A 72,089-nucleotide genomic window follows, 5' to 3' on the forward strand; every position below is an offset into this window, starting at 1 on the left:
TCATCGAATGATGAAGAGATGGCTCATCAAGAGTGCACCAGAGTCCCACCATAACCTCTCTCCAATTGTCTTTTGGTCGACTTCCTTTCCACTCATAAGTTTGCTTAACTCAAGAGCCTCAAAGCAATAGTATGCCCATTCCTTAAGAATGGCCTCTTCTTCGAGAAGATCCCAATCAACACTCTTTCTATAACATATAAGCTCCAATGGCACAATTCTGAAATTGTATACATCTGCTTTGGTTGTCACTTGCTAGTTTCAAAGCCACTCTAGTGCAAAATTCTGAAATTGTATACATCTGCTTTGGTTGTCACTTGCTAGTCATGCCAGCCTGGAGGTTTTCGCAAGTGTCTTGCGGGTAAGGCCAACATGCAAAGTACTCACGAAACATTCTATTTGGCAAAAAGTTGTATTTTGCTTTACTAAGTCTTTACCAACACTATATATGCCCTCATTACCCATAATTGAAAAGAGTGCTTTCTAGAGAGAAAACCCTAGAAAATACACTTGAGAGTTAGAGATTGTTATACCCACAATCATCTACACATTTCCTTGTGGTTTTCCTCAACTCCTACCTTTCCATCTCTATATCCTTGAGAGGTTGATAGCCTAAACACTTACCACACTCATTTTGAGTGTAAAGTGAGATTTTGGTATTGTTAGAAAGCATTGGAAGGAGCCATTCATTGGCGGATGCAATTGGACTAAATTGCAGAATCCAGAAAGCTAGAGAAGACAAGGTTCCGAGAAGTTAGTTGATAGCAGGAGCTTAGAGGGCTCAAGTACATGGGGTAGACTAGGCTTGGAGGGTATTTTGTTATTCATGTACTCTAACTTTATTCTCTAGTGAATCAATTTCGACTTGGAGGGTTGCAGAGAGGTTTTTCGCCGAGTTCTTCGGTTTCCTCTTCGATAACATATCTTAGTGTTATCTTGTATTTGCATCTCTCATCCCAACTCTTTAAGGCTTTTTTTTTTTATTGTTGATAATGGATGAATATGGCTTATGGTAGTGCTATCGGTTGTTTGCACTCATTTACTCTTATTCTACACTTAGTCTAAGTTAGATTAAAAGCAATCTAGCCGTAATTTTTATTTGGGGGTCTAAACAAGTTCTTGTGTATTTACACAAATCTGAGCTTTCAATTGGTATCAGAGTAGGTACACTTTTCAGATTTCATTATCCTAGTGATTGCCAAGCTCAATCTTGGGGAGAAGACGGAAGATGCCAAGGTGGTGAAGAAGATCTTGAGATCCTTACTCAAAAGCTTCCGGGCTAAGGTTACAGCCATAGAGGGGATGAAAGATTTGGATGAGATAAAGATTCAAGAAATTATAATATCTCTCCAAACCTATGAGCTTAGACTCCCTTCTCACAAGTCCTGCAAATCACTTGCTCTTAATACTATAAATGAGAGAATGGGTGATTCTTCCAAAGAAGATGATGTAGAAAAGGAGGTGGCGTTTCTTGCAAAGAATTTCTAAAAATTTCTTAAGATGAAAAATAGTGGGAAGTCTTTTGGCAAAGGAAAATTCTCATCCTCAAAAAGTGACAACAAGGAGTTCAAGAAGAAGGATAGGAAAAACTCGTCATTAATTAAAGGAATCGTGTGCTATGAATGTAATGGGCATGGACATCTTAAGAAAGAATGTCCAAACAATTTGAGAGGAAAAGGGAAAGTGTTTACTACCATCCTTAATGATTCCAAAAGCTCAAATTCCAACGCGGAAGGAGAATGTAATAGTGAGGGAAACAATTTAGCTTTCATGGCAATTACAATGGTTAACTCTAGAGATGGGTTGAGCAACTTGGTTGATGAGCTTGGTGTACATTTTGAAGGTGAAGAAATTGAAGATTCGGAAGATTAGGATGTGTGCCTTAACGAAGGTGAGAAGAACCTTCAAGAAGTGTATGATGCGTTGCTTGAAGATTGTGGAAAATATGCAAAGGTTGCAAACAACGTTGTTAAGAAGATGAAGAAAATTGAAGAAGAGCATAAGTGCACACTTGTGCAACTTAAGGAGGCAAAGTGTGAAGTTGAAGAGCTGAAGGAAGATTTGGTGAATGCCTACTTGAAAATCAAGTTCCTTGAACTTGAAATCATTCAATCAAATGTTAAAGCAGAGCGCATTTCCACCAAGAAACGTGACAGCATGCTCTCCTCTCAAAAACCTTCAAATGACAAACCCGGTCTAGGCTATACCGGTGAAGGAAGCTCAAGCAGCGAACCTAAGAAGGAAGTAAGGTTTGTATCGGCCAAAAATATAGAAAAATCTAAAGTGGAGAAGCCCGAGATTGATATCCCTGCTGTTGCAAAGAGAACCATTGGTGCAATACCAAAGGATAAAGGGAAGTCATTATCCAAAAGTCAAAGGGGACTCCAAGTGAAGAATTTCTGTCATCATTGTGGCACGTGAGGGCACACAAGGCCAAATTGCTTCAAGCTTCAAGTACTAAAGAGGGCTAATTCTATGTGTGGCCAAAACAACTCAAGAAGAATGCCAAACGGAATTCAAGCTAAAGGAGAAAATGAGGGACAACTCATTGGAGATGTTATGGAAATGTTGAAGAGCATTTCATCATACCTTGCTAGCTTCACCCCAAGGTTTGAGAGTTATGTCGATCGTACCCCTCCATCTAGGGATCTCACCCAAAACACTTGTACACTGTGAGTGAAGAAGGGTATTCATGCATGATCACTCTGATGGAAAAATACATGTTTGTATCGAACACAAAATATACGTAGCGAAAAATTAATGAATCTACTTCATTCGCAATTGATAACATGTACTATGTAAATTTCAAAATACAAGAACAAGAGAGTTTACCTTGGTGTAGTGAATTTCAAAACAAAGATTAGAAGTACATGGGAACACTTTTAATCTTCACTCCAATTCCAGTAACACCCAAGATGTGTGGTCTCTCAATTAGTTATATTTGTTTGTTTAAGAGAAAATTAGAGAGTGTCCAACATTCACATACAAACCATTTCATGTTTTTATATGATCTTAATGAAAACCCACTTATATGAATTCTATTATTAAAACCCCTTAATTAAAATTCAGTATGTTTCTCTCCTTATATATATAACTGATTATCTTATTGGGCTAGTCTTTTGGACTATTCCAATTGGGCTCTAGTAAGTCGCTTGGAGTGGGACCCAAAGGAAACAAATAAGACTCTGGCTCCAATAGGCCTTGGGTTTTTCTGTCAACTCTTGACAAGTCTGAAGTTACCACCAATTATATTAATATCACTATATGAATATAATTTCACTCTAGGCCTTATTAATAAATTATATCCCAAGACATTATTATACATGCAACCCCTTCATTAAAATATTTGTAGTAATACAAAATCATGAATATAGATTGCCACTTTGAAGATTACTACATATTAATCCTTGAGTACCCAATTTAATCTTTTATATTATTCATCATATATTTATGAAATCTAATTTAATAAATATATACTTTAGTGACTCCTTACTAAAGTGATTGTGCCCAACACTCTAGATAACCAAACCTATTAAACTTATCTCAAGGGAATATTTTATATCTCCGTTAAGAGATTATGAATTCCATGTTGAGAATATATGTTCCATCAACACTAAATGCGGCTGCCCAACATACTGAGGTTTTGATCGTGACTTATAGATCTCACTCCTGATATATCAAAGCAACCTACACCTCATGATCCGGTCCATTATTCTCTTAGGATTTAGAGTTGATGTAAATAGAAGTCATGAGATTTATTATTCATTTGACAGTCGTTAGGAGAATAATAAATCTTATAGCGGTCCAGTTCAATATGTCTTAACTCTTAAAACATATTAATATATCAACTAGAAGTCTCCACTTCCATGATCAAGACAAATCATCATAGTTGATATGTTATAGTCTTTGTAGATGAAATGTCCAATTTCATCACCGACTACAAACTAAAATTCTGAGTTTACAAAGAACTTGTGAATTATATCTTCTGTGACTTTCACATAAATCACATACTATGCATCTCATAGACTAAGATAATGTCCCATTAGTTTATTTATAGATAATCTTATATAATTAAACAATTTAATTATTTATGACATGCCAATAAATTGGATTTTAGGTCATAAACCCCAACAATCTCCCCACTCGCCCTTAAAGACAATTTACCATATATCCGACACTTATCTCCCTTTAGAGTAATTCATTGTCACTCTAAGACAAGGTTTGGAAATAAGTTTCTACCAGATATATTGCATAAATTATCTTTTCTACTACTACTTTTCATGTACTCATATCTCTCTAATGAGATGATACTTATGCTTAATGTGTATCTTCACCACCAAGGATGAACACATATCTTGAAGTCCAACTTCATGAATCACAATCAAACTATAAGTCAGTATTTGTACATCCAGTGACTATTGAAACCTCAATTTTGTGGACAAGCATATAATCCATGTTTCTCCTAAGATATTTGAGTATATTCTTTACTCCCACTAAATTAAGTGATCTTTGATTCAATTGATATTTGTTTACCATGCCCATCGCAAAATAAATATTTAGCCTAGTATTTAGCATAGCATAAAGACTTCCTATTGATTTGATATAAGGAACCATCTTAATATGCTCTTCCTTTCATATGTCTTAGGACTATAGTCCTTTATAAAGGGACTTCAAACTTAAAAGGAAAGAATCCTTTCTTGAAGTATTACGTGCTATACTTGGCTAGAATCTAATCTATTTAAGTAGCTTGAAATAGACCCAACATCTTAATTTCTGAATTTTAACAAAGTTAACTTCTTAGGATGACTAGTTTTTCCCAAGTACTTTATATCAATCTGGATTAGACAACAAAAACTTTACATCATTCTAAATTATTAGAATGTCATCAACATACATTAAGAGATTTATTATTCTATATAGCTTTTACACACATAAAGCCTTTTAATACTTGATCAAAATCAAACAATTTGATTTCTTGATCAAAGATGATATTTTATGATTTAGATGCTTACTTTAATCCATAAATGGAATTTAAGCAACTTGCATTCTAAACACTATTGGTTATTTGCTATGCATAAGTCTAGCTACATCATATATACGTCTTCCTCAAGATCGCTACTAAAAGAAGGTTTCTTGATATCCATTGTCATATCTCATCCAAATGAAATATAATGGATAAGAGAATCTCGATAGAGTCAAACTTGACTATTGGTGAAAAATCTTTTCATAATCGAACCATTTCTTTTTGAATGAATCTTTTCGCCACTAGTCTTGACTTTGAAGGTTTGCACCTTCAAATCTATTAATCTCATTTTTCTTGTAGACCTATTTAAGAACAATATGCTTAATGCCACTAGGCCCCTCTTCAAGTTCTAGACTTTAAATAGAATCTAATTCTACTCACATAACCTTGATCCACTAATTCATATTCATATCATCTATTGTCTTTACGTAGGACTTAGGATCAAATTCATATCCTTGTGGAATGACTTCAAAAGTTTATCCCAAAAATATGAATTTATTTGGTAATTGATAATCCTCCCACTACGATATTGTACTGGTATGTTAGCTATATATATAGAATAATGTCTTGTGGTGTATTTAATACAACTATCTCATTTCTAAATGTATTTTGTAGTTGTCTTTCAACAAATTTTGACATTTTTCTTCTAGAAAAATTCTACGTTTAGCTTTAAGATTATTCACATAGTCATCATCAAGAACTTTGTATTTGTACTTTACAAACATCTTGTCTACTTTATGACTACCAAAACAATCTTTCTACAATTCCTTTTGGATACCCATCATAAACACACTTTTTTCTACCTTTTGATTTCAATTTGTTAGACTTCCTTTCTAGCACAAGTGCTGGACATCTCCAGAAGTGGAAATTTCATATACTAGGTTTTCACTCAATCCACAATTTGACAAAAGTCCTAGGAACAAACTTTTGAAATTAGCTTTAGAAAATGTATAGTAATTATTAGAGTATATCTCCAAAAGAAATAAGCAAATGAAAATACTTATCATGTACTTTGCTATTTCTAAAAGAGTTTTATTCCTCCTTTATGTATGTTATGACTTAAAGAAGTCATTGATACTATATTCCTTTACAATAAAGGAGTCCTAGATCATATTATCCTCTAAATAGAATTCATAGATTGGGAATTTAACAAAATAATGTTTCTAAAAGCCCATCTTTCACCAATCTTGAATACCATTTAGATTAATAAGAAAGATTTAGACATAAGTGCCAAAACATACAATACCAAAGGATGAAAACTTTCTCTTTAAAAGGTAAAACATGTAAATTTCCATTTAGAAAATAATCATGGACAATGCTTAGCTTTACCAAAATGGAAACATTTTCCTTTTGGTTATGCTTTTAGGTATAATTTCCTTTTGGCAACTATTAGGGCAACTAACTTGTCCAGCTGTTTGGTATTATAATTCATTTTCCTACCATCCTTACCTTTCGGTTTAGGCTAAGAATTTGAATTAAATCATATTGATCTTAGCCTTAGCTTTTAGGATGTTTTCCGTTGCGTAGAATTCACTCATTAATTCAGATAATATAAAAGAAATTTATTTTCAAAACAATTTGAATTGATCAAATGATTCTAACAAGGACTTGTGGATCATATCCATGTGAGATTAACATTTAATCTCTACATCCAAAAATTCCAATTCATTTAAAAATAAAAATATTTTCATAAAATGGTATAGAGTTGGAATTCCTTAAGCTTTTCTTAGCAGTCAATATGAATCATACCAAAACTCTCATTTACACTCAATATGAAGTTTAAGTCTTGTACTAAATCGTGCATCTTAAGTTGTAGCACAATTGAGATAGAAGCCAATGTAATATTTTACCATTTCAATGGAGACTATGATCAAATCATAAGCTATCTTCCATCAATGCAACATGCATAGAAAATTATGACAATGCTGAATCGAAACATATTTATGTACTTCAGCTCCTTTAAGCATCATGTCTAAAATTATTTCTTAGTTAATGTGATTCAATAAAAATAGTAGGTAGAGAACAAAAATTTATGACAACTTTATTTTGAGACTATGAACATAATTACAGGGACATCATACTTTGCATCTATAACTACATAGTATGGAACCCGAAAACCATACTATAGTACCAAGCATATTCCACCTCTGATATTAAACCTTGTTTCTGATTGCGAAAACATATTGGTAAGCCCATGGAAAGTAACCACTAATAAGTACATATCCAAGGAGGCAAACCAAAGTACTGATGTTTAGACTAAAGGGGTTATCAACAACTAAGAGGAAGATTCTATATGATACTTGTTCAGCTGTTCCAGTTTCTTGCATAGCTGTTTTTATTAGGAACAATACTGGAATCCCAAATTTTGAGTGTTTCATAAGAATTGTTGTTTGTTTTCATTAAGCTTATATTTAGTTGGTTAATATATATTCTTATTGTAAGAGAGGATGAGGAGGGAGAGAATAAAGTGACGTGAAACTTGATAGCTCACGCTTTACAAAACTCTGCAGAAAAATGTATAAAAATCAGGCTCTTCATTGGCGTTTAATTAAGGTCCTATAAAATTTATTATTATGGGAATATGTATTCCTGTAAAAACAAATCGATTGGAAAAGTCTTTGAGAAAGTTGGGTTTATATTGCCTTCCTTTATCAAGCTTTATTGCTTCTCTGATCATTGTCGGCCAATGTACTGTTGCTTTCGAAAATTGATTAACCGGCTATCAAACCAAGTGCTAAAAGAGGGAAAAAAAAAAAGTACAAATGTGGAAATTTAGGGATGGCAATGGGCTAGGCTCTTTCTAGCAACTCTGTGTCCAATTGGTCATGGTGATTGCCCTTCTGGGTTCTTGACAGTGTGTCTTGTCCTTGGAAGTGACTGCCAAGCACTACATAAGTCCTAGACGTAGAATGACCAAAAGGGGCACTAAATTGCTAAACCTACTGCGTATTTTTTTCATTTGTGCTTCAAAATATGGAACATTTTGCAACAGTGAAATTTGCAAGAGGACTCACATTTCACTGTTGCACAAAATTGTTTGCAGGACCTCCTATGTCCTAAGACAGTTTTTGGCTTCTCTACATGATAGGATAGAGCTCAGTACAAGCAGAAGTACATTATTGAGTTTTGTTGATCAAGGCCTTTAAGACAGTACATGAGAGAGCTCAGTACAAGCAGAAGTACATTATTGAGTTTTTTCGATCAATGCCTTTCTAGAAGAAAGAGTTGATCTTTATTATTATTGCCATAGCTCACTGGAGATGTGGACTCTTTGACTCTTAAGCATATTAATATGTCGGTATCAATGGGGGCAAAAAAAAAGGTGTAAATGTACTTTTAGTTTCTATATTTTGACTTTGTTTTATTTTAGTTCCTACATTTTAATTTTACCACTTTTAATCCTTAATTCAATTAACGCGTTTCATTTTGGTCCTTTCTGTTAGCCCACCAACGGAAATTGCTTAGGTGGCAAACAGATGCTGACGTGGCCAATTAAAAATTAATAAAAAATTTTAATTAGCATTTAAAAAATTATTAATCAATTTTTACAAAATTAAAAAAAGAAAAAACAAAATTAAAAACAATAAAATACATTCATTTAGATCTAATTCATTTTGAACAAGAACACACAAGAACACAATCACAAATTTAAACATCAATACAAGAACATAAAGCACAAACCCAAAACCAAACACAAAAAACACAAACTCAAATTTAAATATTAACACAAGGTCATAAACACAAAGAACACAATAACAAACACAAACCAATTAAAAAGAGTAGTTACAATTTTTTTTTTTCCATTATTTTCGAAAGAACAAAGTACCATGTTCTTCATGTTCTTCAGGAAAGAACATGAAGGATGCCCAGAAAATTAAAATAATCATTATTTTCTTTTCTTTTATTACATTTTCTCAACAAATAAACATGCAAAAATTCATTCAAAATCCCTTTCCTCCAATGAAGCCTCCAACAAATTAAACCCATAAACCCAGAAAAATAATAAAATTCACATGAAAAAAAAAACCCAGATAAAATTGATAAATTAAACATGAACACATTATATATTTGAGCAAGAACACAAATCCAGCAAATTTAAAACCCAAAAAATTAAATTCAAACCCAGTAAAATGATATTTGATCCTCCAAATCTCACATCCCAGCAAACCTAAGCAACCACCAACAGATCCAAACAAAACTGCCCACCACCACTCCACTGACCACCCACACCACCAACAGATCCGAACAAAACCACCCACCTCCACTCCACCGACCACACAAATCCACGATCTGAGAGGGAAAAAAAGAAAAAACATAGCCAACAGTTTTTTCAACTATAATAATTGAACCAATATTCACCGTCCGATCAAAAAAAGAAAAAGAAAGAGAAGGATCCGACTTGGAGATCCAAATGACAGATCAAAATCTGGAGTTACAGGAATCGGGTTGGGAGGAACAGAGAATAAAGGCTCGGAAGATCAAAGGCGATCTCGACGTTAAGCTCAATTCCTACGACAAGCTTGGTGCTAGGTTCACCCAAGGAAAATTTTGATCTTTAGAGTTTTGATCCCAAATCCATGATCTGAGAGAGAGACTTTAGAGCTTTAGAAAGTTGAAAGAGAGAGGGAGATTTTGGTCTGAGAAAGAGATCTTTAGAGATTTTCATTTAAGACTGGGTTCAATCGCCGCTTCCTTTGGATCCTTTGCTGTCGCTGCCTTTCTGGTTTGTTTTTTCTGTCTTCGTGGCTTGGGTTTTGTTCTTCTGGTTCTTCGTGGTCTTCGTTGATTTCTTCTTTTTCGTGATTTCTGGGTTTGAAGGGTTCTGGTTGTGTGAGTGAGTAAAAGAAAAGGCATGGATGAAAGAGCATCCTTATCAAACAAAATGGAGGATGAGGAAGCAGAAAAAGCAGCAAGTCAGATGAGGATATTTGTGGGAGGATTGGGAGAGAGATTGACTGCTGAAGACTGCAAACCCATTTCTACGATCTCTCTCTCTTCACCCAACCTCCAATCCAATCTGGCAAAACCCAGATTTTCTTTTTTAATTTCGTTAAAATTAATTAATAAATTTTTTGTATTTAAAAGCTGACATGACATTTTTTTAAATGCTAATTAAAATTTTTTATTATTTTTTAATTGGCCACGTTAGCATCCGTTTGCCTCCTAAGCAATTTTTATTGGTGGGCTAACGGAAAGGACCAAAATGAAACGCGTTAATTGAATTAGGGACTAAAAGTGGTAAAATTAAAATGTAGGGACTAAAATGAAAAAACGCCAAAATGTAGGGACTAAAAGTGCATTTTACCAAAGAAAAAAATAAATGCAGAGGTTATTCCTCTACACAAGTTTGTATGGTACATAACAAGTTAAAATAAATATCATTATATCATCAAGAAAGTAAACATAAGTTTCAAGGGAAAGAGGTAGTCCACATTAGAACATAAACTAATTTTTTACTTTCTTTCGAAATGAATCCCGTAGCCTGCCTAGATCAAAGCAGGATTCTTCCAAGCAGGATTTTCCCTGAAACTACCAGATAAAATAGCAGCAAGGCCTATCTCTCTACTAGGTTCTACTACAACCTTCAATGTAGTAGAGAGCTTGGTACAAGCAGAAGTGCATTGATGAATTTTGTAAACCAATGCCTTTAAGGAAAAGAGAGTAAATCTTTCTTATTATTAGCATAGGTCAAAGGAGATGTGATCTCTTGACCCTTGAGCATATTAAAACTATGTTGGCATTAATGGGGGGGAAAAAAAAGAAAAAGAAAGTAAATGCAGAGGTTATTTCGTGACACTGGTGTGTATAGTACATATTACATAACAAGTTAACATAAATTTCATTACATCATCAAGAGGGTAAACATAAGTTTCTAGGGAAAGAGTTAGTCCACATTAGAATATGACTTTCATTTTCTATATGAATCCCATAGTTTGCCCAGATCAACATTACCTCCTGAAAGTATAATTCCTATGTTGCTGCAATTCTTCAAAGCAGGATTGTTCTTGAAACCATCAGATAAAACAGCGGCAAGGCCTATCGCTCCACTAGGTTCTACTACAACCTTTAATATCTCGTAACAAAGTTTCATGGCTTCTATTATCTCATTGTCCTCCACAGTTATGATGTCATCAACAAGATCTCGCACTATGGGCCTGCACCACAAAATGTAAAGTCTGAGTTTATCTGAGGTCAATTAGCTACACAAACAGAAACATATAATTCATGAAAACAATATTTACATTAGGGTAGGCAAGGGTTGTGTTATTGGCAATCTGAAACTATATCTTTAATGCATTTTTTTTTTCATTAAAAAAAAAGCATCATCTTGATAACATGAGGTTTCTCTTTACCAGGTAAAATCGCCAAGAAAAGCTCGAAGCCCATCAGCTACAGTGCTGGTCTCAGGCAATGTTATTATCCTGCCAGCTGCTTTGGATCGAGCTGCATCATCAGCTCCCATAGGTTCAGCAGCCAAAACTCGAATGGCAGGGTTGATGGACTTGGCAGCCAATGCCACCCCTGATATCAAACCACCTCCTACATTTTTTTTTTTTGTTTGACTAAGAAGTCAGAACAAATCAGCACAAAAAGAAATCCACAACAAAGATGAAGCAGGAGCATAAAGGATTAAATTGACAATTTGGCTCTAAATGTAATTGAACAAACCACTTATTGGAACTATTAGAGTGTCTATTTGAGGGGCTTGCTCCAGAAACTCCAATGATATGGTACCCTGCCCACTGCAAGAACACAGTTAAACATGTCATATTGCATTAACATTCAAGTCAGAAGTCCCATTTTCTCCGTGAATTTGAATTCCTTATTTCTTTAGATATTGGAGGTTTTGGCAAGGAGAAAGTAAACGACCTAGATAAAGGAAAAAATGAAAAAAATACAGCTGTTCAAGTTAGTAACTACAATAGTTTATTTGCATAACGTTTAAGGCAATATATACTTTTCTTCTCAGAATATTTAAAGGATTCTAATTTTTTAATAACGTTTTTTCCTCCATTAAAAAAGGGTAGTGAAGTAAGAAAATCAGTGGCCAGGAAATCAAGTATGATTTTCAGCTTGGTCATCTTGATTGCCACACATACTTTCACTGAAAACTAACCAGTTTGTGTAGCCTTTGCTCCATGGTTGAACTCGTGCAGAACGAAGCTAATATTACTTGTCAAATGAGCGTTTTACCCTTCTAGTACCTTGCCTAGAACAAAAACTTTACATCGGTGTCGGTAAAACTTAAAAGGTAAATCTTATACCTTATGATGCGCCCATCATTATATGGATGTACAAGAACTGCACCAGTTTCTTGCAACACCTTACTTGCAACACTCTCCCTTGACTGCATTGTGGCTTCACTCCAGATAACCTGACCACCGTAACGCATGACATTCTCAACTTTGCATTTTGGAGCACCATTTGGAATAACAATATATGCAGGGATTCCCCGTAGTTTCGCAGCCAAAGACAATGCTGCAGCATGGTTACCACTAATTTTGGAGGACATGATCAGGGGATATTCGGACAAACAGGTAAAAGAAATTATCCATGAGTAACTATCACTAATAAGTCAGGAGGAAACCTGCTGTGTGTTACTACCCCTTTAGCAGCTTCATCATTATCAAGAGAAAAAACAGCATTGCAGGCACCTCTGAATTTGAAAGCTCCACTGGAATAGCCACAAAAAAAACTAAGTCCTTAGTAATTAAGGTGTTAAACACAATGGGAAGGATAAGAAGACCAAATATATACTAAAGACACAAAATAAGTTTAAATTTTTACCATTCACACAATTGTTTAGTATCTCACCCCTTTTGGAAACATTCACATTTAAAAAATAACTGTCTCCCTGAAGCAGCATTCAGAGATTCAGAGGAAAGAACTGGAGTTTTGTGAATGAATGACTTGATGCGTACTTCAGCCTCTCTTATGGAGGAAATATCAGCCACATATTTTTCCCTCCTAATTTCGTTCTCTGCTTCCATCTTTATACCACCAACAAAATTAGTGATTCTAAATCTATGTGGAGACAGGTTATATAACTTCAGTAACTCCTGTAACAATTAAAGAACATCTTAATCATGTACAGCAATCCTTATCCCTATTGAAGCAATGACATGACACTCTGGAATTTCTTAAATTCTTTGATAAGTAACGGTTGGGAGAAATATAAGTAACAGTTGGGATTTCTCAACGTTGTCCCTTGTATTGAAATAAATAAAAGGAACAAATAGTTTCACGGTCAGAAACCCCAACAGAACTAAAAAAAATGCTTAATTTCTCATCTGCTAGTCTAGTTTCTTAATTCTTTATTAAGGGGGTTGGTTTATCTTCAGCTGGAAAAATTGGTTATTCACCCCTTTCTTGATATACTTTACATCAGAGCAACATTATTTTCCAAAATGAAATTTATAAGAAAAATGCTAGGACAACAGCAAATTATACAACTTTTGCCACGACTTGTCACATGATGAGTTGTGAGTGGTGGAGATAAAGTGGTGGGTTTACACCTCCACTACTCACAACTCACCACATGGAGAGTTGTGGCAAACATTGTGTAGTTTGTTGTAGTCCTACCATTGTTGAATTTACAACATGGAGTTGGAGATGGAGAAAATGATTTCTTATATTGCCAAATTAAAGTATTCCAGAATTCAAGTTTTTAGGTTTTGGTGAGGGCTTGCATTAGATTGTAGTATATAAGTGAATAAGTATGTGATTGGTGTCAAGACAAATGGCAAATTGGCTAACATATCATAACCAAGTAGATTATATCATAAATTTGGGACTTCCTATAAGAATTTTCAATTATTTGCAGTCAATCAATGTCTTTAAATGACAATATCTACATTTTCCTGAGTCAAACACAATGCACAAAAGCCCTTCACATAAAGGAACCAAAGCATGAGAGGATGTATTCAGCAAACCATGCCAAGTCACCCCTCCCTAGATGCATATTTGAACTAACACACACAGCTAGATCATGAAATTTTATCTAAAAATCCCATAACCTGAATCCAACATAAATTTCATGAACATATCACAGAATACAAATTAAGAAATCACTAATACTGATTCCACAATCAACCAAATTCAACCATGCCAAACAAATACAAATTGGAGTGTATAGCCCTTGGAAGCGAAATAAGCTCGTATGAATTTAACCCATTATCAGATTATTGAAAGCTTATCATGTTGAATGAAAGAAATACACTATGAAATGTGTCTAGTATTGGTCCAAATCAGTGAACCTGGCCCAAATGGCAAATGGGTGTGAAAGATTAAGCCCCAAAACCAGCTGTTCAAGGTTGTTTTCAACAGCTTACTTCTCTTTCTTAGTTGTTCAATGGGCAACTTTTATACACGTCAAAAATTCCATAGTCGTAAATGAAAAATAAAAAGTACATGAAGAACTCATGTCAATCAAAGACAGGAAATAATGAATATTAAGAGCTTAGAGCCTCAGAGGTTTTTCAAGAACTTACAGTTTCTCCCAATAGACAAGACAACCTTTTTCTTCAAGTTTTGGTTGGCTTGCAATCATCCCACTCCCAGTTCTAGTTTCATTCTTTTTATTTTTTTGCACCATGCCTTTATTTTTATTGTTTTGGCAAATAAAACAAAACGACAGTGTTGAAGGTAAAAAAGTTAAGAAACGACACGTTTATCTAAACGAAATTGAGCGATATTCCCATATTTCCTAACAACACAAAAACGACAAAGAATTGCCATATGGTTGTTGTATTAAGTATTATCTAACTGATTTAAAAAAAGCTCTAGAGATGACTATTGTTTTAGCGGTGAATATTAATCATCAATTATCAGATGTCATCATTGTACTAATCAGTTTTATTATCAGATATGATAAATATTAAGGAAGAACTACTTGAAATTAAAAAAGAAAAAGAAAAAGAAAAGAAAAGATGAAGCTGTGGTCATCCATGCTTCACATATTCTGAGGACAATGAAACATCATGGCAGAGGAGGGTAGAGAAAGGACTAATCAAAGTGTCAAGATTGATGTTTGGATGTCCTTTACGAGGTATAGAATGGTGGAAATTAAGTTGAGTGAATCATCCTTATATCAAGCTAGTTGCTTCTAATATGCAAAGTAGTCCTAACAACAATAACAGCAACAACAACAGCAACAAAAAAACAGTGCCAATGTCTTAAGTGATAACATATAGATTTGTTCTTCAGTAGCATAGTCTGGCATCTTCCTTGAACAAAACATGGGGTCAATGGAAGTGTGCGGAATTAAAACATTTGATTTTATCTTCTCTCAATGGAAATGTGCCGAAATAAACCGAAGTTTGAGCCCCACAAATGAGGGCCATCAAGCAAATGGGAGCGTAGCACTGAAGAAACTTAACAATATTGTTGCAGAAATATTTGGGTTTTGAAATGGATAAAAGTACAAACACATTTTGCCATTGCCTATTTGGGCAATCTGAATACTGACATATTCCTAAATAATGTGGGAGGACAAATCTGCACTCAAATTGCATAAAAATATTTACTGCGAAAAAAATACGAACACATTTTAGACCTTACTAAGAAAACAAGTCAAACTTGGAGGGATTGGGATATCTACAGTCCCTTCCAGCATTAGCAGAACCTTCCTCATTGAAGGGCTAAGTGATGGCTCATCAAGAACACACCAGAGTCCTACTTTAACCATTCTCTCCAATTGTCTTTTGTCAACCTCCTCATCACCCACCAGTTTTCCTAGCTCACGAGCCTCAAAGCAATAGTTTGCCCATTCCTCAAGAATGGCCTCTTCTTCAGGACGATCCCAGTCAAGACTCTTTCTACAACATATAAGCTCCAACAACACAATTCCGAAGCTATATACATCTGCTTTGACTGTCACTGGTTTGTTTCGATGCCACTCTGGTGCAACATAGCCCTTTGTCCCCCGAATGCTAGTAAAGGTACTGGTTTGATTTGGCTTTAACAACTTTGCCAATCCAAAGTCTGAGATTTTTGCACGCCCATGTTCATCCATGAGTATGTTTTGAGACTTTATGTCACAATGAATGATCTGTGAATCACACTCTTCATGAAGATAAAGAATTCCTTTCGCTATGTTGCGAGCAATTTCTGTTCTTTTATCCCAACAGAGTTGTTTTTCAGGTGTGAAAAGTATATCTGCAAGTGACCCATTGCTCATGAATTCATATACCAAAAGCCTATGCTCTCCATCATGGCAATAGCCAAGTAAATGGACAAGGTTTTTGTGGTGTGTTCTTCCGATAGCTTTCATCTCTGATTGAAACTCTTTTTCCCCTTCAACCAACATTTTGTCTAATCTTTTGACAGCTATAAGCTTCTGACCATTCAATGTTGTTCCCTTGTAAACGGTCCCGAATGATCCTTTACCCAGCTCTTCCTTGAAACTATTTGTCATTTTCTCAAGATCTGAATAAGTAAATGATTGTGGAGAAACATCCATTCTGAAGCCAACATTTTTACCATTAGAGAGCCTTTTATATGCCCATACACGATTTTTATAAATTGCAATTCCAGAAATCAATGACATTATGAGTCCGAAAGCAGCAAGTGAGATGCCTATAATCAATATACCCTTTGGGGACTTTTTGTCTTGTCCTATGGGCACAATTTTATTTATGCTGGTTGTAGATACACCTACCTTGATGAATGCCATGTTTGTATCACTTGTCACTTTTCCAAATCTCAACGGAAGCTTTTGCTTTCGACACGTCCCATCTTTGTACGTAGCGGCTTCACAATTACAATCCTCTAAACATGCTGCTTGGCAATTCTCATTGCTTAATAATGACAAAATGGAAAAAGAACTATCCTCCCATACAGTATTAGATACTGCTACCATGGTATATTTAACACTTCCATCTCTGCTTTCACAACTTTCTGCAGTGAAATTCCTTTCACAGCCTGAACTCCAATTCCCCTGGTGGACTCTTGCAAATCCAGGAAGACATAAGCAGTTAGATTCTCGATCAATAGTAGTACAAAACCCATTGAGGCCACACAGGCCCTTAGGGTCACACTTTTTATCAGAAGATGACCAATTGACAAGCCAATTCCCATTCTTTTCCAAATTGTGTGAGTATAGCCTGAAGATACCATCAGCATCAATTCTCATAAGACGAACTGTATTGTTTCTTGGATATCCGCCTTGAGTTAGATTTGATAGGTATGTACCAGTGGAATTGAGCAGGTAAAGATGGCCATCATCATCAAGACATAGTGACACGTTATTACCTTGTCCATTTGTATTCGAACTCCAATAAGCATATTCAGCCTTTAATTCCAATAGTAATGGGTACTGCACGAGGTTTCCATCTGTCTGCATTACTAGTTGAAAAATTCCTGTCGATTGGTCAAATTCTGAAACACTCGAACGCAAACTTGTTCCAGCTGAGAGACACTGACCCTGTAAGATGGTATTGGTTGGGTAATCAAAACTCTGCCATATAATCTTCTTATCAGAATTATGGAGAACAAAGTTTCCTGAATCAAGCATTGATGCTGATGTCGCAGGTTCAGGAGGATTGGCAATGAACATCTTTTTGCCTTGTGCTGATTGCATGATGAGTCTACCATCAGTAGTGAAATTCAATGTAGCATTAGCGAGAACTGGAGGATCATCTCGGTTGGCTATCCAGACCACTGTCTTTTCAGGAATCCCAGCAAGAAAAACTCCAACAGCATAGCCATTGGCTTGTTTGTAGAAGCCAAAGGCATATAGACCAGAGCGTGACAACCATGAAGAATTGGTGGTAGGTGTTAAAAAAGAGCCTATTTTAACAATGGATTCTCCTTGTTGAGCTTCTACAGTGAAAATTGCTGGGAGAAGAAGAAAAAGCGAGATAGTTGCCATTAGCAATTTCTCTATCTAGTTTCCTTTCACTCTGGTTTCAAATGGAAAATGAACAATAGGGTTTAAGAATTAATAATTCAATCCACCTCCAAATATAGTCAATAAAGCTATCTCAAAGAGTTTGGTGTCGTAGAGAAAATAACAAATTGGACTGTTTGGAATGGAAGAGTGAAAGAGAATCCTACACTAGAGTAATTATCTTTCTGTGAATTGAATAGTCACCCCTAGTATATATTCAAAAAAATCTGCATAGTAGAGAGAGAATAATTCATAAAAGTCTCCTATTTTTTTGGGATGAGTACTTAAGTCCCTTTCTTTGTAGACTGAAAAGTCTGTGCATGCATGTGCATATTCAAAGTCTATCCACTAAGTCTTCCAATGAATTATGAGTTTTCCATAGTTCTATAAGGTTTAACCCCAGCAACACGGTTGATTTAATTTCAGAGTCAAGTCTCTAGCAACACTGCTGTCATGATAATGATATTTAAGACTACCCCCACCAACAAATTGGACTGTTTGGACTGTTTCAGATTGGACTGTTTCAAATTGGACTGTTTCAGAGTCAGTCTCGTAGAGTAAATAACAAATTGGACTGTTTGGAATAGAAGAGTGAAAGAGAATCCAACACTAGAGTAATTATCTTTCTGTGAATTGAATAGTCACCCCTAGTATATATTCAAAAAAATCTGCATGGTAGAGAGAGAATAATTCATAAAAGTCTCCTATTTTATTGGGATGAGTACTTAAGTCCCTTTCTTTGTAGACTGAAAAGTCTGTGCATGCATGTGCATATTCAAAGTCTATCCACTAAGTCTTCCAATGAATTATGAGTTTTCCATAGTTCTATAAGGTTTAACCCCAGCAACACGGTTGATTTAATTTCAGAGTCAGTCTCTAGCAACACTGCTGTAATGATAATGATATTTATGACTACCCCCACCAACAAATTGGACTGTTTGGACTGTTTCAGATTGGACTGTTTCAGAGTCAGTCTCGTAGAGTAAATAACAAATTGGACCGTTTGGAATGGAAGAGTGAAAGAGAATCCTACACTACAGTAATTATCTTTCTGTGAATTGAATAGTCACCCCTAGTATATATTCAAAAAAATCTGCATAGTAGAGAGAGAATAATTCATAAAAGTCTCCTATTTTTTTGGGATGAGCACTTAAGTCCCTTTCTTTGTAGACTGAAAACTCTGTGCATGCATGTGCATATTCAAAGTCTTCTAATGAATTATGAGTTTTCCATAGTTCTATAAGGTTTAACCCCAGCAACACGGTTGATTTAATTTCAGAGTCAGTCTCTAGCAACACTGCTGTCATGAAAATGATATTTAAGACTACCCCCACCAACATTTCAGATTCAACATTGTCATCGCTTCTGCATTGTAATTTACTAGACCTAAACTCCAAAATATCACACATGCTCGCAATTACAAGACACTAAGTACACTAAACTCACACCACTCCACAAATTTTTAGATTGTTTTTTTCTTGCTCCCAACATATCCTTTATTTCACATTTTAAGAAAAATGTCTTCATTTTTTTTTTCCTGTTCTAATCACAATTTTTAGGTTTTTATTTACTGGATTCTTTAATTATCATGAACATAGGAGCCATTGTTCATTCCAGCCTTGTCGATTCTTGATCCTCTTTTCTTTTACTTCAAAAGTGAAATGCAAATAAATTTGGAAGTTATACTTCCACACCCAAAACAAGAAAAAAGAAAAAGAAAATCAATATTTTCTTGTTGCAACATTTCATGAAGGATTCCGTGTACAACTTAAGGGGATGTAGCAATTGGAGACTTTATTATTGAAGACCAAATCAATACATTGATTAATTAATAATAATAGGAGAAAATCATGGACTTATTGGTAGAGGAATTTGTGGGAATGAAGCAATCAATTCAAAATTTAAATTTTTGATTGATTTGTGTATGTATTACTAGTTATAAAAATATGTTCTAAGCAAAAAAAGAACATGTTTCTCAAAAAAGAAAAAAAAAAAGTGAATAAAGAACATGTATCCTTTTTAAGCTCTTACTCCATGAATGTAAGCCAAGTGGATGAACCACATAAACTTATATGATCTATCTTAATTGGAAATGAAGATAGTGTCAATAGGATAATAATAAAACTGTTGATAAATTAGTATTATTATTATATTCATTTTTATAAATAAATCTTTGATACCTAAGACTAACGTGGCATACCAAAATGACATCATGATTTCATTAGATCAATTAGAATTTAAAGCACGTCACACACAGTTTTAGGTGGAATTTAGCAGCCATCACATTAACGGATATGTATGGAATGTTTTTTTTTTTTTAACAAACAATTTGAAACCTTAAAGGTGTGGATTCAAATTTTAAAACTATAAGTGGAAAAATCAAAACCATCTTAAACTTTAAGAGTACTAATTGCAATTTAGTCTAAGTAGTTCTGATATAGACAAAACACCATTGCTTCCTATATCCGAGTACCCCATAAAAAAGCCATAGAATGCAATACTTTTAAAGAAACAAAATATAGTGTTACTTTATATTTTTAAGGGAGAAAAAACAAGCAATTGATTTTATATTTTAGCGACATTTTTTTTCCCTTCACATTGGAAGTGTGTGAACTGTGAAGTCATTCCCTTCCCTAGTTTGAGCCCCACAAATAAGGGTCATCAAGCCAAGGGCCATTGGCATGTACATATATTTAACATAAAAGAAATTTAACAATATTGTGCAAATTATTCTTCCAAGTAGTCCCATATTTGGGTTTTGAAAGGAATACAAGTACAAAAACATTTTGCCAGTAGCCTTAAAACTAGTTGAATGTTAAGGAGCTGATTGGTTTTTGTGTTTTCATCACCCATAACTCTGTTTCCATCACACATAACTCAAAATATGTGGGTCCCACAGCTGAGAAGATTGCTTGGCATTGTTTCCAGTTTTTGTTTCCATCACTTAATTCTCTGATTTTTGAGTGATGAGTTATGGAAACTAAAAACACATTTTAGTTCTTTTCAATTTCCAAAACTCAATTTCCATGACATTTTTGTACTTAAACCCACATACATGGGACCCACTGTCAGTGCAAAGTCACACCAGACACTGCTTTTGACAAACCCACCAATTGCTCCTTCTCAGTCTTCACACCAAAAATCAACCCACACAAAAATATCCAACATCCAACCTTAGAGCTCCTCTCACACACACCTTTAGCCCAGCCACACCTACCGAGTAGCCCCACCTCAGCCAACCCGCGCCAACCCAAGCTCAGATTGACGAACGTGATGCACAAAAAACCCAGATTTTTTATAATCTTTCAAGTCCCATAAAACCCAGATTTAGCACCAAATAGAAACAAACAAAACCCACTAAAATTAAACTTAGAAATCTAAACATATGAAGTTCAAGATCAACTCAAAATTTAACATCAAAATCCATAATCAATATTAAAACATGATTTTTACTAGGTTTAGGGATACAAATCTGAAATAAAAAAAAAAGAAAAAAAAAAAAAAAAGAAGTAGCATCGGGTTTAGGGATATAGATCGTTTTTTCCCCACCATGCCGGCAAAAAAACCCACAAAAAAACCACATGACTTTTATTGGGTTTAGGGATATAGATCAAGATCGTCTTTTTCCCATCATGCTGGCAGCTTCGAGCTCACCATCGGAGCAAATGGAGACCAGGCTAAAGAAGAAGAAGCCGTAGAAGATGAAGATAAAGAAGAAGAAGCAGCAGCTAAGCTAGACGATGATGATTATGGCTTCAAACAGAGATCCTTCACTGGGTTTGTTGAGGGTTTTGGGAGAATATGTGGGCTAAAAGCGAAAAATAATTAAAGTGAAATGGCTCCTTAAGTACTAATATGTTATGCGGGTAGGCTAATCATGGCCTGACATTGTGCTCAGGTATGGGTCCCACAAAAAAAAAAGAAAAATTAAGTGATGAAAAACTGAGTGAAGTTTGCCAAATGGGTGGGTATACGAAATTGGGGTATTTTAAGTGATGAGTGATAAGTGATGAGTCACGAAAATTGAGTGAGGAGTGATGAGTGATGAAAAAAAAAAAAAAAACCAAACAGCCCCTAGCACTTCCTTGTCTTAATGAAGGGACATATCCAACTCAAATCCCCCTCAATAACTTTTCCCACGAAAAAATAAAAATACAAACACATTTTATACAGTGCTAAGAAAAGAAGTCAGACTTGGAGAGATTGGGATATCTACAGTTCCTTCTAGCATTAGTAGAACATTCTTCATCCAAGGACGAAGAGATGGCTCATCAAGAGCGCACCAGAATCCCACCATAACCTCTCTCCATTTGTCTTTGGTCGACTTCCTTTCCACTCATAAGTTTGCTTAACTCAAGAGCCTCAAAGCAATAGTATGCCCATTCCTTAAGAATGGCCTCTTCTTTGAGAATGTTAAGGACATATTTTATATATTGGGCTAATCCTTTGACAAAACGCACTTTACTTGTATTTGGGTAGATCTAGGATATGTTTAATACTTTAAAGAACATGTTGTTCACGTCTAGTATTAAAGCCATGAAGATTGGACTAAGAAACAAGTGAAGAAAATGTGTTTACTAATCCTGGATACCTGCTGGACACCTGCGGATAGCTTCTCGACAGATAGCTATCTATCGAGGTTTAATGAGGCTTAACACTTGCTATCTATCGAGGTATCTATCGAGGTTACAAAAATCAGAATTTTCAGATTTGATTTTTGGGCCAGGCTTTTGTATTTGTGTAGAGTTTCTTTTCTCACAACCTAGGCATATATAAGGCTTATTTTAGAGGTCGTCACATAAGAGAATACAAGGAGAACATATGCAAAAGGTGACCAAAGCCTTATTCTCTCTAAAATAAGCTACTGCATCTTTGCGCCTTAGGGTTTTGTAACCAAGTGTTTTTTTATCTTCATTGTTGATGAAGTGAAGAACTTTGCAGCCAACATTCTTCTTCTCAAGTTAGTGAGTGAGTCACATACTGGGATTCGTACAAAGGAGTTAGTCACGTACTAGGATTCGTGCATTAAAGGGTGGCATTCATATATTGAAGAGTTCAAAGGTTCTGAAGCGGTAGAAGATTTTTGCTGTGAGTTCATATACGGGGATTGTAGAGTTTAGGGACAAAAGTTTTGTACTAGATCTGAAACTTCTCTTTACTATAGTGAATTGCTTTTCGGGAAGGTTTCCCCACATGTTTTTTACTGTGAAACTGGTTGGTTTCATTGGTTTTCCTGGGTCATCATATCTTGTCTTATTTGTTTTTCCACTGCACTTTGTTTTGACATGATATTGATGTTTGTATGTTTTAACAAGTTTTATACATAATAAATCTAATTAACAATTTGGATTTAAAATTTGTTAATTCTATTAACCTGGGTCTAAATTTCCTAACAGAGAAGATTCCAATCAACACTCTTTCTATAACATATAAGCTCCAATGGCACAATTCTGAAATTGTATACATCTGCTTTGGTTGTCACTTACTAGTTTCGAAGCCACTCTAGTGTAAAATACCCCTTTGTTCCTCGGATGTTTTTAATTGTATTGGTTTGGTCTGGTTTTAACAACTTTGCTAGTCCAAAGTCAGAGATTTTTGCGCAACCAGATTCATCCATGAGAATGTTTTGGGGCTTTGTGTCATAATGAATGATTTGTGACTCACTTTTTATGGAGATAAAGAATTCCCTTTGCTATGTTGCGAGCTATTTCTATTCTTTCATTCCAACAAAGTTGTTTTTCCGGTTTAAAGAGTATATTTGCAAAGGAGTCATTGCTCATGTACTCATATACCAAAAGCCTATTCTCTCCATCATGGCAATACCCGAGCAAATGGATAAGATTCTTGTGGTGTGTTCTTCCAATTAGTTTAATCTCGGTTTGAAACTCTCTCTCCCTTTCAGTCAACACTTTCTCTAGTCTTTTGACGACTACAATCTATTGAACATCCATATTATTCCCATGTAAACAATCCCGAATGATCCTTTACCCAAATCTTCCTTAAAACCATCAGTCATTTTTTCAAGATCAGAATAAGTAAATGATCTTGGAGAAACATCCATGCTCAAACCAACATTTCCACTATTATTAGAGTCTTTTATAGGTCCAGACACAATTTCTATAAATTGCTATCCTAGAAATCACTAACATAATGGGTCCAAAAGCTGTAAGTAAGATGCTCATAATCAATATGTCCTTTTGAGGATTTTTTTCACGTACCATGGGAACAATGTTATACATGATGGATGTAGATTTACCAACCTTTATTAATGCTACGTTTGAATCAGTCAGTACTCTTCTTCCAAATCTCAATGGAAGCCTTTGCTTTCAGAATGCCCCATCTTTGTACAAAGTTGCTTCATAGTCACAGTCCTCCAAACATGCTGCTTAACAATCCTCTTTCGTTAATATTTTCTACATAATTGAAAAAGTGCTATGTTCCAAAAATGTATTAGATGCTTCTAACATGGTATATTTCATAATTCTATTTTTGATTTGGCAACTTTCTATAGTAAAATTCCGTTCACAACCAGAACTCCAATTGCCCTGGTGAACTTTTACATATCCAAGATGACATAAGTAGTTAGGTTATCGATCAACGGTAATACAAAACTCATTGAGTCCACAAAGGCCCTTAGGGTCACACTTATTATTAGAAGATGACCAATTGACAAGCCAATTCCCATTCTTTTTCAAATTGTGTGAGTATAGCCTGAAGATCCCTTCAGCATCAATTTTTGTAAAGTAATTTACAACTATTTTATGTTGACTTTAATTCCGTGCCAAATTTTTTTATAATTTCTTCAATCATATTTCCTTGTATGTATGTGGGTTTTTTTAATTGTAAGGGATGAGTGTGAAGACTCGAGCTTAAAAGGATGAACAAGTAGATTTTGCGAGTGTCTCGTGAGAAGTTTACCCTCGAAAGAGCCACGTGTAGAGCACATGGTTGGAAGATGAAGAGTCATGCCAGCCTGGAGGTTTTTGCAAGTGTCTCGCAGATAAGGCCAACATGCGAAATACTCACGAAACATTCTGTTTGGCAAAAAGTTGTGTTTTGCTTTACCAAGTCTTTACCCACACTATACATACCCTCATTACCCATAATTGGAAAGATTGCTTTTCAGAGAGAAAACCCTGGAAAATACACTTGAGAGTTAGAGATTGTTATACCCACAATCATTTACACATTTCTTTGTGGTTTTTCTCAACTCCTACCTCTCCATCTCTATATCCTTGAGAGGTTCATAGCCTAAACACTTACCACACTCATTCTAAGTGTAAAGTGAGATTTTGGTACTGTTAGGATGCATTGGAAGGAGCCATTCATTGGCGGATGCAATCGGGCTAAATTGTGGAATTTAGAAAGCTAGAGAAGACAAGGTTCTGAAAAGTCAGTTGATAGTAGGAACTTGGAAGGCTCAAGTACATGGGGTAGACTAGGCTTGGAGGGTCTTTTGTTATTTATGTACTCCAATTTTATTCTCTAGTGAATCGATTTCGACTTGGAGGGCCGCAGAGAGGTTTTTCGCCAAGTTCTTCGGTTTCCTCTTCGATAATATATCTCGGTGTTATCTTGTGTTTGCATCTCTCTTTCCAACTCTTTAAGCTTTTTTTTTTTTTTTTAAATTGTTGATAATGGATGAATATGGCTTATGGTAGTTTTATGCTTATGGTAGTGCTATCGGTTGTTTGTGCTCATTTACTCTTATTCCACACTTAGTCTAAGTTAGAGTAAAAGCAATCTAGCCGTAATTTTTACTTGGGGGTCTAAACAAGTTCTTGTATATTTACACAAATCCAAGCTTTCAATTGGTATCAGAGTAGGTACACTCAGATTTCATTATCCTAGTGTGATCCTAGACCCCAAGTGAGATAAATAGATCTCAATCTCTTAATGCTCCTCCATTCTTTGATGGGAGTAACTATGCTTTTTGGAAAGTACGTATGCATGCTTTTCTTTGTGCAATTGATGAGACGGTGTGGGATCCAGTTGAGAATGGGTATGTAAGACTCACTACTACTAAATCCGAATGGGATAAGGCTACTCTTGCTTTGGCAAACGCCAATAGCAAAGCTATTAATGCTATTTTCTGTGGTGTTTCTACTGATAAGTTTCACAAGATTTCGCATGTGAAGACCGCCAAAGAGGCGTGGACCATTCTTAAGACAACCTACAAAGGTACCAAGAAGGTTAAGGACACTAAGCTTCAAATGCTCACTACTCTGTATAAAGAAGTAAAGATGAGCAACGATGAGTCGTTTGATTCATTTTATGGGAGACTTAACAAGATGGTGATTGCCAAGCTCAATCTTCGGGAGAAGACGAAAGATGCCAAGGTGGTGAAGAAGATCTTGAGATCCTTACTCGAAAGCTTTTGGGCTAAGGTTACAGCCATAGAGGAGATGACAGATTTGCATGAGATAAAGATTCAAGAACTTATTAGATATCTCCAAACCTATGGGCTTAGACTCCCCTCTCATAAGTCTAGCAAATCACTTGCTCTTAAAACTATTAATGAGAGAATAGGTGATTCCTCCGAAGAAGATGATGTAGAAAAGGAGGTGGTGTTTCTTGCAAAGAATTTCTGGAAATTTATCAAGATGAAAAACAGTGGGAAGTCTTTTGGCAAAGGAAAATTCTCATCCTCCAAAAGTGACAAGAAGGAGTTCAAGAAGAAGGATAGGAAAAACTCGTCATTAATTCAAGGAATCGTGTGATATGAATGTAATGGGCACGGAAATCTCAAGAAAGAATGTCCAAACAATTTGAGAGGAAAAGGGAGAGTGTTTACTACCACCCTTAATGATTCCAAAAGCTCAAATTCGGACGCGGAAGGAGAATGTGATAGTGAGGGAAACAATTTAGCTTTCATGGCAATTACAACGGTTGACTCTAAAGATGGGTTGAGCAACATGGTTGATGAGCTTGGTGTACATTCTGAAAGTGGAGAAATTAAAGATTCGGAAGATAAGGATGTGTGCCTCAACGAAGGTGAGAAGAACCTTCAAGAAGTGTATGATGTGTTGCTTGAAGATTGTGGCAAATATGCAAAGGTTGCAAACAACGCTGTTAAGAAGATGAAGAAAATTGAAGAAGAGCATAAGTGCATGCTTGTGCAACTTAAGGAGGCAAAGTGTGAAGTTGAAGAGCTGAAGGAAGATTTGGTGAATGCCTACTTGAAAATCAAGTTCCTTGAACTTGAAATCATTCAAGAAAATGTTAAAGCGGAGTGCATTTCCACCAAGAAACTTGACAGCATGCTCTCCTCTCAAAAACCTTCAAATGAGAAAGTCAACATAGGCTATACCGGTGAAGGAGTGAACCCAAGAAGAAAGTGAGGTTCGTATCGGCCAAAAATGTAGAAAAATCTAAAGTGGAGAAGCCCGAGATTGAGACCCCTACTGTTGCAAAGAGAACCATTGGTGCAATACCAAAGAATAAAGGGAGGTCATTATCCAAAAGTCAAAGGCTACCTTAAGTGAAGAATTTCTATCATCATTGTGGCGTGTGAGGACACACAAGGCCAAATTGCTTCAAGCTTCAAGCACTAAAGAGGGCTAATTCTATGCGTGGCCAAAACAACTTAAGAAGAATGCCAAAGGGAATTCAAGCTAAAGGAGAAAATGAGGGACAACTCATTGGAGATGTTATGGAAATGTTGAAGAACATTTCATCATACCTTGCTAGCTTCACCCCAAGGTTTGAGAGTTATGTCGATCGTACCCCTCCATCTAGGGATCTCACTCAAAACACTCGTAGACTGTGGGTAAAGAAGGGTATTCATGCATGATCACTTTGATGGAAAAATATATGTTTGTATCGAATGCAAAACATACGCAATGAAAAATTAACGAATATACTTCATTCACAATTGATAACATGTACTATGTAAATTTCAGAATACAAGAACAGGAGAGTGTACCTTGGTGTAGTGAATTTCAGAACAAAGATTAGAAGTATTTGGGAACACTTTTAATCTTCACTCTAATTCCACTAACACTCAAGAGGTGTGGTCTCTCAATTAGTTATATTTGTTTGTTCAAGAGAAAATTAGAGAGTGTCCAACACTCACATACAAACCATTTCATGTTCTTATATGATCTTAATGAAAAACCACTTATATGAATTCTGTTATTAAAACCCCTTAATTAAAATTCGGTATGTTTCTCTCCTTTTATATATTACTGATTATCTAATTGAGCTAGTCTTTTGGGTCATTCCAATTGGGCTCTAGTAAGTGGCTTGGAGTGTGACCAAAAGGAAACAAATAAGACTCTAGCTCCAATGGGCCTTGGATTTTTCTGTCAATTCTTGACAAGTCCAAAGTTACCATTAATTATATTCAATACCACTATATGAATATAATTGCACTCTAGGCCTTATTAATAATTTATATCCCAAGACTTTATTATACATGCAACCCCTTCATTAAAATATTCGTAGTAATACAATGTCATGAATATAGATTGCCACTTTGAAAATTACTACATTTTAATCCTTGAGTACCCGGTTTAATCCTTTATGTTATTTGTCATATATTTATGAAATCTAATTTCATAAATATATACTTTAGTAACTCCTTACTAAAGTGGTTGGGCCCAACACTCTGAATAACCAACCCATTAAACTTATCTCAAGAGAATATTTTATATCTCCATTAAGAGATCATGAATTCTATCTTGAGAATAAATGTTCCATCAACACTAAATACGGCTGCCTAACATACTGAGGTTTTGATCGTGTCTTATAGATCTCACTCCTGATATATCAAAGTAACCTACACCTCATGATCAGGTCCATTATTCTCTCAAGATTTAGAGTTGATGTAAATAGAAGTCGTGAGATTTATTATTTATTTAACAATCATTAGGAGAATAATAAGTCTCATAGCGGTTTAGTTCAATATATCTTAACTGTTAAAACATATCAACATATCAATTAGAAGTCTTCACTTCCATGATCAAGACAAATCATCTTAGTTGATGTGTTATAATCTTTCCAGATGAAATGTCCAATTTCATCATTAACTACGAACTAAAATTTGAGTTTACAAAGAACTTGTGATTTATATCTTCTGTGACTTTTCACATAAATCACATACTATGCATCTCATAGACTAAGATAATGTCCCATTAGTTTATTTATAGATAGTCTCATATAATTAAACAATTTAGTTATTTATGACATGCCAACAAATTGGATTTTAGGGCATAAACTTCAACAATCTCCCACTTGCCCTCAAAGACAATTTACCATATATCCGACACTTATCTCCCTTTAGAGTAATTCATAGTCACTTTAAGACAAGGTTTGGAAATAAGTTTCAGCTAGATATATTGCATAAACTATCTTTTCTACTGCTACTTCTCAAGTACTCATATCTCTCTAATGAGATGATACTTACGCTTAATGTGTATCTTCACCACAAAGGATAAACACATATCTTGAAGTCCAACTTCATGAATCACAATCAAACTAAAAGTCAATATTTGTACATCCAGCAACTATCAAAACCTCACTTTTGTGGACAAGCATATAATCCCTCTTTCTCCTTAGATATTTGAGTATATGCTTTACTCCCACTAAATTATGTGATCTTTGATTCAATTGATATTTGCTTTCCATGCACACCGCAAAATAGATATTTAGCCTAGTATTTAGCATAGCATAAAGACTAGTCTTTCCCAACATCCTAATTTCTAAATTAGACCCAACATCCTAATTTCTGAATTAGACCCAACATCCTAATTTCTGAATTTTAACAAAGTTAAAGTCTTAGAATGGCTAGTCTTTCCCAAGTACTTTATATTAATCTGGATTAGACAACAAAAACTCTACATCATTCTAAATGATTAGAATGTCATTAACATACATTAAGAGATTTATTATTCTATGTAGCTTTTACACACATAAGGCCTTTTAATACTTGATCAAAATTAAACAATTTGATTCCTTGATCAAAGATGATAATTTATGATTTAGACGCTTACTTTAGTCCATAAATGGAATTTAAGCAACTTGCATTCTAAACACTATTGGTTATTTGCTATGTATAAGTCTAGTTACATCATATAGGTGTCTTCCTCAAGATTGCTACTAAAAGAAGCTTTCTTAATATCCATTGCCATATCTCTTCCAAATGAAATATAATGGATAAGAGAATTTCAATAGAGTCAAACTTGACTATTGGTGAAAAATCTTTTCATAATCGAACCATTTCTTTCTAAATGAATCTTTTCGCCACTAGTCTTGACTTTGAAGGTTTGCACCTTCAAATCTATCAATCTTATTTTTCTTGTAGACCTATTTGAGAACAATAGGCTTAATGCCACTAGGCCCCTCTACAAATTCTAGACTTTAAATAGAATCTAATTCTATTCACATAACCTTGATTCACTAATCCATATTCATATCATCTATTGTCTTTACATAGGACTGAGGATCAAATTCATATCCTTGTGGAATGACTTCAAAAGTTTATCTCAAAAGTATAAATTTATTTGGTAATTGATAATCCTCCCACTACGATATTGTACTGGTGTGTTAGCTATATATATATATAGAATAATGTCTTGTGGTGTATTTAATACAACCACCTCATTTCTAAATGTATTTTGTAGTTGTCTTTCAACAAATTCTGACATTTTTCTTCTGGAACAATTCTATGTTTAGTTTTAAGATTATTCACATAGTCATCATCAAGAACTTTATATTTGTACTTTATAAACATCTTGTCTTCTTTATGACCACCAAAAAAATCTTCTACAATTCCTTTTGGATACCCATCATAAACACACATTTTTCTACCTTTTGATCACAAGTGCTGGACATCTATAACAGTGGAAATATCATGTACTAGGTTTTCACCCAAATCACAATTTGACAAAAGTCCTAGGAACAAACTTTTGAAATCAACTTTAGAAAATGTATAGTAATTATTAGAGTATATCTCCAAAAGAAATAAGCAAATAAAAATACTTATCATGTACTTTGCTATTGCTAAAAGAGTCTTATTCCTCCTTTATGTATGCTATGACTTAAAGAAGTCATTGATACTATATTCCTTTACAATAAAGGAGCCATAGATCATATTATCCTCTGAATAGAATTCATAGATTGAGAATTTAACAAAATAATGGTTCTAAAAGCCCATCTTTCACCAATCTTGAATACCATTTAGATTAATAGGATCTAGACATAAGTGCCAAAACATACAATAATAAAGGATGAAAACTTTCTCTTTAAAAGATAAAGCATGTAAATTTCCATCTAGAAAATAATCATAGACAATGCTTAGCTTTACCAAAACGGAAACATTTTCCTTTTGGTCATGCTTTTAGGTCTAATTTCCTTTTGGCAACTACTAGGGCAACTAACTTGTCCAACTGTTTGGTATTATAATTTATTTTCCTACCACCCTTACCTTTCGGTCTAGGCTAAAAATTTGAATTAAATCATATTGATCCTAGCCTTAGCTTTTAGGGTGTCTTCCATTGCGTAGAACTCACTCATCAATTCAGATAATATAAAATAAATTTATTTTCAAAACAATTTGAATTAATCAAGTGATTCTAATAAGGACTTGTGGATCATATCCATGTGAGATTAACATTTAATCTCTACATCCAAGAATTCCAATTCATTGAAAATAAAAATATTTTCATAAAATTGTATATAATTGGAACTCCTTAAGTTTTTCTTAGCACTCAATATGAATCATACCAAAACTCTTATTTACACTTAATATGAAGTTTAAGTCTTGTACTAAATCGTGCATCTCATGCTGTAGCATAATTCAGATAGAAGCCAATGTAATATTTTACCATTACAATGGAGACTATGATCAAATTGTAAGCTATCTTCCATCAATGCATCATGCATCAGAAATTATAACAATGCTGAATCGAAACATATTTATGTACTTCAACTCCTTTAAGCACCATGTCCAAAATTATTTCTTAGTTAATGTGATTCAATTAAAATAGTAGGTAGAGAACAAAAATTTATGACAACTTTATTTTGAGACTATGTACATAATTACAGGGACATCATACTTTGCATCCATAATCATATAATATGGAACCCGAAAACCATACTATACAGGTGCAATGGCAACCTAATCTCGCAAGTAATATTCCTCAGCATTGAGTGAATACCAACTGCTATTATCAGGCAAGAAATATTCTCATTATTAATTCTATCATGGTAACTCTTACCAAACAAAAATAATTTGCTGCTTTTTCTTTAGCCTCTAAGTAATAATAGCAAGAACTCAGCATAGAGGATACTGTTGGGAAATTTAGACCCCGGTTGATAGAATTAACAAGTTTTAAACCCAAGTTATTAATTAGATTTATCATGCATAAAACTTGTTAAAACAAACAAACATCAATATCATGTCAAAACTAAGTGCAGCGGAAAAATAAATAAGACAGGATATGATGACCCAGGAAAACCAATGAAACCAACCAGTTTCACAGTAAAAAACCTGGGGGAAAACCTTCCCGTAAAGCAATCCACTATAGTAAAGAGAAGTTTCAGATCTAGTACAAAACCTTTGTCCCTAGACTCTACAAACCCTGTAGATGAACTCATAGCAGAAACCTTCTACCGCTTCATATCATTTGAACTCTTCAATATATGAACGCCACCCTTTGATGCACGAATCCTAGTACATGACTAACCAATTGCGCGGATCCCAATACGTGACTTCAATCACCAATTAGAGAAGAAGATGTTGGTTGCAAAGTTCTTCACTTCATTAACAATGAAGATCAAGAAGCACTTGATTACAAAACCCTAAGGCGCAAAGACGCAGTAGCTTCTTTTAGAGAGAATAAGGCTTCGGTCACCTTTTGCATATGTTCTCCTTGTATTCTCTTATGTGACGGCCTCTAAAATAAACCTTATATATGTCTAGGGTTGTGAGAAAAGAAACCCTACACAAATACAAAAGCCTAGCTCAAAAATCAGATCTGAAAATTTTGATTTCCGTAACCTCGATAGATACCTCGATAAATAGCATTTGTCGAGCCTCATTAAACCTTGATAGATACCTCTCTGTCGAGCAGCTATTGAGCAGCTGTCCGCAGGTGTCCAGCTATCTGTCTAGCTTTAGCAAACACATTTTCTTCACTTGTTTCTTGGTCCAATCTTCATGGCTTTAATACTAAACTTGAACAACATGTTCTTTGAGTATTAAACACATCCTAAATCTATCCAAATACAAGTAAAGTGTGTTTTGTCAAAGAATTAGTCAACTACATAAAATATTTCCTTAACAGATACTATCAAACTTAGTCTAGTGTACACCATTGCCTAGAACCATGTGTAGCCACATAACTCTACCCTTGTAAGGTTTAATCTTGTAGTACCATGATGCAAAACACCCTCCACATGGAACACAAGGCTCGAGGCCAATACGAGGTGTTTGCCCACACCACTATAAATTGTGAAGTTCAATCTTGTAGCACCATGAAAAAAACATCCTCTGCATGGAATGCAAGGCTCGAGGCCAAGACGAGATGTTTACCCCACACCACTATGAACCAACAATGGAGGCCGTGAAATCCAACCCTTGTATCTCTCTCCTACTAGAAATTAAAAAAAAAAAAAGTGGATTGTCATGAAATCATTGTGATCTAATCACAATTTTAAACCTACACATTAAATGTGTTTAATTGTTTAAATTCAATGTGATGTTACTAAGTCACGTCACGATAGCGTAACGAAAATTCGCGTAATCACAAAGAAGTTTAACCTTGTAATCCGTGAAGTAAATACCCTCTGCATGGAATGCAAGACTCGAAGTCAAGACAATGTATCTATTCACATTACAATAAACTTAACAAAAGGGTTATTTTAGTACTCCCACTTGTTATTTGGGTTTTTCTTAAATAATTGTGATCCCATCACAACTAATAACCTTGCACTTGTTGAAGACTCTAATCTTATTAGAATCACTATTTAAAATGGAAGTCCTAAACTATTTAGGATTCCTTAAACTCTAATGTATCAAAATTAGTATAGAACTCTATCCTTAACTTATTTGGCTAAGAATTCTAATCTCATTAGAAACTATATACTTTTTAATTAAGCTTTAATCTCATTGAAACTTCTAATTAAAATAAATTAAGGAATTTCAATCATACAACAATTCCAATCTCATTAGAATGTTTACAAAAAGACAAATTCCAAACTATTTAGGACTAAAAGTTCTATTTAACCAACACCATTGATCTCATTAGGTCTTTTAGTTTGTCAAAATGCGTAATCTAATCACACACAGCCTTGCACTTTATACATTTGATCAAAAAAATTGAAAAAATTCAAACCAAACTTCAGAGGCATTCTTGTGAGAATCTCGCGACTAAGCTCTTCTCGCAAAAATGGGTTAAGGCAAAAAAAATGAAAACACAAAATTCAGACAGAAACTTTTGCAACTGTCTCACGACTGATTCGCGAGTAAAGCTTACCCGCGAAACGTTTTGTGCTTTGGAGGCATTTTTCGCGAGTTACCTTCTTGCAAAGTTACTCGCGAAAAACGCATGTTTTCAATTTTTAAAGGGCAGATGTGGACAGATTTCAACAGTTTTTCATAAACAAACAACCACCATTTGAACATAATAGATAGAATATGATATCAAAACTGAATTCTGTTGATGCTATAGCCTTAAAGATGAATTTAACATACTTAAATTCATATTTAAACAACATCATAACATCAATATCAGTTTTTATCAAATCATAGTTTCAACAACCATGCAAAAAATTAAATGCATGATCTTCTAACAACATGAAACTATTATCTCTAATTCCAAAACTCACAAAACATGTTATTCAGATTCAAAATTGAAGACCGCTCTAATACCGTTTGATGGAAAAATATATGTTTGTATCGCATACAAAACATACACAACAGAAAATTAACGGATCTACTTCATTCGCAATTGATAACAAATACTATGTAAATTTTAGAATACAAAAACAAGAGAGTGTACCTTGGTGTGGCGAATTTCAAAACAAAGATTAGAATTACTTGGAAACATTTTTAATCTTCACTCCAATTCCACTAACGTCCAAGAAGTGTGGTCTCTCAATCAGTTATATGTGTTTGTTCAAGAAAGAATTAGAGAGTGTCCAACACTTACATACAAACCATTTCATGTTCTAATATGATCTTAATGAAAAACCACTTATATGAATTCTATTATAAAAACCCCTTAATTAAAATTTTGTATGTTTCTCTCTTTATATATATAACTGATTATCTAATTGGGCTAGCCTTTTGGGCCATTCTAATTGGGCTCTAGTATGTGGCTTGGAGTGGGACCAAAAGGGAATAAATAAGACTCTAGCTCCAATGGGCTTTGGGCTTTTCTGTCAACTCTTGACAAGTCTAAAATTGCTATTAATTATATTTAATACCACTATATGAATATAATTGCACTCTAGGCCTTATTAATAAATTATATCCCAAGACTTTATTATACATGCAACCCCTTCATTAAAATATTCATAGTAATACAATGTCATGAATATAAATTGCCACTTTGAAGATTACTACATTTTAATCCTTGAGTACCCGGTTTAATCCTTTATGTTATTTATTATATATTTATAAAATTCAATTTCATAAATATATACTTTAGTAACTCCTTACTAAAGTGGTTGAGCCCAACACTTTGAATAACCAACCCATTAAACTTATCTCAAGGGAATATTTTATATCTTCGTTAAGAGATTATGAATTCTATCTTGAGAATAAATGCTCCATCAACACTAAATACGACTGCCCAACATACTGAGGTTTTGATCGTGTCTTATAGATCTCACTCTTGATATATCAAAGCAACCTACACCTCATGATCAGGTCCATTATTTTCTCAAGAATTAGAGTTGATGTAAATAGAAGTCATGAGATTTATTTTTCATTTGACAATCATTAGGAGAATAATAAGTCTCATAGCGGTCTAGTTCAATATGTCTTAACTCTTAAAACATATCAACATATTAATTAGAAGTCTCCACTTCCATGATCAAGACAAATCATCTTAGTTAATATGTTATAGTCTTTGCAGATGAAATGTCCAATTTCATCACTGACTACGAACTAAAATTCTGAATTTACAAAGAACTTGTAATTTATATCTTTTGTGATTTTTCACATAAATCACATACTATGCATCTCATGGACTAAGATAATGTCCCATTAGTTCATTTATAGATAGTCTCATATAATTAAAGAATTTAATTATTTATGACATTCTAATAAATTGGATTTTGGAGCATAAATTGGATATTTATGATATAGATTGGGCAGACCTGTTCGGAAACTTTGAGGATCCCATTGATGAATTAGTCAAAGAGTTTTACTCGAACCCTTGGCTCACCAGAGCTGAACTGAAGTGTTGGGTTCGAGGAAAGGATTTTATCATCACTCCGGATTATCTTGCAAAGATTCTTCACATCAATCGTCTGGCGCATTTGGACATTTCACCATATGATGATAGACTAGCTCCAGTGATAGAGATTTTTGACATTCTAGGAGCTGATCATGAGGTCTCCGCCAAAGGCACATCCATTGGTACTGCAAAGTTTGGACCAAAATTGAAGACTCTCACATTGATCATGTTTTCCAATCCATATCCACTGACCAACACTACGTTCATCAATCTTGGAAGAGCATAGTTCTTATGTGATCTAATCAAAGGAGCTCAAATTGACATTTGTTCTCACATATTCCAGACTATGGGGAAAACAGTAGGACAATCAGTTGCACGAATGTGTCTTCCTTTCTACAGTCTTGTAATGAAAACCAGGGTTCTTAAAGGTGCTCGTGCACCAAAAGATGGAACTATCCTACTCCATCATCGATCAATATCCTTGATGTCACTCCAAATGAGCAAGAGTCACTCTTATTCTGAACAGGGAAAACAAAGTCCCTCCAAAACACCAAAGAGCAACTCCTCCCAACATGCCACCCCACCGGACATCGATCAGCTGCTTCCACTATCCCTGAGCATCCCAAGACTAAATTTCCTCACACTCTTAAGCCGCAGTCTACCAGCACTTAGCCAGAACCATCTAGTTCTCATTCCAATAGGTTGACAACCTTGGTTGAAGGTTTGCATGAGCGTATTTCTGGTGTTGCTAATGTCATATACTCTACCAACAACCAAGTTCAGATTTGTCGAATAACCATTGAGACGTAGTTGGATGAGATTCAACGCAAGCTAGATTTAGCTATTCGTGCCAAAAAGGGGAAGAGCATCTAAGTGTGTGTGTGTGTGTGTGTGTGTGTGTGTGTGTGTGTGTATGTGTGTATCATTGACTATAGCATATAGTAAGAGGGAGAGCTTCACATGCAAGGAGAAAGGAGGTGTGCATATTGAGAGGGGGAAAACTATGAGCTCAAAAGGAGGAAGCTTACCTACAGTCACAAACACTTTTGGATAGTCTAACCATTGTTTGGCTAGTGTAGTTTACTTTAAAGTTTTTAAAGCTTTTGGATATTTTTACATTGCTTTAGTTTAAAGATTTTAAGTACTTTAGTTTAAAACTTAATTATCTTTAGTACTGTTGTGTATCTTGGTTTTTATAGCCTTCTTTGATGCTTATTGTTATCTATTGCTCTTAGCTTTAGTTTCCTTAATGCATCATACTTGTTGGACATACTATTGATTTTAGCTTCTCTCTTAATTGCATTGCCTGTCCGGATAATCATTTATTGGATAAATGTTCATTGTAGTCATTTCTTAATGACTGTTCATGTTTGATCAAGTTATGCTTCATAGCTTATATCTCTTTTGGTATCTTGATCGCATTTTGCTTGTTCCTATATGTATCTTGTATTCTACTTGTCATGAGCTTAATGAAAATTTGTTGCATGTGCAAGTGTTCCAGGATACAGGTGTATACGGTGCAAGTGCTTCACAGCTTCTAGAATTAGGTGTGAGTGAGTTTTGCCTATGTCCCCAAACTCATATTTAATCTATTTAGGGGTTTTGTCATAGAATAGCCAAAGGAGGAGACTGTAAAGTTGTAATTTACAACTATTTTATGTTGGCTTTAATTCCATGCCAAATTTGATTGTAATTTCTTCAATCATATTTCCCTTTATGTATGTGGGTTTTTTTTTTTTTTTTTTTTTTTTAATTTTAAGGGATGAGTGTGAGAGTGTAAAGACTCAAGCTTAAAAGGATGAACAAGTGGATTTTGCGAGTGTCTCGCAAGAAGCTTACCCGCAAAAGAGCTACGTGTAGAGCACATGACTGGAAGATGAAGAGTTATGCCAGCCTGGAGGTTTTCGTGAGTGTCTCACAAGTAAGGCCAACCCGCGAAGTACTTGCAAAATATTATGTTTGGCAAAAAGTTGTGTTTTACTTTACCAAGTTTTTACCTACACTATATATACCTTCATTACCCACAAATTGGAAATGGTGCTTTTCAAAGAGAAAACCCTAGCAAAAACACTTGAGAGTTAGAGATTGTTATACCCACAATCATCTACACATTTCCTTGTGGTTTTCCTTAACTCCTACCTCTCCATCTCTATATCATTGAGAGGTTGATAGCCCAAACACTTACCACACCCATTGAGTGTAAAGTGAGATTTTGGTGTTGTTGGGAAGCATTAGAAGGAGCCATTCATTGGCAGATGCAATCGAGTTGAATTGCGGGATTCAGAAAGTTAGAGAAGATAAGGTTCCGAGAAGCAAGTTGGTAGCAAGAGCTTGGAAGGCTCAAGTACACGGGGTAGACTAGGCTTGAAGGGTCTTTTGTTATTTATATACTCCAACTTTATTCTTTAGTGGATCGATTTCGACTTGGATGCTCATGGAGAGGTTTTTCGCTGAATTCTTCGATTTCATTTTCGATAACACGTCTTGGTGTTATCTTGTGTTTGCATTTCTCTTCCTAACTCTTTAAGCTTTTTTTATTTTATTTTTTTTTTATTGTTGATAATGGATGAATATGGCTTTGGGTAGTGCTATCGGTTGTTTGCGCTTATTTATTCTTATTCAGTATTTAGTCTAAATTAAAGTAAAAGCAATATAGCCGTAATTTTTATTTAGGGGTCTGAACAAGCTTTTGTGTATTTACACAAATTCGAGCTTTCAATTCTCATTAGACGAATTGTATCGTTTGTTGGATAGCCGCCTTGAGTAAGATTTGATAGGTATTTGCCAGTGGAATTGAGCAAGTAGAGATGGCCATCATCATCAAGACAGTGACACGTTATTGCCTTGTCCATTTGTACTAGAAGCCCAATAAGCATGTTTAACTTTTAATTCAGGTATGTATGGGTACTGCACCAGGTTTTTATCTGCTTGCATTACCAATTGGAATATTCCTGTCGATTGGTCAGATTCTGAAACACTCGAAACCAACTTTGTTCTAGCTATAAGAGACACTGACCCTGTAAAATGGTAGTGATTGGGTTTTTGAAACTTTGCCATATAATATCCTTGTTAGAATTATATAGGACAAAGTTTCCCCAATTAAGCATTGATATCCATGTTGCACGTTCAAGAGGATTGACAATGGCTGAATCATTGCCTTGTGCATATTGCAGGATAAGTTTACCATCACTAGTGAAATTCAATGTAACATCAGCGAGAGTTAGAGGATTGTCTCAGTTGGCTGTCCAAATTACTGTCTTTTCAGAATTCTTGGCAAGAAAAACTCTTACAGCATATCCATCGGATTGTTGGTAGAAGCCAAAGGCTTATAGACCAAAGCGTGACAGCCATGAAGACTTGATAGTAGGTGTTAAAGAAGAGCCTAGGTTTACAATGGATTCTCCTTGCTGAGCTTCGGCAATAAAAATTGCTCAGAAAACAAGAAAAAGTAGGACAGTTCCATCATTGGATAATTGCAATTTCTCTATCTAGTTTCCTTTTACTCTAGTTTCAAATGGGAAATGAACAATAACGTTTAAGAATTAATAATTCAATCCACCTCCATGTATAGTCAATAAAGCTATCTCAATGTGCGTACCTTGTCGTATACAAAGTGCCTAGTTATGGTGTCGTAAACCGTAAAAAAATAAATAAATAGGAACCGTTTGGAATGGAATAGTGAGAGAGAATTCTACACTTGAGTAAATATCTTTCGGTGAATTGAAAAGTCGCCCCTAAAAATCTGCATAGTAGTGAAAGAATTATTCATATAAGTCTCCTTTTTTTTTGGATGAGCACTCCAAGTCCTTCTCTTTGTAGACTAAAAAGTCTGTGAATGTGAATATTTAAAGTCTCTCCACTAGTCTGCCAATGAATTATGAGTCTTCCATAGGACTATACATGTTAACCCCAGCAACAGGGTATTTAATTTCAGAGTCAGTCCCAACCACCGTACGGGCTAACTCTAGCAAGTAGCAACACTGCTATCATGAAGGATATTTAAGACTACCGCACCAATGATTCAAATTCATTCAACATTGTCGGCTTTGTTGTTCATTAGATTTAAAATCACTTGAGAATGGGATTCAGTTAGAAACAACTCATTTGAGGAGTATAAACGGTTAGAAATACTTAATGAATGTACTGTATTTTTTATAATAATAGAATATACATGAGTGTCTTTATATAGGAGGCAGATGTATGTAGTACAAGTAAGAGTGCTATATAAGTAAACAAGGTGAGTCTAAAGCTCACAACCCAATACATGTTAACAGCCCCCCTCAAACTCAAGCTGGGTGTGAGACCAACTTGAAATTGTCAACCAAAGTACGATGGCATCCCTTAGGATATGACTTGGTGAAGATATCTGCAAGTTGATCTTTAGAAGAGACCGAGAATAGCTTAAGAGCACCCTGTACAAGATGATAACGGATAAAATGACAATCGATCTCGATGTGTTTAGTTCATTCATAGAAGACATCATGTGAGAAATATGAATGGTACTTTGGTTGTCACTATAAAGAGGAATAACAGAGGATGTGGACACACATAAATCCTTAAGAAGCCATCGTAGCCAAAGGAGCTCAGATATGGTATCAGCAAGGGGCGATATTTTACTTCAGTACTGGAGCGGGCCACATGGGTTTGTTTCTTACTTCGCCAAGAAATCAGAAAAGAACCAAGAAGAAAGCAATAATCAGTGGTGGACCTATGATCAGTGGGATCTCCCGCCCAATCAGCATCAGATAATGTATGGAGAACAAGAGGAGACTAAGCTGAGTAGAAAAGGCCATGGAAGAGAGTGCCCTTTAAGTATTGAAGAATGCGCAGAATAGCAGCATAGTGAGTCGATCGTGGAGCAAATAGATACTGGCTTACCTAGTGAACAACATAGGAAATGTTTGGACGAGTGACAATGAGATAAACTAGGTTGCCAACCAATCATTTGTAAAGAGAGGGATTAGACAATGGTTTCTCCCTCAAGGGAGTCAGATGTGCATTAAGTTCAACCGGAGTGTCAACAGTTTTGCTATCAGTGAGTCCAGTTCGAGACAAAAGTTCAGAAGTATACTTGGCTTGAGTAATATAAAGACCATCTGTAGAATGAGTGATTTCAAGACCCAAGAAATAGCTAAGATGTCCAAGATCTTTCATCTCAAACTGCTAACTGAGAAATTCCTTAAGGTCTTGAATGCCATTGAGGTCATCACCAGTTATGATTATATCATCCACATATAAGAGAAGCAAAATGGTGTCTTTGTTAGTGTGACGAAGAAATACGGCAGAATCATAAGGACTGGCATTGTAACCTAAGCGAAAGATGGTGGAGCTAAACTTGGCAAATCAAGCTCTTAGAGCTTGTTTAAGGCTATAAAGAGCACGTCGAAGGTGACAAACCTTGTTTGATTCAACAGAGAGACCAGGAGGAGGCATATAAACTTCATCACTTAAATCCCCATTAAGGAAGGCATTTTTGACATCCATCTGAAAAATGTCTCATTTACTGGCAGCGGGGACAGTTAGGAACGAACAGATGAAATATGAGCAACTAGAGCAAATGTCTTTTCATAATCAATCCCATATTCTTGTGCAAAACCTTTTGCAACAAGATGAACCTTATAGCGCTCAATGGACCTATCGGAGTGAGTCTTGATTTTGTAGATGCACTTACAACCAACCACAGATTTTCCAAGGGGGAGAGTCATCAAATCCCAAGTATGGTTTTTAGATAATACATCAAGTTCCTCTTTCATTGCAATTTGCTATAAAGGGTCAATGGAGGCCTCACGATAGGTGTGAGGCTCGTGAAGTGTAGCAAGGGTAGTATAATAATGATAGTCAAGTAAATGTGTAAGAATTAATCTTACTTGAGTTGAGTGACGAGGTGGAATGTCTTGTGCAAGATCTTTAGGAGAAGCAGGTTCAGGGGACCTAAGCTTTGGATTGGGTGGCTCATCTTCGACTTATTCATCTTCCACCTGTTCATTAAAGGGTGATCCAAGAGAGGCATAAAAAATATCTGGTGGTCAGATAGAGAAGTCTATAGGAGGATCAGGAGCAACTATAGAAGGAATATGTGGCCTATCTGGAAAAAGTTCCAAGACAGAGGAGGTAGATAGGGAGGCACGAAAGTGAAAGAGCTCGACAAAGGAGCGATGTTCTCAAAAGACAACATTGTGGGAGATGCGAAGACGATGAGAGATAGGATCATAACACCGATACCCCTTTTGATTTTTTCCATAGCCAAGAAAACAACAAAGTCTAGACCGAGGTTCAAGTTTGTTATGCTCATGTGATTGAAGAAGAACGAAACAAGCAAAACCGAAGGAGCGAAGGCGGTGATAGTCTAGAGGTGACTCAAAAAGGCGCTCATATGGAGTTTGATTTTGGATAACAGAACTTGGAATGCAATTAATAGCATGAAGAGCAATTTCGCCCCAAAAAGAAGCAGGAACTTTGCAGAGAAAAGGAGAACACGAACAGTGTCAAGAATATGATGAAGTTTTTGTTCGGCTCTACCATTTTGCTGAGAGGTACCTAGACAAGTTAGTTGATGAACAGTGCCATAGAAATGCAAAATAGCTTGAAAAGCATATTGAGGGTACTCAAGAGCATTATCAGATCGAAAAATTTTGATACATTTGGAAAATTGAATTTTAACCATTTTTGCAAAATTATAATATACTTGCAATAATTCAGAAACAATGTTTCATATGAAAAATCTAGCTATAGCGAGAATAATCATTACCAAAAATAATAAAATATCGAGATCCACCAATACTAGAAACAGAGGAAGGCCCCCAGACATCAGAATGAATTAAGTCAAAGATATCAGTGGACATTGATTCACTAGTATTTAAAGGCAAAACTGGTTGTTTTCTTAATTTACAACACAATTAAAATTTTCTGTGAACACTGAACCTAACAAACCTTTAAAAGCCAAGTGTTGTACCTGAAAGGAAGATGCGTGACCAAGTCGGGCGTGCCAAAGTGCAAAGGAAGGAATAGAAGAAACTGCAATAGCAGCAGCAGCAATAGAAATAGGGGCAACAGGTGGAAGACGAAGGTTGTCCATGGGAAACATACGCTCAACTTTGGGACTGGTCCCAAGCTCCAGTCTCGTCCTCAGATCCTACACAGTACACCCAGAATAATCAAAGGTAATGCGATAACCCAACTAGCGGTGCATGGTGGCACGTGAAGAAGGGAGGCGGTGCATGGAGGCGCATGATGTTATAGCCAAGACTTCTAGCGGCACGTGGGGGCGCGTGAGAGGTTTGATGAAGACGATTTTTTTCACAGAAGAGCAAATTGGAGAGAGTACTTTCTGATGGTACAATCTGTGGTTTGATCGGAGAAGCAGAAGTGGTAGTGGTAGCAAGGCAGTGGTCTTTAATGTATTGGAGTCGCGATGGAGGCAGTGGTGCTGTTGACAATGACGGTTGCATTGGATGACACCCAAGAAGACAAGATTGCTTAAGAGCGACACACCAAAGGATTAGAGCAGTGGCTCTGATACCATGTTAGAAATACTGTATGAATGTATTGTACTTCTCAGAATAATAGAATATACATGAGTGCCTTTATATAGGAGGTAGATATGTATAGTACAAGTAAGAGTGCTATACAAGTAAACAAGGTGGGCCTAAAGCCCACAACCCAATACACATTAACATAAACAAAGAAGTAGCAAAGAAAGAAAGCACAAAAAAGTATACACTTTCCATATTACCAAGACCAAATCAAATTATTGATTATTAGAAGAAATCATAGGAATGGAATAAATCAATAAATTGTGGGGATTGTGATTGAGTTGTGTATGTAATTCCCATTATAAAAATGGGTTACTATTCTAATGTATTAGTATCACCCTTTAAATACTGTAAAAGGATAATTATAGGTTTATATTGTAGTAGCAGTGTAAATCTTATATTATAGACTAAACAAATGTTTTGTTTAGTCTACAATGTAAGATTTACATTGTTAGTAGTCCAGTACAATGTAAATTAAGAGTTTCCCTAGTAAATTATCCTTTTTAGTTCTTGGGCTTATGATGTAGACCAAGTGACCAAACCATTTAAATACTCTCACAAATTTCTACATGGTATCAATGCACTAGCACTCACATAAGTCACTTCGATCCTGTGGACCGATGTCATTTTCTTTCTCTTTCCCTTGTTATTTTTTTTCTTCCTGACATTGCCTTGCATCGTAACCAACTAGACCTAAACTCCAAAATATCACACATGATTTCCAATGAAAGACACATACCTACACTAAACTCACACCACTCCATAAATTTTTAGATTTTTATTTTCTTGCTCCTAACATATTTGAAAGCTCAGATTTGTGAAAGAAACAAGAGCTGTTCAGACCTCAAATTAAAAGATTACGGCTTGGTTGATTTTACTCTAACTTAAACTAAGTGTGGAATAGAGTAAATGCGAGCAAACAAACAATAAAATTACTCCAAGCCATATTCAACATATAACAGCAATAAAATGATAGCTAAAAGAGTAGGAAAGAAAGATACAAATACAAGATAACACGTCGATGTGTTATCGAAGAATGAACTGAAGAACTCGGCAAAAAACCTCTCTGCCACCCTCCAAACAGAAAATCGATCCACTAGACAATAAGTTGGGATATACGAATAGCAAGAGACCCACAAAGCCTAATCTACCCAATGCATCTAAGCCCTCAAAGCTCCTACTCCAACAAGGCTTCTCGGAACCGTGTCTTGTTTAACTTTCCAAACCCCGCAATACGCTCGATTGCATCTGCCAAAGCTTGACTTTTTCCAATGCTTCCCAGCAGCACCAAAATCTCAATTTACACTCAAAATAGGTGTGGTAAGTGTTTAGGCTATCAACCTCTCAAAGATATGGATATGGAGAGGTAGGAGTAGAGGACAAACACAAAGGATTGTGTAGATGATTGTGGGTATAACAATCTCTAACTTTCAAGTGTGTATGCTAGGGTTTTCTCTCTGAAAAGCACTCCTTACAATATGTGGGTATATATAGTGTAGATGAAGACAGGGTGTAGTAGATAAGCCAAAATGGCAAAACAGAATGTTTCACGCGTATTTCATCGAAAGGCCTTACCCCCGAATTACTCGCGAAAACCAGCTGTCACCAGTTGTCATGACTCTTCACATTATAGTCATGTGCTCTGCGCGTGGCTCACTTCGCGAAGAGTCTACTCGCGAAATACCAGCAAAATCCACTTTGTCTTCAATTAAAATCTTGAGTCTTCACGCTTTCTCTCACACACAACCCATACAATGAAATTCCACATAAAATATAGGGTAAACATGATTGAACCAAATTACACTCAAATTTGGCAAAGAATTAAAGCCAACACAAAATAGTTGTAAATAACAACTTTACAATCTCCCCATTGGGCTATTCTATGACAAAACCCCTAAAATAGACTCTAGACTTAAACGTGAGTTTAGGAACAGTGGTAAAACTCATTCACACATAATCTAGAAGCTGTGAAGCACTTGCACGTATACACCTGTATCCTAAAACACTCGCACACAAACAAAACTTTCATTAAGCTTATGACAAGTTGAATACAAGGTATGTATAGGAACAAGTAAAATGTGATCAAGGTAATTAACAAGATATAAACTATGAAGCATAACTTGATCATACAAGAACACTCATCAAGGAATGACCATAATGAACATTTAATTAGTAAATGATCATCAGGACATGCAATGCAATTAAGAGCAATGCAAAAATAAATTGCATGTCCAAACACACAACCAATGCAAAACACTAAAATATTTGCATTAAGGATACAAGATTCAACAAGGGCACAATTGTGTAGTTCTAAAGATAATGTATGCATTAGTCTAAAGTACTTAAAAAATGCTACAAAGCAAGGATACATAAACAAAGTACTAAATATAAACTGAAGTTTTAAACTAGAGTACTTTAAAGCTTTAAAAGGAAGCAATGTAAATATCCAAGAGTTATAAAAACTATAGAGGTAAAAGAAAGTAGACTACTAAAACAAAAGTAAACTATTAAACCACCAAAATAAACCAATATCTATGATATGCTCCCCTTCAAACTAAGCAGCTCCTCCGCAAACTACTCTCCCTTTTTGACAGAAATGGCCAAAGAGGCTAGAACTTATCAGATTCTGATTCGGAGCCCTCTTGATGCCACCGCTACTCCATCATCATGTCATCAATCTGAGACGATAGTGCAGTAATTTGGCCTTCAACAGATAAACTGATCCGAGGTCTGTTGCACATGGGATTCTTACCATACATCTACTTAACCCTTGCAATAAGACGATCAAAGGGATCGGGTCCTCGTGCTTGTGCTTGGGAGTATAGTTGTGCAAAGCCCTTCAGGGCTGATGTGAACTTATCAATCTCCTCCTCCGTGTCCCCACCTTCTTCCTCAACATTGTCCCTTGGGATTTGAGAAATGCTGGTTTTTGGTCCGGTAATATGGGCTTTGCTTCAAGTCATTATTGGAGTAATCGGAGAGTCTCTTTGCACCAAGGTAAGACCACTTGGAAACTTTAGCCTTGTTCTTGCTATAAGAGTCATGATGAGACTTGGGAATGGCAAGACGGTTCTCGAATTCCTCTTGGTGATGAATTTGGTCTAGAGGTAGTATATGTGACCGCATATGTCGATCTTCTTATGTGTGAAGAGATCATACAGAAACATGGTTCTTGGTTCAGATAGTGTGGTCAAGTTCGTCACCGAGTAGAGGTTATGGATCATGATATAGGCCAATGTCCTCATCTCTATGGCGAAAGGAATTGTGTACATTGACCTTTTTTTTAGAGAACCACTGAGGAGATTCGCCATTTACTCAAGAGAATCTAATCTATCATCATATTGGATGGAAATTTGTTGAGATGAAGGACGAACTTCCAATACCTCTTGGATAGATTCCCTCGTGATAAAGAATTCTCTCTGCATCACCAAACAATTAATGCGCTCCCCTTCCACAATGACATTTGCAAAGAATTCCCTTATGATTTCAGCAAAGACATTCCCACTTGGGTTCAGCAGCTTTGTCCATGTCCTCTCCTTGAATACTTCAGGAATGCAAGTGTTTTCAAGATTTTCCATTCTTACAACTCTTTCCATGATGATAGTTGTCCTTTTGTAAAAGTCGTTATAGTCCAAGCTTGCCTCAACGCTTTGAAAATTCTCTGAGTCCAAGCGTGGATGCTTTGATGATTTCTTTGTGGTAGAATGTTTAGTAGGATACATTTGCAAAAATAGTCACAAGACACAAAGGCACAAGTGCAAAAACACAAAACAAGAACACAAACTTAATTAGTACCAAGTTAGTCCATAAAACAAACTACAAAGTCCTAAACAGAACATAAACAATGTCACAAGATCATGTTATGAGTGCTAAATATGTAACAACATTTATCTAGCATGAGTGATATGCAAAACATGACAAGTGAACAAGTGTTTGCATCAAGTGTGCATGTGGTGTGCATATGTGATGCATGATCAAGGCATGACAAAGCAAATTTGGGTCAAAGTGTGTAAAAAACACAACCAATGATCAAATCATGATAAACATGTATAATCATGGTAATTTCCAAAGATTGGTACTTATTGGATTCCAAAACAACACCAAAATGCCATTTGGGCATTTTATCAAACACTTGGTATGCACCAACACAACTAACATGTAAACAATACATGAACATATGTAAATCTTGCCTAAATACATGTTAAAATGCCACAAGGGGCCAACACAAACACAAACAAAGCAAATGGGATAGAGCCCAATCAAGAAATTGAAAAAAAAAATTCACAAGCAAGAAGTTTCCCAACCCTTTTTCAAAAATATACTCAACTCCAAACCTAAAATTTCAGGCATAAACTTAAGAAATAAGGAGAAAAGATTGATTACACATACCTTAGAGATGATTTTGAGAAGATTTCTCTTGAGTTTTGGTTGGGTTTTTGAGAGAAAATAGGTTTAGTGTTGAGAGAGGCTTGAGGGAGGCAAAGGGTGTGAGTTTGAAAAACTGTTATATTCACCCCTTTAAAAACTGAATACATGCGTTTTTTGCGGGACAGCTTCTCGCGAAGTTACTCGCAAAAAATGCCTCTAAAGCACAAACTTTTCACGGGTAAGATTTACTCGCGAGACATTTGCGAAAGTTTCTATTTGAATTTCTTGTTTTTTCATTTTTGCCTATCTTATTTTTGCGGGAGAAGCTTCTCGCGAAAATGCCTTTGAATGAGTTTTTGATGAAAACATTGAAAATGCAATATGAAAAAAAAAAAAAACTCAAAACACAAAAGCATAAAAACACTTTCAAAAACATATAAAATACTCAAAAATATTTTTGGGTTTGATCGACAAGCAATCGAGTATACACATCACATTTGATCATGTACAATCACACACATGAAATAAGCATTCATTGAATAATAGACTTTTGTGTTGTGTGTCAAATGTGGAATAGTACTTAGTCTAGGTGAAGCTTCAATGACCAATTCAATTAAGTCATACACAATTAGTACTAAGTAAAGTGGTTTATCTCAATTATAGAAATGAACATATATGACCTCCCACAAGAAATGATTACATATCTTTGAAGCTTTTCTTTTGGCTTCTTTCAAATCATAACATTTGATCATTCATGAACAATACATCTCATTTTGAGATCGATGCTTGAAATTTTAAATATTTCAACTTTGAAAGTAAACCTTTGGCTTTTTGAGGCACCATACATTTCAATATAAGTTGCTTTCCCTTTTTAATAGTCAAATACTAGTATGTGCGACAGCTTTTGCAGCTCATTATCTCTTTTCGAGATTAGACATTAGTTGAGCTATAAAGCAAAAACATAAAAAGCAAGAAGATGTATAAGCACTAGTCTATGCATGAATCAAAACCAACAAGACAATTGACTAATCATTCATGGCAAGCTTGAAGATCGATTTACAATAATCATACATAGATTTCAATATTTTTTGCACAAAGATAGATGTGTATACATAACAAGTTAAGCTCGTAAATGCACTATGCCATTAGTACGAAGGTACTAGGCCAAACTCACATGTGATAAACACAACACAAGCAATCAAACTTTTTGGAGATTTTTCAAATTTTTATGGTTTTTGAATTTTTCAACACACTAAAAAACAAAGCAAGTAAGATCAACAAAAACAACAAGTACAAAAACTTGAAAAGAAGCATGCTAAAAACTGGAAGCAATGACACAAGAAGATTATATATGTCATGATGCATGAACTTATGACCCTAAAACATTGGAAGTATTTATGCATGTGCATAGAGAGTGATCATGCATGAGTACCCTTCTTCACCCACACTTTACAAGTGTTTTGGGTGAGATCCTTAGATGGAGGGGTACGATCAACATAACTTTCAAACCTCGGGGTGAAGCTAGCAAGGCATAGTGAGAAGTTCTTCAACATTTCCATAATGTCTCCAATGAGTTGTCTCTCACTTTCACTCTTAACTTGTGCTCCCTTTGATATTCTTCTTGAACTTTCTTGGTCATGCATAGAATCAACTTTCTTAAGTGCATGAAGCATAAAACAATTTGGCCTTGTGTGGCCAAGCACGCCACAATGATGACACACATGCTTCACTTGAGGTCCCCTTTGATTTTTGGGTAATGACTTCTCTTTATCCTTTGGTTTTGCATTAATGGTTCTCTTTGCAACAACAGGGGTCTTAATCTCAGGCTTCATCTCTTTGAATTTCTCTAGATTCTTGGCTGATACGAACCTCACTTCATTTTTGGATTTGCTGCTAGAGCTTCCTTCACCGGTATAGCCCAAACCGGTCTTATCATGTGACAATTTTTGTGAAGATAACACATTGTCAAGTTTCTTGGTGGAGATGCGCTCAACCTTGACATTAGCTTGGATAATTTTAAGTTCAAGAAAATTGATTTTAGAATAGGCTTCCACCAATTCTCCCTTAAGCCCTTCTACTTCAAGCCCTTCTACTTCACACTTCGCTTCCTTAAGTTGCACAAGGGTGCACCTATGCTCTTCTTCAATCTTCTTCATTTTTTCACGGCATTATTTGCAACCTTGGCGTAGTTGCCACAATCTTCTAGTAGAGCACCATAGACTTCTTGAAGGTTCTTCTCACATTCATTGAGGCACATATCCTCATCATCCAAACCTTCAATTTCTTCACTGTCTGAATGCACACCAAGTTCACCAATCAAATTGCTCAAATCATCCTTAGAATCAACAAAGGTAATTGCCATGAAAGCTCTATAATTTCCATCACTATCACACTATCCTTCCGTGTCTGAATTTGAGCTTTCGGAGTCACTAAGAGTAGTGGCAAACACTTTACCCTTCCCTCTCAAATAGTTGGGACATTCCTTCTTGAGATGTCCATGACCGTTGCATTCGTAGCACACGATTCCTTGAGGGGATTAAGAATCCTTCCCATCTTTCTTCTTGAACTACTTCCTATCACCTTTGGAGAATGAAAACTTTCCTTTGTTGAAAGACTTCCCATTGTTTTTCATCTTCAAAAATTTCCAAAAGTTCTTTGCAAGGAAAGCTACCTCCTTCTCCACATCATCTTCTTCGGAGGAGTCATCTATTCTCTCTTTGATGGTTTTGAAAGCAAGTGATTTGCTTGGCTTGTGGGAAGGTAGTCCAAGCTCATATGTTTGGAGATATCCAATGAGTTCTTGAATCTTGATCTCATCCAAATCTTTGCTCTCTTCTATAATTGTGACCTTTGTATGGAAGCTCTCCAGTAAGGACTTCAAAATCTTTTTCACCACCTTAGCATCCGCAATCTTCTCTTTGAGATTGAGCTTGGCAATCATGATCTCAGTAAGCTTCCCATAGAATGAATCAAATGACTCATCTTCACTCATCTTGAGCTCTTAAAATCGGGTGGTAAGCATTTGGAGCTTTGTGTCCTTGACTTTCTTGGTACCTTCATAGGTAGTCTCAAGAATTGTCCAAGCTTCCTTGGCAATCTTCACATGAGATATCCAGTGAAATTTATCAATAGACATACCATAAAAAATAGTGTTAATTTCTTTGCTATTAGCATTTGCCAAAGCAAGAGCTGCCTTATCCCATTTGGATTTGACTGTCGTGGGTCTATCATACCTAAAAGGCCAAAAATGTATTGACCCCTTGTGATAAATTAATTGATTAATTAGCCAAGTTTATTAATCAATCAAATTAACATACAAGAATGCGTGGTACCATAAACAAATCACCAATAAACTAAAGTGTAGTGGAAAATAAATTGACATGGTGATTTGTTTACGAATGGGGAAAACCAACACGGCAAAAACCCCACCGGGTGATTTTAAGGTCACCACTCCCGAGAATTCACTATTATCACAACAAGCAGTTACAAGTAAAGGAATCCCAATACCTTATACCAATCTACAATTGAACCCTTACCCTAAGACCCAATTGGACTTATTCTGTAGTGACAATCTCTCCTTTGAATGCACGGCTCCCAGTACTTAACTAACCAATTGTGCGGATCCCAGTACGCAACTTCAATCACCAACTAGAGCAGGAGGTTGGCTACAAAGTTCTTCTATTCTTTAACACATGAAGATCTTGAAGTTTCTTGGTCACAAAACCCTATGGTGTACAAACACAGCAGCTTCACAAGAACTAGGGAAAACTTGGTTTCCGGCCACACTTGATGAATTATGCTCTTGTGCAATTGTGCTCTCTGCTGTGTAACCTATTATGGCCCTTAAAATAATCTTTATATATGTTTAGGGTTGTGAGAAAAGAAAGCCGAAACACATACTCATGGATTGGATGAAAAAAAGTCCAGAAAAAAAACTGAGTTTCACAAACCTCGACAGATACCCTATCTGTCGAGCTACTATTGAGCCACAAGCTAAAACAGTTCTTCAAGGCTCGATAGATGCTAGCTGTCGAGTTTTAATGAACAATACTTTTCACACTTCAATTTGATATAGATAAAACACCATTGCTTCCTATATTAGAGTAGTCTATAACAGAAGTGAGAGAATACAAATACTTTTTAATTAACAACATATAGTTTGGTGACAAAGTGCTAGTTCCACCATTCAGTCTCTCCAATAATCAGAATTTGGGTTCAAATACCCCCCTTTGTCCCTCCCCCTTGTCTTAAGGGAGAAAAAGCAAGAAATTGATTTTGAGAGCTTAGATTTGTGTTAAAAACACAAGAGCTGTTTAAACCCAAAAATAATAAATTACGGCTGGGTTGATTTTACTCTAACTTAGACTAAGTGCGGAATAGAGCAAATGCGAGTGAACGAACAATACAACTACTCTAAACCATATTCATCACAACAAAGTAGTAAAATGAAAGCTAAAAGAGGAGGAAAGAGAAATGTAAACACAAGATAACACGCTGATGTGTTATCGAAGAGGAAACCAAAGAACTCAGCGAAAAACCTCTCTGCCACCCTCCAAGCGGTAAATCGATCCACTAGACAATAAGTTGGGATACACGAATAGCAAGAGACCCACCAAGCCTAATCTACCCAGTGCACTTAAGCCCTCCAAGCTCCTACTCCAACAAGGCTTCTCGGAACCGTGTCTTGTCTAGCTTTCCGAATCCTGCAACGTGCCCAATTGCATCTGCCAAAGCTTGGTTTCTTCTAATACTTCCTAGCAGCACCAAAACCTCACTTAACACTCAATATGGGTGTGGTAAGTGTTTAGGCTATCAACCTCTCAAGAATTTGGATGTGGAGAGGTAGGAGTAGAGGAAAACCACAATGGATGGTGTAGAGGATTATGGGTATGACAATCTCTAACTCCCAAAGGTTTGTGGCTAGGGTTTTCTCTCTAAAAAGCTCTCTACTCAATATGTGGATAATGATGGTATATATAGTGTGTATAAGGATGTAGTGTTGCAGATATGATAAAATAGCTAAACAAACTATTTCGCAGGTATCTCGCAGGAAGGTCTTACCCACGAGACATTCACGAAAACCAGCTGTCATCATTTGTCTTGACTCTTCGCATTCCAGTCATATACTGAGCACATGCTTCACTTCACGGGAAGGCTACTCGTGAGCTACCTGCAAAAACTTCTTTAGTCTTCAATGTTGCCTTGAGTCTTCACAGTTTCTTTCTCACACACAACCCTTACAAATAAATCTCACATAAAATACAGGGTACAAAAGATTGAACAAAATTATAATCAAATTTGGCACGGAATTAAAGCCAACACAAAATAGTTGTAAATTACAACTTTACAATCTCTCCCTTTGGCTATTCCATGACAAAACACCCTATAATAGACTCTAGACTTAAACGTGAGTTTGGGAACAATGACAAAACTCACTCACACTTAATCTAGAAGCTGTGAAGCACTTGCACGAATACACCTGTATCCTGAAACACTTGCACACAAACAAAACTTTCATTAAGCTCATGACAAGTTGAATACAAGATACATATAGGAGCAAGTATAATGCGATCAAGGTTAATAGCAAGATATAAACTATGAAGTATAACTTGATCATACATGAACAGTCATTAAAAAATGACTACAATGAACATTTAACTAGTAAACGATCATCCGGACACACAATGCAATTAAGTGCATAGCAAAAATCAATTGCATGTCCAAACTCATAACCAATGCAAAACACCAAAGTATTTGCATTAAGGATACAAGATCCAACAAGGGCACAAGTGTGTAGTACTCAAGATAAACTAAAAGTACCAAAAAAAAAATACTAAAAAGCAATGAGATAAACACAAAGTACTGAGTATTAAACTAGAATTAAACCAAAGTACTTAAAGCCTTAAAAAAAAGCAATGTAAATAAAAATGTTCTAGAAAATATGGCAAAAGAAAGTAAACAACTAAACCACGAAAAATTAACCAATATATCTATGAAGTGCATGTGCTACATTATGCTCCCCCTCAAAATGTGCAACTCCCTCTTAAAACTTTCTCCCCCTTTTTGACCGAAATGGCCAAAGGAGCTAGAGTTGCTCAGATTCTGAATCGGATCCGTGCGCCATTGCCATATCCTCAATCTGTGATGATAATGCAGTGATTTGGCCTTGAATGTTAGCAAATTGATCCGTGGTGTGTTGTACATGAGATTCGAGCATGCCATACATTTGCTCTACCCTTGCAATGAGGCGATCAAGAAAATCAAGTCCCCGTGGTTGTGCTTGGGAAGATGGTTGTGCAGAACTCTCTGGGGCTGAGGTGAATCTCTCAATTTCATCCTCTGTGTCCCGACCTTCTTCTTCAACATTAGGCCTTTGGATTTGAGAAATGCCGGTTTTTGGTTTGGTGATGTGGGCTTGGCTTCGGGTCACCATATGAGCACCAATGGGATAGTCCCTTTGCACAACAGTAAGTCCGCTTGGAACCTTCAACTTTGTCTTCACAATGAGACCTATGATGAGAGTAAGAAATGGCATTACTATCCTTGAGTTCCTTTTGGTGATAATCTTTGTCAGTAGCTGATATATGTGACCACATATGTCGATCTCCTTATGTGTGAAGAGATCATGTAGGAAGATAGTTCTTGGTGCAGACAATGTTGTCAAGTTTGTCACCAGGTAAAGATTGTGGATCATTACATAAGCCAATGTCCTCATTTCCGCATTGAAAGGAATGGTATTCATTGACCTCTTTGTGAGAGAACCACTGAGGTGCCTCACCATAGGCTCAAGAGAATCCAATCTATCATCATATTGTATTGAGATTGGTTAAGATGGGGGACGAACTTCTAGGATCTCTTGAATTGTATCTCTTGTGATAATGAACTCTTTCTAATGCACCCAACAGTTGATGTGATCTCCTTCCACTATGGCATTAGCGAAGAATTCCTTGATGAGTTTAGCATACACATTTCCACTTGGATTTAGCAGCTTTGTCCAAGTTCTCTCATTGAATATCTCAGGAATGACAATGTTTTCAAGGGTCTCCATTCTTACAACCCTTTCCATGATGATTGTTGCCTTTTTGTAAAAGTCATTGTAGGCCATGTCTACCTCAATGGAGCAAAAATTTGCTGAGTTTGTGCGAGCATGCTTTGAGGATTTCTTGGAGGCAAAGTGCTTTGTAGGAGACATCTGCACAAACAGACACAAGGCACAAAAAAAATGCAACAACACAAAAAAAAAACAAGAACAGAAACTTGATTAGCATCAAGTTAGTCCATAAACATAGCAAAAAGTCCTAAAAGGAACAAAAATAGTGTAATACAGTCATGTTGAAAAGTGCAAAACATGTAACAAAAAATATCTAGTAAGAATGATATGCAAAACATGACAGGTGAACACGTCTGTGCATCAAGTGTGCATGTGGTGTGCATATGTGATGCATGTGTAAGGTATGACTAATCACATTTGGGTCAAGGTGTATAAAACACATTTCCAATGATCAAAACATGAGAAATAAGTCCAATTATGGTAATCCCCAAAGTTTGGTACTCAAAAGAGTCCAAAACAACACCAAAATGTCACTTGGGCATTTTATCAAACACTTGATATGCACTTATAAAACTAACATGTAGGCAATGCATGAACATGAGTGAATCTTGTCTAAATACATGTTAAAATTGCCACAAAGGGCCAACAAAAACACCAACAAATCAAGTGGGACAAAGCCCAAACAAGAAATTGAAAGAATTTTCACAAAAAATAAAGTTCTCAACCCTTTTCCAAAAGAACCCAACTAAGGAAAATCTAGAATTTTCTACATCATCTAAGTAAAGAGAGAGAAAAGATTGTATAGACATACCTTAGATATGATTTGAAAAAGTTTTCTCTTGAGTTTTGGTTGGGTTTATGAGTGAAAATCAATTTTGGGTTAAGAGAGGCACGAGGGAGGCAAAGGGAGTGAAATAGGGTGTGTTTGAAAAACCATCTACATCAGCCCTTTAAAACTGAAAATGCGCATTTTTCGCGACTTACCATCTCATGAACTACTCACGACAAATGCATCTGAAGCACCAAGATTTTCGCGGGTAACCATTACTCGCGAAACAATTGTGAGAAAGTCGTGAAAGTCTCTGTCTGAATTTTGTGTTTTCATGTTTTTGCCTTAACCCATTTTGGCGGGAAGAGTTTAGCCGTGAGCTTCTTGCAAAAATACCTCTGAACAAGTTTTTGTTGAAAAACAAGGAAAATGCACTTTGAACAAAAACTCAAAACACGAAAGCATAAAAAAACTTTCAAAAAAAAAAAAAAACTCAAAAATCGTTTTGGGTTTGATCGACAAGCAATTGAGTATACACATCACATTTGAACACGTACAATCACACAAATAAAATAAGCATTCATCGAACAAAGTCTTGTGTGTTGTGTGTGAGTATTAAAAGTGAAATAGTTCTTAGTCTAGAGTGAAGCTTTAATGATCAATTCAATCAAGTCATACATAACTAGTACTAAGCCAAATGGTCTACCTCAATTATAGAAATGAACATATATGATCTCCCACAAGAAAATGATTACATCTCTTTGAAGCTTTTCATTTGGCTTCTTTATAAAACATAATATTTGATCATTTTTGAACAATACATCTCATTTTTGAGATTGATGCTTGAAATTTTTGATATTTCAATTTTGTGAGTAAACCTTTTGCTTTTTGAGGCACCATTCATTTCAATACAATTTGCTTTCCTTTTTTCCTAGTCAAATACTAGTATGTGCGATGGCTTTTGTAGCTCAATACCTCTTTTCAAGATTTGACATTTGATGAGTTATAAACAAAAACATAAAAATGTGGAAAAAGATATAGGCACAAGTCTATGCATGTATCAAGACCAACAAGACTATTCCAATGCTTCCCAGCAGCACCAAAACCTCACTTGACACTCAATATAGGCGTGGTAAGTGTTTGGGCTATTAGCCTCTCAAGGATTTGGATATGGAGAGGTAGGAGTAGAGGAAAACCACAATGGATGGTGTAGAGGATTGTAGGTATGACAATCTCTAACTCTCAAGGGTTTGTGGCCAGGGTTTTCTCTCTGAAAAACTCTCTACTCAATATGTGAGTAATGATGATATATATAGTGTGTATGAGGATGTAGTGGAGCAGATATCACAAAATAGCAAAATAGACTGTTTCGCGAGTATCTCGCGGGAAGGCCTTACTCGCGAGACACTCGTGAAAACTAGCCGTCACCATCTGTCTTGACTCTTCGTATTCCAGTCATGTGCTGAGTACATGCTTCATTTTGCGAGAAGGCTACTCGCAAGCTACCCACAAAAACTTCTTTAGTCTTTAATGTTGCCTTGAGTTTTCACATTCTCTCTCACACACAACTTTTACAAATAAATCTCACATAAAATACAGGGTACAAAAGATTGAACAAAATTATAATCAAATTTGGCACGGAATTAAAACCAACATAAAATAGTTGTAAATTACAACTTTACAGATTTCATCTTTTTAGTGACCTTTTTTTTCCTCACAATGGAAGTGGGTGGACTGTGGAGTCATTCCTGTTAGGATTAGTGCCTTTAAATCCTATTGTATGATGTTATGTATGATATTATGTATGACATGATGTATGACTTAATATTGTGATTGATAAAGTTATTTTATTATTATCTAAAATAATGGTAACATGAATATAAGACATTATCATATAGTCCATGAGATGCATTGTATGTGATTTATGTGAAAAGTCACAGAAGATGTAAATCACAAGTTCTTTGTAAACTCAGAATTTATAGTTCGTAGTCGGTGATGAAATTTGGCATTTCATCTGCGAAGACTATAACGTATCAACTAAGATGATTTGTCTTGATCATGGAAGTGGAGACTTCTAGTTGATATGTTGATATGTCTTAAGAGTTAAGACATATTGAACAGGACCGCTGTGAGATTTATTATTCTCCTAACGACTGTCAAATGAATAATAAATCTCACGACTTCAATTTGCATGAACTCTTAATCCTGAGAGAATAATGAACCTGATCATGAGGTGTGGGTTGCTTTGATTTATCAGGAGTGAGATCTAAAGTAACGGTCAAAACCTCAATATGTTAGGCAGCCACATTTAGTGTTGATGGAACATATATTCTCAAGATGGAATTCATAGTCTCTTGATAGAGATATAAAATATTCCCTTGAGATAAGTTTAATGTGTTCAGTTATTCAGAGAGTTAGGCCTAACCACTTTAGTAAGAAATTACTAAAGTATATATTTATGAAATTGGATTTCATAAATATATAATGAATAACTTTAAAGAATTAAATCGGGTACTCAAGGATAAGATGTAGTAATTTACAAAGTGGCAGTCTACATTTATGACTTTGTGTTACTACGAATATTTTATGAAGGGGTTGCATGTATAATAAAGTCTTTGGATATAATTTATTAATAAGGCCTAGACTGCAATTATATTTATATAGTGATATTAAATATAATTAATGGTAACTTTGGACTTGTCAAGAGTTGATGGAAAACCCTAAGGCCCATTGGAGCTAGTGTCTTATTGGTCCCTTTTGATCTCACTCCAAGCCACACACTAAAGCCCAGTTGGAAAGACCCAATAGGCCAGCCCAATTAGATAATCAGTTAGTTATAAAGAGAAAAACATACATAATTTTTATTAGTGAAAAAATAAAAAACGGTGTGTGAGAGAGTGTGAGACACACTTTCATTCTCTTTTTGAAAAACTGATTGAGAGACCACACATCTTGGGCGTAAAGTGGAATTGGAGTGAAGATTAAAAGTTTTTCCAAGTGCTTCGAATCTTTGTTTTGAATTTCTCCACACCAAGATATGCCATCTTGTTCTTAAATTCTGAAATTTACATAGTGCACGTTATCAATCATGAATGAAATAGATCCTTATTTGTTGCTTCCGCTATGTGTTTTGTATGAGATACAAAACCAGAATTTTTCCTTCAATTCCCTAGTTTGAGTCCCACAAATATTGGTCATCAAGCCAAAGGCCATTGGCATATACATAGATTTAGCATTTAAAGTGTATATAGTTCGATATTCAACTATACTGTGGGAATTTAGGTCGAAAGAAATCAACAATATTGTTGTGCAAATTATTCTTCCAAACTGCCCCATATTTGGGTTTTGAAATGGATACAAGTACAAACACATTTTGCCAATAGCCTTAACACTAGCTGAATATATGCTAACACTCACTTATCTAATGAAGGGACATATCCAGCTTAAATCCCGACAATAACTTTTGCTATGAAAGAATAAAATAAAAATACAAACACATTTTATATAGTACTAAGTAAATAAGTGGGACTTGGAGGGATTGGAATATCTACCATCCCTTCAAGCATTAGTAGAACCTTCTTTATCGAAGGACGAAGGGATGGCTCATCAAGAACGCACCAAAGTCCTACTTTAACCATTCTCTCCAACTGTTTTTTGTCAACCTCCTTATCACTCACTAGTTTGCTTAACTCACGAGCCTGAAAGCAATAGTATGCCCATTCCTCAAGAATGGCCTCTTCTTCTGGAAGATCCCAATCAACACCCTTTCTATAGCATATAAGCTCCAACAGTATAATTCCAAAGCTATATACATCTGCTTTGATTGTCACTGGCTGGTTTCGATGCCACTCTGGTGCAACATACCCCTTTGTTCCTCGAATGGCTGTATTGGTATTGGTTTGGTCTGGTTTTAGCAACTTCGCCAATCCAAAGTCAGAGATTTTCGGGCACCTATATTCATCCATGAGTATGTTTTGGGGCTTTATGTCACAGTGAATGATTTGTGACTCACACTCTTCATGGAGATAGAGAATTCCTTTTACTATGTTGCGAGCAATTTCTATTCTTTCATTCCAACAAAGTTTTTTTTCAGGCTTGAAGAGTATATCTGCAAGTGAGCCATTGCTCATGTACTCATAAACCAAAAGCTTATTCTCTCCATCGTGGCAATACCCTAGCAAACAGACAAGGTTCTTGTGGTGTGTTCTCCCAATAACTTTCATCTCGGTCTGAAACTCTTTTTCCCCTTCTCTCAACACTTTCTCTAGTCTTTTGACGGCTACAATCTTCTGATCATTCCATATTGTTCCCTTGTAAACGGTCCCAGATGATCCTCTACCTAGCTCTTCCTTGAAACCATTAGTCATTTTCTCAAGATCAGAATAAGTAAATGATCTTGGAGAAACATCCATGCCTGTGCCAACATTTCCACTATTAGAGAGCCTTCTATATGACCAAACACGATTTCTATAAAATGCAATTCCAGAAATCACTGACATAATGAGTCCAAAAGCACCGAGTGAGATGCCCAGAATCAATATGTTCTTTCCAGACTTTTCTTCACGTCCCATGGGCTCAGTTCTATTTATGGTGGAAGTAGATATGCCTACCTTAATGAATGCAATGTTTAAATCACTTAGTACTCTTCTTCCGAATCTCAATGGAAGCTTTTGCTTTCGGCAAATTCCATCTTTGTACGTAGCAGCTTCACAATTACAATCCTCCAAACACGCTGCTTCACAATCCTCTTTGATTAATATTGATAGAATAGCAAAAGAATTATCTTCCCATACAGTATTAGGTACTGCTTGCATGATATATTTCATATTTCCGTCTTTGCTCTTGCAACTTTCTGCAGTGAAATTCCGTACACAACCTGAGCTCCAATTACGCTGGTCAACACTAGCAAATCCTGGAAGACATAAGCAATTAGCATCTTGATCATTGATAGTGCAGAGCCCATTGAGACCACACAGGCCCTTAGGGTCACACTTAACATAGGAAGACGACCATATGACTGAGAAATTCCCATTCTTATCCAAATTGTGCGAGTATAGCCTGAAGATCCCATCGGCGTCAATTCTCATTAGATAGATTGTATCTTTTGTTGGATATCCGCCTCCAGTCAGATTTTTTATGTTTGTGCCAGTGGAATTGAGCAAGTAGAGATGGCCATCATCATCAAGACATAGTGAAACATTATCACCTTGTCCATTTGTACCTGAAGCCCAATAAGAATATTCAGCTGTGTCTGGCGTTCCCACTGGGTACTGGACAAGGTGTCCATCTGTTTGCATTGCCAGACGAAATATTCCTGCCGATTGGTTAGATTCTGAAACACTCGAAACCAACTCATTTCCAGCTCTAAGGCGCTGACCCTGTAAAAGGGTATTGGTTGGGTTATCAAAACTTTGCCATATAATCTTCTTATTAGAATTATAGATAACAAAGTTTCCCGAATCGAGCATTGATGCCGATGTTGCACTGTCAGAAGGACTGGCAATATTCGTCTCTTTGCCTTGTGCCGATTGCAGGATGAGTCTACCATCGGTTGTGAAATTCAATGTAGCATCAGCGAGAACTGGAGGATTGTCCCGGTTCGCTGTCCAGACTACTGTTTTTTCAGAAATCCCAGCAAGAAAAACTCCAACAGCGTAGCCATTGGCTTGTTGGTAGAAGCCAAAGGCATATAGACCAGATCGTGACAGCCATGAAGAATTGGTGGTAGGAGTTAAAAAAGAGCCAAGGTTTACATTGGACTCCCCTTGTTGAGCTTCTGTAGTGGAAATTGCTAAGAGAAGAAGGAAAAACAAGAGACTTGCCATTGCTGGACAATAGTTAATTAGTTCTCTGTTTTCTTTTCACTCTGGTTTCAAATGAAAAATTAATGACTAATACAGCTCCGTATATAGTCAATAAAAATATCTTATACTTACCTGGTCTAATATCTGGGTGCCTTGTAAAAAGTGCCGAGTTTTTTTTTTTTTTTTTTCAAGGTGTTTAGAACGAAAGAGTTATTTAAAAAAAAGAAAAAAAAAGAAGAAGAACCATTCACTTGAGTAAAAACTAAAAATCTTTCTTTATTTTGCTAAACGAGTAAGTCTCTTTCTCAGTGGAATGAAAAGTCTTTGCGTGTTTGTGTATATTCTAAGTCTTTTTTTTTTTTTTTTTGACAGAAGTGATAGAAGTGTATATTCGAAGTCTATCATCTGGTCATCCAAGAAACGCGGGATGGACTTATCTCCAAAAAAAGAAAAACGGGATGTTTTAACTTTAGAATCCTTAAGTCCAAACTAGTAACCACCATTCAGTACTGCTATGTCCTAAACTCTAGCAACGCTGCTGTCCTCATGGCTGAAAAGTCTTTGCGTGTTTGTGTATATTCAAAGTCTTTTTTTTTTTTTGACAGAGGTGATAGAAGTGTATATTCAAAGTCTATCATCTGGTCATCCAAGAAACACGGGATGGACATATCTAAAAAAAAAGAAAAAGAAAAAAAGAAAAACGGGATGTTTTAACTTCAGAATCCCCAAGTCCAAACCAGTAACCACCATTCAGTACTGCTTAGTCCTAAACTCTAGCAACGCTGCTGTCCTCATGGCTGATATTTATTATTTACCCCTCCCAACATTTCAATTATTCTAAATTGTCCGAGTTGTTCATCCCATTTGAAGTTTGAAGAACTTTTACTTATTTGGGTAAAATACAAAAATCATCTTGTTTGGGCCAATATCATTATTCAGTACTACAAAGACTTTTCAAAAATATCTTATTTACACTCTAGCCTCTAAAGCGCAAACAACACTTCACACAATTTGAAAGCTTTTTTTTTTTTGGATCTCAGTCCTTTACTTTTTCCAACAACTTATTTTGACTGCAAATGTCTGACATTGATTGCATTATAATTAGGGTAAACTTTAGCTACAACATAAGGATATAACCTTACTCAATATCTTTTTTTTAGAGATAAATTTTAACAAATCTATTATTGGATTACATCTTCTTCTCATAAACTCCATACTTACTAAATTTCTAGAAAATTAAAAATCAATAGCTGTGTTATCAATAAATTGTTTAAATTGCATGTTTTTGTAGTTTAAAATTATATATAAAATATAAGTTTATAAATTGATAGACCAAAAACGTATTAACCCGTTGTGATGAATTAAGTTGATTAATTGGCCAAGTTATTAATTAATCAAATTAACATGCAAAGCACATGGTAGCACAAACAAATCACCAATTAAACTAAAGTATGCAGCGAAAAATAAATGACACGGTGATTTGTTTACAAATGGAGAAAACCTACACGGCAAAAACCCCACTGGGTGAATTTAAGGTCACCACTCCCGAAATTCCACTATTATCACAACAAGCGGTTACAAGTAAAGGAATCCCAAGTACCTTACCAACCTACAATTGAACCCTTACCCCAATACCCAATTGGACTTGTTCTGTAGTGACAATTTCTCCTTTCGATGCACGACTCCCAAGTACGTGACTAACCAATTGCGCGGATCCTAGTACGCGACTTCAATCACCAGCTAGAGAAGATTGTTGGCTACAAAGTTCTTCAATTCATCCACACAATGAAGATCAAGAAGATGCTTGGTTACAAAATCCTACGGTGCAAAGACACAGCAACTTCTTCATAAGAGAGATGAACTAGGGCAAGAACTTTGTCTTAAGTTACAATTTGCATGAACAAAGATTTCTCAATACTTGCGCAACTTGCCACCCTTTGACGACCCTTAAAATAATCATTTTATATATCTAGGGTTAGGAGAAAAGAAGGCCCAAAGACACATCCACGGATTGGAATCAAAACAGAACTCAGAATCTATTTTTCTTAAACCTCGACAGCTAAAAGTATCGAGGTGCTGTCGAGCAGTTGTCGAGCCTCAGGGCCAAAACAGCTTCATAAAACTCGATAGATGCAACTGTTGAGACAGCTATCAAGCTTTAATAAAGAGCACTTCTAAGCTTGTTTCTTGGACAAACTTAATGACTTCAACACTTGATCTTGAAACACAATTTCTTGAAGTATAAATCTCATCATAATTCTACCCAATTACAAGTAAAGTGCGTTTTGACAAAGGATTAGCCAATTACATAAATAATGAATGACATATGTTTTAAACAAGTGAAACACATATGTCCTAATATAAATCATATAATAAAAAATATCCGATTGACATAAAATTAGACATGTGTATTAAGAGAATAAAGAACATACAATTTAACAGTTAGATTTTCAAAATATGTAGTAATTTTTATTTTATTGGATAAGGTTGTAGCCTAAAGGTATAACCAATTTTGCAGCTAAATTTTATTCTAACAATTATATTTATAAAGGAGTGTTTGGGTAGCAATGGTAGATTATAGCCATTAGAAATGGAGAAGGATTAAACAGAAGGAGCAAGGACATTTTTAAATGATGTTAAGGGTGTCGACGCTTGGCCCAAAACGGAGAACCACAGGCCTTCGTTCGACCACTCGTCGTGGCGACGCTCCTGCGCGCGCAGGGCTCGTTGGAGGCCCCTCTAGAATGATCAGTTAGCGTGGTTTATGCAGAGCTTTGAGTGCTCTCTCTCTCTCTCTCGGTGGAGGAGGGTAGGTGTCTACCTTTGGTGGTGCGGCAAGAATCTTGGCAAAATTTTAAGGGATTGCCAAAGCCAAAGGTGAGTGAAGTCGCCACCAATCATTGGGTTTTTCTAAGCTGTGATTGGTCACCTGTTTCTAGTTGATTTTATTATCAATCCTAGGCTAAGAAAAATGACATTTTTCCTAATCTAATATGGATGACAAAAAATCTTAACTCTTGAGTCCGGAAGTTTGATTACGTGTGGGGAAGGTTTTAGGCACTTGTGAGAGACCTTGCCAAAAGTGCATCTTAAAAAGAGAGATTTTTGGAGTGCTTTTAAGGGCACCACTTTTTTTGGGTAACTGGTGTAGAGTCGCCACTTATTTTTTATAAAAAAAAAAAAAAAAAAAAAAAAAAACTAAAAAATGATGGAATTGTTTCCTTTTATTGATTGAATAAAGAAGAATACATGTTTAATAAATTGAAAATTACATGGCTTTGGATCCTAGTTACAAACTACCAAAAATACATAGCTTTTTGTCCTAGTTATAATCTACCCAAAATAAAAGGCAACGATAAGACCTAGGTCTACCTATCCAAAGACACTAAATTCGAAGGCTAGGTTACAGAATGGGAATGTGTTAGGCACTCATTCGTCCCAGATAGAGTCTAGTCTTGTAACAAATGTATCCTCTTATGCATGATATAAATGATGTGTTGAACATACATAAAAAAAAAAAAAAACTATATTACACAAGTTTATTTATGAATACCCTCTTTTTTTTTAGAAAAATTCAGATTTGTGTTATGGTAAAAATTGATTTGGTTTTAGAAAGAATCAGATATGTTTTTGTGCATTTAAAAAAGCTAGTTTTTTGAGAAAGAAAAATCAGACCTGCTTTTGGGATAAAGTAAAACAAAATCTCTTGGTTAAAAAAAAGGTTAGATTTGTTCTTTGGGAACGAGAAAAATTGGTTTTTGGGTTTGGTAAAAAACCAGATCTATGTTTGCAATAAAAGAATGTTTTTTTTAGAGGATTAGAAAAAATCATATCTATTTTTTATGGGAAATAAAAATATATTTAAAAGAGGATTATATTCACAACATCAACCTATGCAACATGCATCAAACAAACAAGACTAGTCATGACTCTTTTTATTTCAAAATCTGTTGAGTTAAAAAAATCAGATTTACATTGAAAGAAAATATAGATAAGTTTTGATTATGGAAAAATTTAGATCTACATCTAATGAAGATGTAGATCCATTTTTGTTTTGAGAAAAACTCAAATTTGCATCTAATGAAGATGTAGATCCATTCTTATTTGAGAAAAGATTTGATAACAAGAGATTTTTGAAATAAAAAAAATAGATCTCAACAATAAAAAAATAATAAATATAATCTAACAAAGAAAAAATTGCTAAACTAAACACATATTGATTCATGCATCGTAAAAAAAAAAAGAAGAGAAACATAAGAAGAAAGGGTAATAGAAACAACCTCTTGCATGGAGCACTCTTCTTCTTGAGATGATGTTTTAGGGTTCAAAGAAATTTGCAATTATCTTTGAAACCTAAAAACCCTAGCTTTAAGAGAAAGAATATCAAAAAGGGGAGTCAGAAATATGGGTGTCAGAAATATAGGTATTCTAAGAGTATAAAAACGTATCCCCTCTCAGAGCCTAAAAAAGGTGTGTTGAATTCTAAGACCCAGTCCCTATTTATAGAGACTGGAGTACTTAAAAAATAAGCAACGACGCTTAAAATGCAAATTGGGACGCATCCTTTTGCGAAAAAGTTGAAAAGGATGTGCCTTATCATCACCAAAGGAAGTTGGGCCAAAGCCCAAAAGAGTGCCATTCGGCACTTTGAAAGTGGCGAATGGCACTCTTGAGTGCTGGTCTCACTTTTATGTTTTGATGCCTTTTAGACTCCCTTTTTAGGGTTTTCTTGCGTTGGGCCATGCACTTAGACATGTTTCCAATCTGGATTCCAATTTTTTTAACTCTTTTCTGGATATTTCTAGTCTTTTTAGCAACAATTATCTTGTAAATAAATGCTCTAAAATAAATCTTGATAAAGTTCATGTTGGAAAAATACATGTTTGTATTGCATACAAAACATATGCAGCAGAAAATTAACGGATCTACTTCATTCGTAATTGATAATATGTACTATGTAAATTTTAGAATACAAGAATAAAAGAGTGTACCTTGGTGTGGTGAATTTCAAAAAAAAGATTAGAAGTACTTTTAATCTTCACTCTAATTCCACTAACACCTAAGAAGCATGGTCTCTCAATCAGTTATATATGTTTGTTCAAGAGAGAATTAGAGAGTGTCCAACACTCACATACACCATTTCATTCCTAATATAATCTTAATGAAAAAACTTATGAAAAGCCTTCTTGAAATTCTGTATGTTTCTCTCCGTATATATATAACTGATTATCAAATTGGGCTAGCCTTTTGGGCCATTCCAATTAGGCTCTAGTATGTGGCTTGGAGTGGGACCAAAAGGGAACAAATAAGACTTCAGCTCCAATGGGCCTTGGGCTTTTCTGTCAACTCTTGACAAGTCCAAAATTATCATTAATTATATTCAATACCACTATATGAATATAATTGCACTTTAGGCCTTATTAATAAATTATATCCCAAGACTTTATTATACATGCAACCCATTCATTAAAATATTCGTAATAATACAAAGTCATAAATATAGACTATCACTTTAAAGATTATTACACTTAATTTTTGATTACCCGGTTTAATCCTTTATGTTATTCACCATATATTTATGAAATCCAATTTCATAAATATATACTTTAGTAACTCTTTACTAAAGTGGTTGGGCCCAACACTCTGAATAACCAAACTCATTAAACTTATCTCAAGATAATATTTTATATCTCCGTTAAGAGATTATGAATTCCATCTTGAGAATATATGTTTCATCAACACTAAATGCGGCTGCCTAACATACTGATTTTTTGATCGTGAATTATAGATCTCACTCCTGATATATCAAAGTAACCTACACCTCTTGATTAGGTCCATTATTCTCTCAGAATTTAGAGTTGATGTAAATAGAAGTCGTGAGATTTATTATTCATTTAACAATCGTTAGGAGAATAATAAATCTCACAGCAGTCCAGTTCAATATGTTTTAACTCTTAAAAAATATTAACATATCAACTAGAAGTCTCCACTTCCATGATCAAGAAAAATTATCTTAGTTGATATGTTATAGTCTGCACAAATGAAATGATCAATTTCATCATAGACTACAAACAAAAATTCTGAGTTTACAAAGAACTTGTGATTTATATCTTCTGTGACTTTTCACATAAATCACATACTATGCATCACATGGACTAAGATAATGTCCCATTAGTTCATTTATAGATAGTCTCATATAATTTAATTATTTATGACATGCCAATAGATTGGATTTTAGGGCATAAACTCTAACAGTTCAGATTATCCAAAATTTTATTATTATCCAATTATCCCTTTTAATCCTATGCAAGAAATCCTATTTTAAACACTAATTATCAACCAATCACAAAATTATTTAATTAATTTTAATTGTTTAACCAATCAGAATTAATTTAAATTAATCATGCATAGTTGATTCTACCTAGACACAATGCATGCTGACTGTGCAAACTTGATCATGTGATATCTTTCGCGACTATTAGAATTTCAAGATCATTTTTATGATATGCAATGAATGAATTAATGCATGTAATGCAATCACAATTTTTGGGGTACACGGATGGTCACTCCAGTCATCTTCCTTGATTATATTATGGGTGCAAAATCAGGTGTTTATAGAATCCCCTCATTGACAGAGCTTGGAAAACGAATGTCAATGTAAAACAAAGACACCGATTTTAGCAGCCATGATTTAATTGAGGTTGAATTTTCAAATATTACCTAGCCCTTGAACCTAAAGCTTTGGAACATAGAACTAGTGTCTTACCTTTGACAAAAATCAGGTGTTTACAGAATGCCCCTCATTGACAGAGCTTGGAAAACAAATGTCAATGTAAAACAAAGACACTGATTTTAGCAACCATGATTTAATTGAGGTTGAATTTTCAAATATTACCTAGCCCTCAAACCTAAAGCTTTAGAACATAGAACTAGTGCCTTACCTTTGACAAAAAAAAAAAAGAAAAGAAAATACTTGACCTATTTGATAGCTGTTAAATTCTAAAATGATTTTTGATAATTGATGCGGCCAAGAAGCTTATCAATCTTGATCTTAATAATGGATAATTTTCTGCGACCTCGATTTGGACTAAAGAAGTATCTGCGATCTTGATCTGGACTAAATGTCTGCGACCTCGATTTGGACTAAAGAAGTGTCTGCGACCTCGATCTGGACTAAATGTCTGCGACCTCGATCTGAACTAAAGAAGTGTCTGTGACCTTGATCTAGACTAAATGTCTATGACCTCAATCTGGACTATAGAAGTGTCTGTGAACTTGATTTGGACTAAATGTTCGCGACCTTGATCTGGACTAAAGAAATGTCTGCGACTTTGATCTGGACTAAAGAAATGTCTACGACTTCGATCTGGACTAAATGCCTGCAACCTCGATCTGGACTAAAGAAGTGTCTGTGACCTTGATCTGGATTAAATGTCTATGACCTTGATTTGGACTAAATGTCTACGACCTCGATCTGGACTGAAGAAGTGTTTACGACCTTGATCTGACTGAATGTTTGCGACCTTGATCTAGACTAAAGAGGTTTCTGCAACCTTGATCTGGACTAAATGTCTGCGACCTGGATCTGGACTAAATAAGTATCTACAACCTTGATTTGGATTAAATGTCTACGACCTCGATCTGGATTGAAGAAGTGTCTGCGACCTTGATCTGGACTAAATGTCTGCGACTTGATTTGGACTAAAGAAGTGTCTATGACCTTGATCTAGACTGAATGTCTGTGACCTTGATCTGGACTAAATAAGTGTCTATGACCTTGATCTGGACTAAATGTCTACGACCTCAATCTGGACTAAAGAAGTGCCTGTGACCTTGATCTGGACTAAATGTCTACGACCTTGATCTGAACTAAACATTTGTGACCATGATCTGGACTAAAGAAGTGTCTACAACAAATATATAAGAAGCATGTGCATAAAGAGAGAAATGAAACAAAACATGTAAAGATAGGTGAAAGAACTGTAATAACAACCTCAAATGTATATATATCATCAACAAGTACAAGGTTTGCTATCACAAAATGATCACAAGATCAAAGGTACATGAACAATTTATCTAAAATAGAAAGAAAAGAAAAAGATAAAAAAGTCCTCACTACATCCCTCAAAATATAAACACTCCCTTTAACAAAAATCTCCTAAGTCATCTCCTAAGTACTAACTCTTCCCCTATGTATATGACTACTCTCATATCCAAAACTACTCCCCCTTTTTGTCACAAGTGACAAAGGGTAAGTACATCAATTAGACATCTCATCATCGTTGGAAGAGCTAGCACCATCATCCTCAGCATCAGTAGCATCACCATCATCATACTCATCCTTAGAAGTCTATGGAGATGGAAAAGGAGAAGCAACGAAGCCACCAAGGTGAGCCTATTGTTGTGCAATACGACCAACACTGGTGTTCACCTAAGACAACTCATCATTGAGAGTGTCGAGGCGAGCATCCATGTGCACAAGCTGTACTATGATGTCCTCAAGAGACACACCGCTCGTAGAAGAAGAGGGAGAGGATGTGGATGGAGCTGTGGAAGCTGGAGGAATTGCCGTCTTGGGCCATCTCGATCACAGCTGCACCTCACTCTGTTTAATGGTAGCGGTGTCTATGGCACACATCACGGAGAAGTGGTCGAAAACGGGAAAGGAGACAAAAAAAATGACGAAGAATCCTCATGAAAGCCGAAGGAAAATTGAGCTAATCACAGGTCACCGTATCCCTATAAACATCTATAAAGGATAGAATGAAATGAGAGGGGAAGTTTATGGTAAGATTCTCTAAGAGGGAAAGCAAAAATCGAGCATGGGGCTTTGTAATGGAGTTATAGTAAGACAGAGGATGCGAAACAAAAGTCATCACCATGTTAATGAATCTTGGACCTTTAGTAAAGGCCGAGCAAGGAATGTATTGACGATCACCCCAATCAAAGGGACATCCACAAATGACAAACATAAGCTCGTCTTTAGACACAGTCTTAAGACGATCATAGCTAGGGTAGTTAGGATGCGCTACCCTCAGGATGTGGAGCACCTTGAATACAATATCCGGTGTGACCACAATGCACATACCTCAAATGATCAAAACCGTACATATTGGAGTAAAACTCCTAAATGATCACGGATGGACAAATGACCAGGATGCCACACAGTAACTCCCAACCCCTACTGTAAATGACAGTGGGTAGGTCAGTATTGGAGAAGTCCGATAGAATGACTTGGCATTCCAAATGAATGCCTCGTTTAGAAAAGTTCTTTGAAAAGTCCTGTCGGGCTTTATTATCACGGAACCGAATATGGGAAGGGGTAGGATCAGAAGAGGAGCCCTGGAATGAAGAGGGTTCCGAGACGGAGTAGATTTTTGTTTAGGTGCCATAGAGCAACTAACCGAAAGAAGGAGAGAGAGAGAGAGAGAGAGAGAGAGAGAGAGAGAGACAGAGACAGAGACAGAAAAGAACCAACACAATCAATATCAATATAAAGATTAATGAAGGTACGTATGCATGAAGATGTGACATGTAAACTCAAAAAATCATGCGCTCAGCCTAATCTAAACCTACCAATACACAACATTGCAACAAACTAAACACACATCTAAAATGCATGAAACATTGTTATAATGCAAATGTGATGCAATGCATGACACTTTAAAGAAATTTTCACAAATCCCATCTCAAAAATTTCACAAAAACTTCATCAATTTTGAAAAAACCCTAAAAAGTTTTCAAACACCCAAAACGTAGGTCTAAATGCGTGAAATGCATGAAGAATGAGAGATAAAGAGATCATACCAATTGATTTGTGATGAAAAATTACATGTTTATATCACATACAAAACATTCGCAATTGATAACATGTACTATGTAAATTTTAGAATATAAGAACAAGAGAGTATACCTTGGTGCGATGAATTTCAAAATAAAAATTAGAAGTACTCGGGAATACTTTTAATTTTCACTCCAATTCCACTAACACCCAAGAAGTGTGGTCTCTCAATCAGTTTCTATGAATTTGTTCAAGGGAGAATGAGAGAGTGTCTAACACACTCATACACACTTTCATGTATATTGTTATTACAAAATTCTATATGTTTCTCTTGTTACAATTGATTATCTAATTGGGCTAGCCTTTTGGGCCTTTCTAATTGGGCTCTAGTATGTGGCTTGGAGTAGGACTAAAAGGGAACAAATAAGACACTAGCTCTAATGGGTCATGGGCTTTTCTGTCAACTCT

General features: G+C 35.6%; 3 protein-coding genes and 1 pseudogene across 4 annotated transcripts; all 4 read right to left on the reverse strand.

Annotated features, from left to right (window-relative positions):
* Nucleotides 1-10,803: 10,803 nt before the first annotated feature.
* Nucleotides 10,804-14,632, reverse strand: LOC142612665 (serine racemase). Of its 2 annotated transcripts, none has more exons than XM_075784788.1 (7): nt 14,512-14,632; nt 12,836-13,080; nt 12,609-12,695; nt 12,286-12,516; nt 11,690-11,763; nt 11,374-11,560; nt 10,804-11,175 (listed from the first exon to the last, which is right to left on the reverse strand). In XM_075784788.1, the coding sequence occupies exons 2-7, from the start codon at nt 13,009-13,011 to the stop codon at nt 10,929-10,931; spliced, it is 1,002 nt and encodes a 333-aa protein (XP_075640903.1). In that variant the 5' UTR covers nt 13,012-13,080; nt 14,512-14,632; the 3' UTR covers nt 10,804-10,928. The 2 variants fall into 2 exon arrangements, with proteins under 2 accessions (XP_075640903.1, XP_075640904.1); XM_075784789.1 differs by having other exon boundaries at nt 12,836-13,011; nt 14,512-14,589.
* Nucleotides 14,633-15,385: 753 nt separating this feature from the next.
* Nucleotides 15,386-18,096, reverse strand: LOC142612750 (G-type lectin S-receptor-like serine/threonine-protein kinase LECRK3). The gene has a single exon (XM_075784902.1). The coding sequence runs from the start codon at nt 17,889-17,891 to the stop codon at nt 15,570-15,572; it is 2,322 nt and encodes a 773-aa protein (XP_075641017.1). The 5' UTR covers nt 17,892-18,096; the 3' UTR covers nt 15,386-15,569.
* A 3,978-nt stretch (nt 18,097-22,074) lies between these two features.
* On the reverse strand, nt 22,075-47,570 carry LOC142612110 (G-type lectin S-receptor-like serine/threonine-protein kinase LECRK3; annotated as a pseudogene).
* An 11,808-nt stretch (nt 47,571-59,378) lies between these two features.
* Nucleotides 59,379-61,883, reverse strand: LOC142613993 (G-type lectin S-receptor-like serine/threonine-protein kinase LECRK3). The gene has a single exon (XM_075786521.1). It carries the CDS (start codon nt 61,859-61,861, stop codon nt 59,537-59,539), a length of 2,325 nt encoding a protein of 774 aa, XP_075642636.1. The 5' UTR covers nt 61,862-61,883; the 3' UTR covers nt 59,379-59,536.
* Nucleotides 61,884-72,089: the final 10,206 nt, after the last annotated feature.

The sequence above is a fragment of the Castanea sativa genome, chromosome 10 (assembly GCF_040712315.1).
Source record: "Castanea sativa cultivar Marrone di Chiusa Pesio chromosome 10, ASM4071231v1".
Taxonomy (NCBI): Eukaryota; Viridiplantae; Streptophyta; class Magnoliopsida; order Fagales; family Fagaceae; genus Castanea; species Castanea sativa.

What these genes read in the sequence shown, in the direction of transcription:
- LOC142612665 (XM_075784788.1), bottom strand. Translation starts at nt 13,011, where the DNA reads ATGGAAGCAGAGAACGAAATTAGGAGGGAAAAATATGTGGCTGATATT. An exon ending in AATGATGGGCGCATCATAAG is followed by an intron (nt 11,764 to 12,285) that starts GTATAAGATTTA and finishes GTGTTCTTGCAG; the next exon opens with TGGGCAGGGTACCATATCAT. An exon ending in TTTCTTGGCGATTTTACCTG is followed by an intron (nt 11,176 to 11,373) that starts GTAAAGAGAAAC and finishes TTTGTGGTGCAG; the next exon opens with GCCCATAGTGCGAGATCTTG.
- LOC142612750 (XM_075784902.1), bottom strand. Translation starts at nt 17,891, where the DNA reads ATGGCAACTATCTCGCTTTTTCTTCTTCTCCCAGCAATTTTCACTGTA.
- LOC142613993 (XM_075786521.1), bottom strand. Translation starts at nt 61,861, where the DNA reads ATGGCAAGTCTCTTGTTTTTCCTTCTTCTCTTAGCAATTTCCACTACA.